The sequence below is a fragment of the Nelusetta ayraudi genome, unplaced genomic scaffold (assembly GCF_046127955.1).
Source record: "Nelusetta ayraudi isolate G7.1 ecotype Tasmania unplaced genomic scaffold, CSIRO-AGI_Nayr_v1 ptg000060l, whole genome shotgun sequence".
Classification (NCBI taxonomy): Eukaryota; Metazoa; Chordata; class Actinopteri; order Tetraodontiformes; family Monacanthidae; genus Nelusetta; species Nelusetta ayraudi.
In genome coordinates, this window is record NW_027466110.1 from 5,859,701 (window position 1) to 5,930,393 (window position 70,693).

Sequence of the window (70,693 nt, forward strand, 5' to 3'; positions counted from 1 at the left end):
AACATATTCAACTGGAGTTCAACAGATAATCCTCAACTCTAACTGCTCCCTGGTCTTACCCAAAGTCACCGCATTGTGAAACATGTTGTGTTTTAAGCATTTTAGAAATAGGAAGGAAACAACAACAATTTTACAATGAGGAGAGGAGAATTAGTGTTATGTCTGTACTGCTCACCTCTAGGGAACTTTATGAAGCAAAATACAAGCAAAGCCACACCGACACTTATAACGACGACAATGACAACAATCCCTCCAGCGGACACACCTGGATCTGAAACTGAAGCACAGACGTCTCTCATACACGATTCACTCTTTGGCGCTTCAGACTCGGACTGTTTTACACGGTGGAGACGACTCCTTGGTGAAATCCTACCTGTGTTGCAGTCTTTGGCTATGAAGGTGGACGTTTCGTAACTTACAGGGTTGCTCACCCGACAAGTGTATCGCTGCTCATCAAGTTCACCACCCAGAAATATTGTCAACTCTTTGCCAGGTTGGATGTTTCCTCCTGAAATCCACTCAAACGTTAAAGAGGGCTGATTGTGACTGAGTTCTACAGAGCACAGCAGCACTGCAGACACGTTGGAGCTGCTGCTGTTGTTCACCTGGCAGGTGACGGTGGGCTTGGCAACCTTCTCTGTGTGGAGAAAAAACTCAGTATTTATAACCTTGACAATGAACCCAACAGATCAAATATTGCAACCTGTGTGTTGAACTGGGTTTTTTTTGTTTTTTTTTAAAGCGGCAGACAAACCAAGGCCATATTAAAACTTGAAAAACAACATGTTGATCCTATGACTCCAATCCTCTAACACACGAAGAAGCCGTTTCAAAAATGTTTCACTTATGAAATGTTGTTGCATGTTTCCATCGTAGGTTTTTTTTTTTTTTAATTCCGTAAATTAACACCTGGCAAAAGTGACCAACTCCAACTCACCTCCGACCTCCAACTGATGAGACGACTGAAGCCATTTGCCTTGCGTGAAAACTTCAAGCTCATATTCTCCGCTGTCCTCCAAGCGGAGGTCAGAGATCTGGAGTCCTGCAGTGAGCCTGTCGAGAATGACACGACCTCTGTAGGACCCAAACACCTGTTCCTCAGTGCCGCTGAACTCCACCACTTTGTTGCCGTTGTGTTTCCACAAGATCTCATCAGGCTTCCCAGTGACGACCGGATCCAACTGGACCTGCTGCCCCTTCAGTCCATCTATCACAGGCTGGACAGGAACTATACAAGGACAGAGAGGGAAGGTAACACAAAGTAGACGCGACAACTGCCTTAATCTCACAGAAGAAGAAACAGCATTTTAAAATTGGAGCTTTTATGGAAACATGCAGGGTCTTTTTGGCCTTACATCATTATATTATTTTTGACAAGTGAGGATTTTTGCGACAGGATAGCAACTGATCAGATTTTGCAGGAACTGAAACCATAACGACATCTTTGACCTCTTCCCTGTTTTCTTTCCTCCTCAATAAGCCTATTTTGTGTCTTCTTTTAAAAACTCAACCGCAAAGTTGGTAAGTGTTAAAGAAAAAAGCCTTTTTAAATATTACATTAAAAAAAACTTGTTTTTCACTGTGTGTTTAATGTTTGGTAATAGTTCAATATGCAAGTGTTTACGCACAATAATATGACCTTTGGAAGCATAAGGTTAATCTGTAAATGAAAAAACTAATTCAGTTCCACTTCATTGTTCTAACTTAAAAATAAAATGTACATCAGCCCAAAACGAAAAGCGGTTCATAGAATTCACAAGAAGTTTTCACAAAAGGCCTCGTCCACACTGAACCATTTGATTTGATTCATCTCTTCAAGTGACTCAGTGTAGACGTCAATGTCAAGACAACAACAAAGTTAGATAAATACAGATTGAAAGACAGTGTAGTGGTGTGAATTTATAGGATTAATAAAGATTGTTGGTAATAATAATATCAAAAATGATGATGATGATAAACTCACCAGAACCTAAGAGACAGAGGAACAGCGGCGAGAAACAGCATTGAGCCATTTTTTGGATTTGCAGTTGATTTCAGTTTGTCACCACAAGTGTTTCAGAATGTTTGTCATCACTTCCCTCATGCTTGATGTGTGTGATTCTCCAGTTGGCTGATTTTTTTCTTTTTTCATAATTTTCAACCCTCTTAAAACTACATATGGCTTTCTGCTCCGATCACACCAGTTGATTTTCCTCGTCGTATGTGTAAAGTTTCAAAACTGTTCAGTTTCCAGGCTACTCACTCTGTACTGTAAATGCCCCAGGCTCATTCTATGTCAACGCAACCAGAGTTTGGCAGCTTTAGAGTTTAGATTTGACTTTGATAGTATGTCTTTTTTTAAAGAGCTAAGTCAGTTTCCCGGTGCTGTGCTTTTTGTGTTTGTGAGGACTGTTCTGAGGTAGTATACACTGTCCCATGACAGCACAGCAAGAAACAGAGTCAGAAAATGCAAAATCTCAACATTGTCAAAAATGTACAAAAACCATGCCGGCTCAGGCTACTCACGCCCTTTTGTGTTGAAAGGCCGGCTCAAATAAGTTTAGGTCTTTACTGAAGGTAATGGCCATTTACAGTGAAAAGTAGTCACCTGCTGAATTATGACTGGAGCATATATTATATTATATTAGTTTGTTTTTGAAGAAGAAGCCGTCTCCATAAATATCCGCATGTACACGGAAACGATGGAAAGTACTTACGCCAGCCCTTATGTGGCGCTGTGGTTTTCCTCCCTGAAGCCGGAAGAAGAAGAAGAGTTGGAGCCTGGCGTATTTACAGAAGTTGCAGCTCGCAAAACACAGCACGGCGAAGACAGCGAAGACGAGTTACTTATTTACATGCTGACTTATTATCTCCGCCATCTTTACGTCGTATCCACCAAGGCCTTTGCGCTAATATGCAGGCACAAAACGCCCAGAAATGTGGCACCTGATGAGTCAGAAGCGCAAATTGCGCTCTAGTAACCCTGCCGCATTTTGCGACCTAGATCGTCAGATATTGTAAACGTTGGTGCGAACGTCAATCACCACACGTTTAATTTCCAACGGCATACTTTGTTTTTGTTTGTTTTTTTTGCTGTCATATAAAATGCACATTGGCTTTCTCCCCGAACTCCCGCCAAGAAAGATACAGTTGCTATAGCCAAGTCCCCATAGCCTCAGGTGTCCGTCACCCTCTTAAAGAGGCAGTAACGCCCCCCGGCTGCAGGTGAATGTAATTTGATGGCAGATGGGGCAAGATGGCGCTTTTGATAGTGAAGGTTGCCGTTTATACAGAGCATGAAGGCAACAATAAAGAAAGAAAGAAAGAAAGAAAAGTTATATGCTTTTTTTTTTTTTTTTTTTTTTTAATGTCAAAAGGGTTTTGTGGCTCCCATCGTGTTCTTTTGTGGGGGAAACGGGTCCAATTGGCTGACACACCACATGGGGACATTTCACAATTCCACAAAGAAGAAAGAAAGAAATATCAGCAATCTGCAGTCCCTTGCACACTTATTTAAGCTTTATTTGTGTGTTCATTTTGCAACTCTTGAGTTTGTTTGTTTTTTTGCTGTTGATATTAATATTTACTTCTGTTTTCTGTTATTCGATCATGGCTTTATGTTGAATGGACTGCCTCGGGTATTAAGACCTAAAGCACATGTGCATGCAGATATGCATTTGTCTGTCACAGATGTACTTTTAATTTATACCATTACCTTAAAATCATACACAATATATGAATGGGCCGTGGGCTGTTTAAAATGTAATCTCTTCAAATCACTTGACACACACGCAACATCTTAGACAACAATTGCACTAACTGCACTTTGTCCAAACAATGTAAGTCTTCTAGGGCGGTTCTTTGGCAGTGAATTAACCCGTTCCTTTGTAATTGCAGTCGTTACCCACATGATGTCGCTACTTCTCCAGAGACAACACGGTGAAGCAGCCCACCAGTAACACTCATGTCTGTTAGGTTTTACTTTATAGTAATTGGAATCAGTTGCTTGTTCATCGTCTGCTTCTTCTTCTGTCTTTCTTTTTTTTAAACAGCTTAAAAAGTCAACTTGTTCTTTTTTCTTTTCTTTTCTTTTTCTTTTTTTCTTTTTTAGTATAAGCTGTTATATAAAAGTTCTTGCAAATTTATTTTTACCATTTGCACCAGGCCTGGGGGGAAAGAGAAAAAGAAATTCCAAAACTGTTGTTATAATTTATTTGTGTGAGCACACAAAAAAATTATAACAACAGTTTTTGAATTAGAATTAGTCAACCAGTAGAATGCAGTGCCTCATCCACAGTGTTTGATAATAAATATTCTGTCTGTTCTGTTTGTTCAAGATAGCTATAGATTTACTTTATTGTGCCCCAAGTCCGTCTGTTGCCTCCAGCAGAACAGCATTAACACACAATGTGAAACAAGTTGTGCAAAGTTTGCCCTCGACTTGAATGGTCCGGGCACCAAGATTAATGCTTTCCTCCTCTGTTTGGCTAATTAGCAGCTAATGCCAATGATACACATTCTAATGATTCAATCATGTTGTCGCTGTAGGCAGCCAACAGTGTGATCCTCAATGCAGTGCTGTTGCCTTTGCCTGCTTAATATGGAAATTGGTATTCAGTTTTGCTAATTGGAGCTTTTAAATCGGAGCACTTGCATTTTTGTGCACGTGTATTTGTGTGTAGGTTTTTGATTCACTGTGAGGTTAAAGTTTAAACTGAGGGTCAACACCACTATTTAATTTCCTGTGAGTGCTGACAGTCTGTTCCAGTTTTATTGGTTAAGTGGCATTCCTGTGATTCTGTGAGTGAAACAGAAAAAAGAACATGTGTTCATCTGTAGAGTTGAAATTGCACATCAAAGAATTATCAATACTTTACAATAATAATATTATTATATTGGTATTTTTTTATTTTGGTATCTATGTCCATTGCATTATGCTTGCTGCAGATTAAAAAAAAAAATCAGGTAAAAGAGGAAGGAACCTTATGCCTCGTGTGTAACAAAACAGGCATGTCATTGGTTGAATCAATAAACCAGATATGTCCTGTTTTTTTTCCTTGTAATTTCGATAAATATAAAGATGATGATGATGATTACGAGATCAGTGCTATTTATTGACATTGTATAGTGGGGAATTTGATCTAAAATTGTACGTGCTTAAGTCTGCATAGTATGTGTGTGCGATTTTATGTTACCCAACAGAGTGCAGACAGTGTGTAAAGGGATGCAGTTAGCAGTTATCGTCTGTATCTTTTTTCTTTTTTTTTAACAAACAAATGATGTAGCCCAAGGGACTCAAAAACGAGACAAAGGCAATCAAGCCCTATCACTGAATTAACAACATATTGCTAAATTGTGTTGCACAAGCAATTACCCTCCGTCTCAAGACACAAAGCCACTCACACGCTCACGCGCGCCCTCACACTCTCAATTAAAGTGGTGATGGCGGTTCTCCGCTGTGAGAAAAGATTGCATTTCTGTTGGCAGGATTCTTTGAGTCTGCAGAGCAGCATTATGTATGCAAATGTGCGCTTTAAAGACAGGCTTGGGTTCAGGGGCGGCCTCGGGAGCAATTAAACAAGCCCGACCTGGGCAAGACTCTGTCCCAGAGCAAGGGAGGCTCTTTTATGAACTTTTCTATATTAAAATATAGTGGTAAGGTTGTAAAAATGGGAAAATGAAAAAAATGAAACACAAAATTTTCATCAGTGAATTACAATGGCAAGCCAATATTGCCTCCTTTGCCTACTTTTTTTCTTTTTTTGGAATGTCACTGATCAACAAAAGAGTGGTTCTGGAAAATTGATTGATTCATGCCAGGCTGACCCACTGGAATCAGTGACTAAAAAAAAAAATCATGTGCTGAAAATGCTTAAAATATGGGACCTTTAAGAACATACAACGAAGACTGCATGATGACACATTTTAGATTTTATGAAGTGGGAATTGTTTTGTTTTCAGTAGTATTTATTCCAGCTCAGTCAAAGTGGAGAACAGCAGTTGGAAAACCATTGCAATCACAATATCATGCAATAACGCTCACACTGCCGCTGCACGCTCCCAAAATGAGATGAAATTCAACTCAGGGGGCACATTTCTCTCTCTCTTCAAGTGTTTCTCATTTCATTTCTAATCTTTCCGTGCTGAAATTAATCACAACACACTTAATTCAGGCGCCGACTGGCGCTACCTCACTGTTCCACTCATGAAGTCGTGGCGTCGCCACCAGGAGCCCTGCAGGATTTATCCTTGTAATAACTTCTCCTATTTAAGAGCCACTAATAGCTCTGCCAGGTTATATTTATTAGATTAATTTCCACAGACTTAATTGACACATGAATATTTTAATGTTTATTCTTTACACACTGTACAAGTCCTCTGGGCTTGCTGGAAACTGGCCGGAGTGGAACTTGAGTGCTGTCCGGGTGAAGCCCCTTGAATCCCACTCCTCTGAGATGAAAACGTGAAAATTGTTTTTAGCTATTCAGAGGATTCATGACTGAATGGGACTATTAGATTACTTACTATTACAAGGAGGAAACACATTTTTTTCCCATTAATTGTGGGCAAGCAGCTTTGCCAATGCAGAGTTCCACTGGTAACGCTTGTGATTATCTTCACTAAAAAGGATAAGCTGTTAAATTTCTGGTGAAGACATGAGCCACGTTAAAACATGAAATTAGTAAGATAAATGTTTTACCTATAGGACTGTTTCCAGAATCTTTTGAAATGTTCATGTTAAATGCAAAAAGTGTGAAAATGTTGTTTTTAATTACAGGTTTTTTAAAATATCAAAGCTGATAGAAGACAGTGAACATTCTAATATGATTCTAGAACGGTGTCTATTTCCTAATGTCTTTTCCTCGTCTTCTTTCATAAATCGGCGTATGAATTGTGAATTCTGACTCGGCAGTCAATGCTTCCTGATCACCGTCCTCGCGATGAACCCTGCCACCGGCGAGCGCTGTGTGCGCAACCCCGTTGAGAGACACCGGATGTCACTCAATGTTGAACAGCCCCTTTTCCGCTTCGACACGGTCACTTTAGCTGCCTCAAAGCCGCCCATTTTGGTGCCAGCGGCCGGCTCTTGCAGCGCCATGAATCGGGCCAGTGTTGAGAGGAGAGCGGCCGCTATTGGAGCCGAATGCATTAACACAATCACTGATAGTGATATTTGACCTCGACTCCCACTCATGGTACACACAACATTCCTTTCACTGCGTGTGTGTGAGTGAGTGAGAGAGAGAGAGAGAGAGAGAGTGTGCAAGCATTTTTGACGGTCAATGCAACCACCAATGTTTTCCATCGAGCATCCTATTGGCCTCTCTCGCACCTTATAAAAGGTTTGTATAAACAGGTAGATTGGTGCATCAGATTATAGTAATAGGATTATAGTGTAAATATTTGCGGTCATGAGTAAACAAACGTGCATCTGGATGGCTGAGGCACCCGCATCCGTCTTGCCGAGCTCCAACCTGAAGTGTTTTCAACACTTTCGAGGCATTGTTTGTCCAATCAGCATCATTTTAGCTTTGAGCAGGAAGTGACTGCTGCAAGTTATCAATGAAAGACCCGCAGGAAGACTAAAAGAAATGCAGGAAGCCAGCTGGTGCTAAAGAGATTAACGTCTTTATCAGAAATGGATGACGTTCTCACATCAAAAAAACAACAAAGTGGAGGATTGTCTCGGTCGATACGATGTTTTCACTCTCAATATGTTGTTTCTACTTCCAACTGGCCACAGTGGGTGTTGGGGTTAAATAATGCAGCAGCTTGACATGCTTGATGAGACGCTACCGGGTTCCGCCGGCCTGCGTTTCGTGTGATAAACAGGTTTTGCCTAATCCCCTTCCAAGACTGACCCAGTTCTAAATGTTTTCTTTGGGCTTGTTACATGATGGACGCATGAGACAAATCAAAGAACTGAGGAAACATTGCATCTGGTGTCAGGTCTGATCAAAGAATATGAGCTACAGTGTGCAGCAGTGTTTATCCCTTTCTCATTACCACTGCTCAGGTGCCCTTGAGCAATTCCCCCATGTATCCACTGGATAATGAATGACAACCAGGGACGATGTAATAGCCAAGAGAAGGCACTGACAGGGAGGCGACATGACAGAGGCAGAGGAGAAAAAGGGTTGCAAGCAGACTGTATCTATGAGGAGACCTTCATCTGTGACCCTGGCGGTGCTGTCATTCCTGCAGCACTGAGTCATGCGGGATGTTTCTTGTGAGTCTATGAGTCCAGCAGCCCTTTTTTGGGAATGTCATGTTTTAACAACTCCAATGCCTTTTTAATTCCCGCTTCTGAAAGTCTGCCTGGAAGTATTGGAATGTGTGTGAGGCAGCAGGCCAGACGCTAGTGTTTGGAAATAAACTGTCTGCCCCGATCTGATTTGGCCTCATTTTCAGGGACGTGGGAGCAGCGAGCCTGTGAATTGCACACCACGCTCTCCAGTGCATGCACAAACACAGACGCGCTGGATTCCACAAGGCACCTTTTAAAATACTTCAACGCAGTTACTTGTTATGTTCCGAAATATGGTCCTGTGTTGAAGCAGCATGAACTGACAGTGCAGGTGCAACCCAAAAGCACTGTGTCAGACGACACAAGTTGTGTTTTATAGATGAGGATGAACAGATTATATACTGGTGGTGCTATCACTACCACAGTACCTCCAGCAGTGTTTATATGATTGACAAAATGACTGCGATTCACTTGCAGGATGCTGCCAATAAACTGGGAGAGTTAATGGACCAGTGTTTGTATTATCATCTGGTTGTTTGTGTGTGTGTGTGTGTGTGTGTGTGTGTGTGTGTGTGTGTGTGTGTGTGTGTGTGTGTGTGTGTGTGTGCGTGTGTGAGTTCAATAGGAAGAACTAGTGGCTGAGTGTGCTGATATAAGCTGCAATAACACAAAAAACACTAATTGTTCCCTGCGGGCTCTGTGTTACAGTGACAAGAATAACCAAAGCCCCCCTCTCCCTCCCCAACACACACACACACACATTCACACATTCACACTCACACTCACACACACACACACTCACACACACACACATACACACTGAAGAGATCAAAATTTACTCGAACCTGGGCTTTTTTACAATGACACGATGTGTCTATTATTTGCAGTATTTGCTGAGCAGCGTCTGACCCCAATCCTTGACTTGCTCCCCGTGATTTTGGAAGCAGATAAGACGCGGAAAAAATTCCAGGCATATTTCTTGTCAGGAACATAATAACAACAGTAAATGGCTTTGATTACATTCTGCAGAGCTCTTTCAAATAGCCTCATTTCTTTATACAGCCTTAACAAACATTTCGCCGTGAGATTCTCATCGTGTCCTAATTTGAGGACTGATTGCGTTTGTTTGGCTGGAACAGACGAGCGCCTGCTCAAAACCACGCATTCAGCTGTCGACACATTGAACAGTTAGAAAATGACCTTCAGGAAGATTCCTTTGACTCCACCAAACAAAATTTTCAAGCCTCAGTGGTCCTGATTTATGTTAAAAGTGTCTTTGACAAAAGCTTTGACAAAAAAAAAAAAATATTAATACCAGTTAAAGCGCTAATGTGACTAAATTAATCAACTTTATTGGCCAAACAAAAGACAGACTTATAGATTTCACCCTTCCACCATAACCTGGATATTGATTGATTTCACAGATTGATTGGATGAAACCTCTATCCATCACAATTAAAGCAGCCAGTTGAGAAAATCAGCAACAGCTCGAAGCTTCCCATTATTATTTTCACCATGAAAAACCTTGAGTGTTTGATTTCAATGCAGAGATGACGACCCTCAGGCTTATTTGTGTTCTTCTTAAAACTGAGACCCGCTTAAATCTCTTCATTCTGAAACTTTTAGTTTGCTGCCTCAGACTTTTTTGCTTCATGAGCTGAATGGATTACATACATTGTGCATTTCAACTCAAAGCCAAACCTTCTCCAAGTCCACCTTCCTCTCATTACCAACGGCATCACCTGTACGTCCCTGTTTAACCTGACCAAAGTTCCCGCTAATCACAGGGCAGATTGCTTGAGCTCGGCTCTCTCCACCTGCTTTCATTTTCTGATTCCATGGCACCGACCTCTGTTGGAAACATTGTGAAGTCTTTCCAGAATCCCCCGGCAGCTATTTTCAGCAAAGCCCCAACACATGTTTTGGGTTTACCAAACCTGGCTGACAGGCTCTCCATCAGTTTGAGCCATTCGGCCATCACACGTAGAGAAGCTGGCATTCAGAGTGTGCTACAACCACACTCTGTGGTTGCTTGCTTGTTCACACATGAAGCCAGTCAGCTAATCAGCAAAGCACATGGTAGCAACTCAGTGCATTAGGATGAGTACGACTAAAGGCGACTTGCTGAAAATGATCAGAATTAATCCTGCTTCGTGCTCAGATATGATATTTTAATACCAACTCTTTTGCAATGCAACGGTCCTGTGCAAACGCTCACAGGACAGGCAGAAGCAGTTTTGAAGCACTGTGCTAAATCATGCCTTCTTTCCGCTACAGGTACAATGCTGCTGTTTCAAAACAAGGTAAACGTTGATTTTACTCCTTTCACATGTGCGACGGTGCTTCAGGATGTATAACGGTCCAGTTTCCACCTCACTATGTCCTCTTAATTGCATGCGGTTGGCAACAAACGAGGCCCCCGTACGGACCATCTACCCTCAAATAAACGGAACAAACGCGTAACAAAAGCTTGGCGTCGGACGCGCGGCCAAACAGCTGCACGCTCGGTCCCGAGTTTATATGTATTGGATTACTAATGTGCTCACATGTGGGCGCCACCTGCTTTCTGTGATTTTGTTGTTTGCGCAGCGTTGAGTGTTCGCAGTTAGAGTAAGGCAGAAAAGAGCAAAGATGGCGCTTCTGACCAACACACCGAGGGGACGGTTTAGGAAGGAGATAAGTGGAACGATGAAAGAGAGAGAGAGTGAGAAGGAGAGAGGGAAGGATTACAGAATGGAAAACTGTGTCACCTCCTCTTGTCCCCCATGGCTTTGCATTTGTGTTTTTACATTTCAGTTGTGGTTTTACCCACGACAGCCCCAAGATGTGACCGATCTGAAAGAAGAGGTAAAGCTGAAGTGCTTAGAACACTCAAGACTTGATAGCAGGTTGATCGAGACCAAGTCCATGAAAGTTTGCATCCATATGATCCATGTGAGATTTACTTCAGTGTCAAACAATGTTTGCAAGCTGTTTTCCAGAACAAGCGGGATAGGATACAACTATATATGAATATCAAGGATTATCATGTTCCCCTTTTGTAAATGTCAACCAAAATACACGTCTTGTCTCAGCTTTATTGGATCTGCGTGTTCATTTTGTACTCACGTTAGCTGGTGCTGTCATGTTTTATCACTCTCTTCTCTTTATAACACGACGGATTGTTTCGCGTTTACGATCAAATCTCAGCCAACTTCTTCCATTTTTATTCTTTTTCATCCTTCCTTTTTTTCGCCCCCAATCAAAGTGATCCTGTTGTGGGCAGATATGCGATCAAACAGAGGGCCTCTTCTCCTCCACGTCTCATTTGCATTCTCCTTGGGGTTTTTGCGAGTGTGCTTCGCAAACTCTTTTGCCTCACTTACACATACAGAGCCGATACACAGAGAGAGGGCCGTGCGTGGGCAGACAGAAAGGAGAGGAATCCCTGATAAGCCCGTGGCCTGGCGGAGGGCATAGAGAGAGGAATGGCAGCTATGCCGGGCATTCACAACACTGTGTGGTGTCACCAAACAAAGCCTTTCCTTCTCCCGCCTGTCAAAGACACCATTGTGGTGCGAGGAAAGAGCCTTTATATCACACACACATTCCACGCATGGTCCCCCCTCCCTTTTTTTTTTTTTTTTTTTTTTTACAGACACTCATAAACACACACTTGAGCTTACACACGGACGCACACTAAAACGAAAAGGAATTAAAAGAAAATGTTAGGTTATATTGACGTTGATGGGGAAAAAAAATAACAATTGTATAAAAGTCAGCAGTACTTAACGGTGGTAATAGACAACGTTTGAGGGAAAAAAATTTTTAAGAACGCTGCAGAATATGTCATGTCTCAGGTTATAATTTCCTGAAAAAAGTCATACTGGTGGAATTACTATGTAATTCACAGGTACAAAAACAATATTGTATACATTTCAGCAGGTTGGCTGACAAAGCAAAGGAAGAATCTCTGAGCCGATCACACACCTACAATAAAACTATCTCTTTGTAGTCAGCCATCTCAGAAGCTCTCTCCCGCTCTCTCGTTCTCTCTCTCTCTTTCTCTGTCCCTCTCTCACTCTCTCTCTCTCTCTCTCTCTCGCTCTCGCTCACTCTTCTTCAAATACTGTCAGAGTGATAGAGGAGCAAGACACTCATCAATCTTGGTTCATCACCTCCACTGTGGACTGAGCCGCTAATTAGCAAATGTTAGCGCCCATTAGCCTTGTTTGCGCAGCAGTCTGCAGAACAACAAACCATCAAATCATCATCCATGATGATGGAGCGAACCTTCCACCCAGAAGTTGTTACTATACAGCACTGCGGTGCGTGTGTGTGAACGTACAAAGACGTTGCTTTTGGTTTCCCCGGGCTCACCACTGCTCTTTTTCCACCTCTCCTTCGTCCTGGAACTGCCTCCGCTCCGCCATGTAGGAAAACAGACTGACCACACATGCTCAGGATGTTCTCCTCCGGTATCCCGACATATTTTAAAGGCCACCAAGAGGTCCGACATACTTGTTTGAGCGTTTGTAATGGTGCTCCGTAGATGGAGATCATTTGTCAAACCCCGTAGTGTGTGGGGAGCATAAACAAAGCAGCGGAGGGGGGGGGGGGGACATCCGTTTTGTTTCAGTGAGACTGGCTCACCTCTCTTACGTAACACGTTTTCAAAGCCCATTAATTGTCACGCAGACATTCTTTTTTAAAACTAATGTTTACAACAAGAAATATTCACTTTCACCTTCTGGCCTCTGGTTGGATTCCACTCTGGAGTCCCCCCCTCTTCTCCCAACACAGGATGCCAAGGAAGTCACCTGGGGTGGGGGTGGGGGGGGAGCGGGGGGAAGCTCCCCTGTACACTGGAAGTCTGGGAAGTTAATGACAGCTGACGCACTCACTGGGAGGGTTGGAGGGGTGGGGGATCAGGACGGCCAGAGTGTCTGAGGGCCGTTCCTGTGAGACGGAGGGAAGCGGCTCTCCGAGCGTTTGCATGCCCGCATGTGTGAGGGAAGACGGCGAGTGCGTTAGCCTCTTCCTGTCGCTCTGACAAGCCCCTGACTGCTCCTGCCACCTCCACCTCGGCCACAAAGGACTCATGGGAAGGTGGACGTGACAGGGGGGAGGGACTCGCATATGTCTCGTGTCTGAGTTTGCCGAGGGGCTCTGCAAACACCTGTCAATCACTGTCGTGGCAGGACAAGAGCTACAATACAGCTGGAGGACCTGGGCCCGTCAGGTTTATGTGTATTTTCCCCTTAATTTTTTGATTTTTGCATTCACCTGGATCACAACTTGAAATTTAAATGATATTATTTTGGCTTTGAAAAGTCATAGCTTCAGGAGAAATGTATGAAAGTGAGTGATGGCAGCAGATCTGACTAAAAAATTAATATGAAGAAGAGTAGTTACAGTTGCAGTGTGGGAGATGCGTGATAGGGGAAGAGTGGGCGGGCAAGGCAGCAGAAAGTGACAGGCTGAGATCATTGAGGGCCGGCTTGCCTGTCAGCCATGTGGAGTTTCCCAGCATGGGGGGTCGGCAACATAGAGGAAGCCCTCGACTTCACTTCCCCAGCTTACAGTGACAGGGCCCTCCAGGACTCTGGGCCCGGACATGAAGTCCTGCAGAGGGTCCCAGCGGCCGCAGGGTGGCCCGACAAAGAGCCCGACAGTTGGAGGCGAGTACGGGCACAATGGCGGGACAGTGGAGGGACAGTGGAGGGACAGTGGAGAAGACGGGAATTACCTGCCAATTAGGCAAAGTTAATGTGAAGAATGACGGGTGTCAACCTGTCAGAACCCGGGGAGGTGGGGGATCATCCGGATAAGCACCATGTTATCCCTCAGATTACACTTTCTGCTGACTGATCACACACACACACACACACACACACGCACACACACACGCACACACACAAGACAGACAGACACAAATACCCCACCAACAGATGAAGTCGATCTGTAAATCTGCTGCTAAGTTAATTAATGTGATCTTTAAATGTATAATTATCTTATTGCATCATATTATGTGTGTGTGTTTGTGTTGTTGTTACAGTCATTTAATTTGTGTACTTACTACCTATGACTTGATGAAATAAAAATAAGGAAAATAAAAAAATTCACGAAAAAACAAAAAAAAATATGTTCAAGGAATTTTGTTTAGATTCAACCACATTTCAAGGGCTAATTTTGCAAATACAATAAATAGACTGATAATTTACTGATTGATTTATTTTGAAAAACACACCACTATCTGAAGAGAAGTGGCCAGGACAACACCACCAACAACAGAGAGCCTGATCAAAATGTTTGCTGTCGAAACCATTGTCTTCACATAAACAGCGCAAACTCAATTGTCTTTAAAAGGCCTTTATGTGGCTTCACTTGTCCCACTGGACAAGTTGTTTTTATCCTCACCGGTCACCTGGTTCCTGTGACAGCCTCAATGCAAAACAACAATCTGGGTCAATGGTCCAGGAATGCCCCTCCGTGGCTCTGGTATGTGTGGTATGACTAATACAGGACAGTAGCAGCAGGTAGGGTCACATAGCGCAGGCCGGGATGATTGACGGACAGGTGGCAGAGACCAGGGATTCCCCACTACTGAGTGATGCTCATTCCCGTTGAACTGCTTTGGCACTATATAATAATAACATTCTCATCATTTTTTTAACACATCACGCGTTTGTTTTAAATGACAGAGTCTGTTGTTTTCCATGAAATCGCACATTTTCTGTTTGCAGTGGCCACGGGTCTTATGAACTCGCTCCCTATGCTACTGTATGGACATCCTTTTTATTTTGTAGTTAAAGTTTAGAAAGTCCTGGAGCTATTGAACACAGCGCTCTGAGCACTCTGTTTACAGTCTCCTGCTAAAACAGAGGTAAAGTTACAATTGTCATAGCTACATGTTTGGAAATAAAGGAGATGCTGGGAACTTTTCAAAGACACATCACACTATTTAAAGTCGGGTTATTATTGCTTGTCATCTGCAGGTCAAAGTGACAGCAAGCACCGCTGTTAGTGCCGGCGATTGGAAAAAAATAAAAGAGTCCGTAAGCCGCATTCCAGGAATAGCAGCATTAGCTTATAAAGAGTCATAATAGCTGAATCGCCGCTGGTCCAGATGCGGATGGGGGAGGGGCTGTGGAGAGGGCTGGCGGAGGCAGAGCAGAAGGAAACAGGTGCTGGTTGCTAAATGTGCTTTCAGTGAGTGGAGGAATGACAGCTATGTACTGGCCGCTGTGATTACTGGCACATTACCCAGAGCAGAGCTGACGGAAAAGAGCGAGCAGTGCTTCTGCAGCTACTCTGGCTTTCATGAATGGAGCATTTTTTTTGTTTTTTTTTTACAGAGTCAGGGAGAGAATTTTGACAACAGACAGGAATTAAAAGGAAAAATATATGACATTAAAAAAATGACTGTTGTGTGTGTTTATTTCCAACCCAATCGACTCCAATGGCTCCGAGCGCTGTGTGAGATTTAAGGCTCATTGTTTTCATGGTTGAAGTGGACGGTGGCATCCTGCATCTCGGCTGATGGTTGGCTTTTATTCATTTGGGGGATTAGCAAAAATGACAACAATCCATCTCTAAAAAAAAAACAAAAAACAAACGGGGAAGTGAGACATTGCCGCGCATCCTGGCCCTCTGTGTGCGGGCAGGCGGAGGAATGTGGCTGGCGTGTGTGCGGCCTGGATGTTCTTGCTGTACGTTGTAAACAGGCGTAAATGTTGATGTCTTCCCGCAGCGTGCAGTAAGTGTGTATTGAATTTTGCTTTAACTGTCGGCCGCGAGCTGGTGGAGCCGCAACACGTCTCCCAGGTCCACGGGGCGGGGGGGCTAATACCGGATTCTCTCTCTGTCTTGCCAGATGGGACGAGACGTGTAAACACCGTCGCTGTTGACAATATCTTCTGTTGCCCCGAGTTCTAATTAAACATCCTGAAGCAATGAAAGTGAATTAACGGCCTTGTGCAGTCCCCGCCGAGCATTGCGGTGAGCGGCTCCGTGTCTGTTTGCACACGAGTGTTTGACCTGAGAACTGTTCCTGAGGTCATCAATACGATGAATCCCATTTCAGACCTCAGGAATTTCAAAAAGGCATTCGGTTTTTGCAGAGTAATATAAGGAAAACCTTCTTCTTTTCCTTCATTAATGTCCCTTTAACTCCCATGTGAGTGAGTGTGCAGCTTGTTCCATCAACAACGATCTTCGTTGCTGCTCCGCGTATCACCGTTTTGCCCGGCGCCCCACATTTCACGTATCTCGGTACGGTCTCAATTTAAATCCAAATGAAATTGGATCTAAATTAAATTAGAAAAACCTCTTGGGCATGAACGTCTCAACGTCTTACCCTCCATTAGTGCTATCTGACAAACAGAAGGAAAGTGACTTAAATCTGCTGAGGCCTTTCTTCCCTCACTGTGGGTGTTCCAGGTGCTTCAGTGCAGGTATCTCTTTAAACAAGGAGGCAAAACCGTCAAAAACCAGCGTTGTGTGACACTCTCGGTGTGCTTCATTAGGTCATCCTGTAACACAAGCAGTCGCCAAAGCTAAGCTGTGTACTAATAACCCTAATGCCCCTCACGCTCACACGTGGAGGGCAAATGAGCTGTAGTTACTCAGTGAGTTGTGGGCTTGAGGTCGGTGCAAGGATGCAAGATGATGCAACGGGGAAGGAAAGAACTGCATATAGACATTGTTCTCGCTTGATTCTTCAAGTTTTCTCTCCGAGCTGGTGTGGCGTTGCAGATTCCCAGACTGAGCATCTGCTCAATTACTCCGGAATGTGCGGCTTGGATGTGTTATGAGTCGGCTTTTCTCTTTTTTCCTTCCTCCTTCCCACCCTTTTTATTCCAAGTGATTCTGCGACGTTTGAGTCCACTCATGGGACCTGAACTTCCAGTCCGTCCTGGGTCGGGTGAAGATTCACTGTTTGCCAGAGCGCTCTTGGCGTGAATAACCAGCAAAAACATTTCTATTGCACAAAAAAATAAGACATGTGAAATTCCTTTCAAGCTGCTGTCCTCCTGCACTGCCCTGCGGAGGAGAAACAGCCTTTTCTTAGCATACATCAACACTGACGGTCAGAATGGGAATTCTGCCAGCCACATCAGCTCATAAATGGCCAATATATTGCAAAAAAAAACAATCACTAATCAGCATTTGGTAAGCTACCCTGAAAAGGCCTTGAAGGTAACAGATGTTCATTTATACATCCAACATTAAAAAACAAAAAAACAAGTTAGACCATCTTTGCTTGTACATAAATGGCTTCAGGGAGTGTTTGTAGCACTCACTCTTTGGGAGAAGAGTTGTTGACTACACTGGGGCTCCAGGGCAACAAAACTGTAAATTCTTTAAATAAAAAAAAGGCTATTACAAGTGTATCCTCTCATTTAGTGAACGTAATGTCATTTCCTGCTACAAGAGGAGGGAAAAGATGTTTGTCACAATAGAGGCAATTATAACGATGAGCAGAAGAAGGTCACAGACCCCAGATTGGCTTTGGCTCCGTCTCTCATTTTACGTCTGCTGAGAATAAAAATATGTTTTTGCTTCCTCTCTCTCTGTGCGTGCGTGCGTGTGTGTGCGTGCATGCGTGCGTGCGTGTGTGTGTGTGTGTGTGTGTGTGTGTGTGTGTGTGTTAAAGGGAAATAGATATATCTTTAATAGGAAAGAACAAACAAATTGGAAGGACGTCATTCAGCCCTTGGCTGCACTAAAAGGCCTCTGCTGCTCCGCTGGATCTCTGTTCTTTTGGGTGCTAAGTTTCATCTGAACCAGCAAAGATGTATTTTAGATTTTAGGCAACATGTATATTACTAATTATGGACAAACTTCACTGTTCAGTGGAGAAATGTTTTTCAGTGGAGAAATATTACTTTGCCATTTTGCTTTCTGTTTATCATCAAAGGTGTGATACTGCCAGCACAGATGAACAATTTGTGTGAACCAACCCTGACTTCCCTGAACTGTTAGGATGCAAGGACCCCCTAAAACAACCATGCAAAAAGTTTATATATCAGCACTGTTTATTCAGGGTCTAATAAAACATTTACACACTGTTGAATTAGTACAACAATGACATTAATTATTCCTTTAAAGATTCTAAGAATTCAGCAGAACAGAGTTGCCACTTGAATTTTTCATGAAACATTTCCTCAACCTCCGACCTGCACCAGATGTTTAATAATCAACGTTAATTTGCTTTCATAACAGTTTTCAGCGTCGCCGTGCTGAACCTCAGAGTCCTTCTTCCTGCAGTGGAAGTGCCTGTGGTGAGTCTCCAAGGCTGCCAGTGGGACGCCTGCTTAGCATATAAGTACGCAACATGCTGATGCACTAGCTACATGCTAATGCTAATGAGGGGCTCTGGAGGAGCTAAGGCGGGAACCTGCTTTGCTAGAAAAATGGCATCAGCTTCCCCTGTTTGTTTGTTTTTTTTTTTTTGCTCTTCATCCAGGGCTGTTGCCGCCTCCTTCTGTGACCTTTTACTGTCTTGTATATGAAACATAATCAAAGGTCACATACAGGAGAATGTTGATAAAAGGTATTTTAGAAACACATTTTTTTTTATTGTATTAGTACTGGATTTAGAATGTTATAATCGCTCAACTGCACCAAAACATGATGTTGAAAGTCCCATGTTTTACCCATCTTCAGATATTTATTTAAAAATCACGGGCCAAGTCAAACATGCCAAAGATTTGACAAAAGTCAAATCTTCGGCATGTTTGGAAAAAAACTTTGGGGGTGTTGCCACTGACCTGTGTGAAGTATGAGTGAGGTAGCTGTGCCCTACTCATTTTCCAATAATGCGAGTTTTAGGTCTTTTTTTTCTGAAAAGTGGAGTAAGCAAAAGATTGACAGGGAGAATGTCTCTCATTTTTGTAAAGTCCACTGAGAGGCAAGAGAGACAAAACAGTATTTCAAAACAGTGAAGGAGTGAATTTTGTGTAATAATCGCATGAACAACCTTTTTTTTTTTTAAGATTGTGTCTGTGCTTCTTTATCGGACCACATCTTTAGCATATAAAAATAGGATAATATGAATACAAGTCTTATCAGTCCTATCTCTCCAGATGCTCCTCTCTGACACACTCCCTGTTCGCTAAAACACAATCCGCTGAAAATGTGTTTGGCGAGGACGAGCTTTCAGCTCCACCGATGAGTGGAGGGACGTGGGAGACGAGGCTGGAATGTCAGTGGGCTGCTACCGCTGGTCGCACCACCTGGTCACACCACTCACACATGGTACAGACACACACACGCACGCGCGTAGACATACATACGGCTATTCTTGCACAGGCTCCCAGTCAGCTGTTGACTAAATCAAAACGGAGGCGACCACGACCTCCAGTTCGCAACATGTGCGTCCATTCAGAGCCTCGGTTTCAGCACGGACGTCCATAAGTTTTGCTGCAAACGTGTGGCGCGTGACTTATTGACACACTTCCTGTCCAGACAGGAAATGCATTCCTTTGCTGCGCCTTTCGAAGTCTGCATGCCACGTTGTGATGTAAAGTGTTTGTGTGGGGAGAGACAACAGGCGGCTGAAGGTATCTTTTAATAACTGTCTGTGGAATGCAGCCCACTTCCCTCTGTACGGCCTCGGCCCCATGTTGCTGTTTGTTCAAGGAGTGATACGCTCGGCAGTGACACACATTCTAGACTAGTGGGCAACATGCCTGGTTCAGGTGGATTAATGAGGTATGAGACTTGACAAGCGGCCACTCATTAAATATTGTTTTTGTTGTAAAGGAGATGCGACAGCTCACAGTTTTACGGTCCCAGTCGTTCATATCTATCTGTGTCACAGTCATCGTCTAAATAATGCCCCGCACCATGTTGCATTATTTCCACATGAAAAAGTCAGACTGGGGAAAAATACCAGGAGACCAGATTTAAATAAGGGACACTTTTTTGTTCTTTAAATTGGAAGTGTGAGCCAACCCAGAATCAGAAGACTCTGCTTTGGTGTATTTTGGTAGAAAATGTTTTTTTGAAAACAAAACAAAACAAAAAATTTGCTACATTTATCAATTTATTACTTGAACATCCAGTAATGAAAAGTACATAAATCAACCCTCTGAAAAAGGTAAAATAGTCATAATGGGCACACATTTTGGCAGAGGGCATTCAGCGAAGCTGCACACACACACACACACACACGCACGCACATACGCACACGACCTGCACAAAAACGAAATAAACGCACTAACGGCGACAGGCACACATTCACTGTACACAAACAAACTGTGGATCAAAATGAAGCTCTTGAAACAGAACCACTTGGTCTCACATTGCATGACAAAGGAACTTTGTTTCAGACAGAAAAGAAGAAGACGCCTCCCTTCCATAAAGCTAGTAGTAGTCGACACACTTCATTCACCTTCATCCCGACACTCTCGCTTAAATCCATGAAGTGGTGCGGACAGTGCAAAGGTCATTGTCTGGAGTCCAGTAAAGCCTTCCATCTTCAAAGTACAGTGCTGGTGTTGCAGCCACACACTGCTAAAGCTACAGAATGTTTTTTTGTTTTTTTTAATGTGGATTGATAGTCCATCTTCGTCTCCAGAGCATCAGTTAGAACCAAACTGATGTCTTTGCTTTGGTCTGGTGATCAAGAGCTGCAGGGCAGACACAAATGAAGATGGAGTTTTAATTTGTTCTTGTGCAGTTAAAACACACCAGAAGCTAAACTCTTGGAAGTTCATGTGCTCACTGAGTTACTTCGCTTCTATCTACCTGTGTCATACACCTCCATAGAACCCTGGAGGGGCGATGGGCTCCAGGCAACGGAGGTAGCCGTGACGCTGCTGGTGTCTGCCTCCGACTTCACCCCCTCGCTGAGCGGAGAGCTTCCCGCGCTGGCAGTCTGCTGGGTTTGGTTCCTGACGGTGGGCAGCAGCAGGGGACTGAACCTGTGGTCCAACGCTGCGGTGCTGTGGGCGGGATACGAGTGGAGCATGGGGTGGTGGTGGTGGGGATGGTGGGGGTGGCGGGTGTGGATGTGAGGGTGGTAGACGTTGGGGTAGCCGCTGGAGTTCTGCGGGTTCAGCCCGTAGGTCCAGGTGTCGGGGATGGTCCCCGGAGGCGGCAGGTTGCCCTGAGAGAGCACGTGGTCGGCCCAGAGAGCTCCGTCCGGATGGTTGAAGGAAACAGGGCTGGAGGTGAAGTCTGGGTGGACCGGGACGGGCCCGAGGCAGGACGCGGCCTGGGGCGAATAGGAGCTGCTCCACGCTGAGCTGCTCTGAACATCAGAGAGCGACGGGCCATCTGAAACAAGCAGGTCACATCAGACTTTTTAGACACACCATGACAACAATGAAAATAATTTGTATTTTTCGGAAATTAGAGCGAAAAAAAAAGAAAAAAAACTACAAAATACAAAGATGTCAGTTTACGATCATTTATGTTCAACTCCTCGACTCACCTTTCCACAAGCCGGCGTTAGCCGAGGCCGACGGCTGGGTCACTTTCAATGTTTTGGTCCCGCTGCCGAAGGTGCTGGACTGACTGAGAGCCCTGGAGAAGTGCTCGTCCACAACGTCGCTGATGTCCCCGTGGAAATAAGTGAAGAGAACGCAGCGGGAGCCCAGGTACTCTGTCTCTGCTGGCTGAGGGCCGTCCTTCAGCTCCGGGTCGGACGTCGACCTCCGGCCTGACTGGGATGCAAGACCTTGTCGGAGGGCCTGATCCCTGGGCAGCATCCCTCTTCCCACTGCTTGCTGCTGCTGCTGCTGCTGCTGCTCAATACACTCCTGCATCTTACTGTAAACACTCAGTCGTCTCTGAAGGAAGGAAAAGACAGAACTTCATTGTATGATTGTATGATTGAATCATGTAGATTTTCCGGTAAAATGAATTAAACCAAGGCGCGTTGTTATTTTTTATCAATCATCCTTTAACGATTTGACCAACACTTAAGATAAAAACGCATTTCTCCACCAATCAAAATCATACAGTGGCTTTTTTTGTGGTGGTGTGAAAATGCTCCTCTTTTTTCCCAGGCTGCATTCCAACTTTGTGTGAGGCTCAATGTGCCTCATCCACATTCCTGAGTGAGTGACTAGCTGGCTGTCATTACATCACAGTTTGACCACACGATTAATAGTTCTGTGTCATCACGCATGACCTGCCGTGAATGACGAGCCCCGGAGTGGAATTTGATCATTGAAAACGCAAAAAGTAAAAGTTGAGAGCTGCTTGTATTGGCGCACAATAAGAGAGGGAGGAAAAACAACGTTTGGGAAAGTTGGACCAGAAAGGAAAAAAAAGTTGTATTTCAAAATAAAGTCTTAATTTTGACAGCTTATATCGACGGAGAAACAAAGTGCAAAACTTTTCCACCACACTTTTACTTGTTCTATCATTTAAAAAGTCAGACCATTCTAAAAGTCAAAACCAGAAAAACACGCGTCTCTTTTCAAAATAAAATAGAAATGAAGAAGGCGCGTGACGCAGATCTCACCTGTTGTTGTTGCTGCTGCTGCTGCTGCTGCTGCTGCTGCTGCTGATGGTGCTGCTGCTGCTGCTGCTGGTGGTGGTTGTAGTAGGTCGCCTTGTACGCGGCTGCCGGGAGGTAGTGCGCTCCATAGCTCTGATGGTACATCACATCCAGGCAACTCATAGCGCCGGGACAGAGTGCGGGGCTCGTGCTGGCCGACAGTTCGGAGTATTGGGGAAGCGCGCACGACACGGCCACTCCCGAGGCTTCAGACGGGCTCTTCCCTCTCAGCCGCCGGTGCCTCCATATATGCCCAAAGGCGCACAATGGCCATGTCGCCCAGTTTGCATGCGCACAATGCGCCTCCCGCTGCGCGTTTCGCCGGCACCAGCAGGGGCCACGAAATGGTTCAAGACGATATGTGACAAACTGTATCCTACAGAGGAAGAGGGGGGTTAGAGGAAGAGGAGGAGGAGAATAAGAAGAAGAAAAAAGAGTTTTGTTTGCCAAGTTTTGGGTTTTTTTCGGAGCGCTTCTGATTGGAGGAGGATTCCTTTCCTACCGTCTCACTCTTTCGTTTTTGGAGAGCGGTTATATTTAGAAGAGGGCTGGGGCCGTTTACGCACGCCCACCGGGGAAGGGCCTGCGTGCGACGGAGCCGCGGAGCTGTGCACGGCACCAGCACCGGCCGCGAGGGTGTTGGTGCAAGCGTATTCACTCATTCATAAAAGTGTTCTCGACGCACGTCTGCTGCTGCAGATGCATTGTGGGACATGTTTAAAAGCGCAAACAGAACCCTGTAGGGCACCTTGGATTTTGGGGGGAGGACAAAGGTTACAAAATGTTACTCTGGGCCGAGCCGAGCCATTATTAATAGTTCAGACTGACCATTGAACACGAACTGGGATGACCTTGGGAAATGGGACCAGGAGTCTGACACAAAGAAATGTTAATATTATTAATTTGATGATACGATTGTGGATAATTATTTTTTTGCTGGCAGCAGAAGCTCCAATGTCCTAGATGACCAATTCTGCTACAGGTGAGTCAGTCAAAACTAAACTTGCTACACTACATGAATGTGTTCTCAAAAGTGTTGTCAGAGATGAACAAAAAATAGTTTTTTAATTTACAACATTTTACTGCGATTGATCATGATTATTACACCAAAAGTCAAAACTAATTCAGAGTGCCAACATAGGAAATATACTGATTTTGCCCTGGATTTGCCGTTATGGAGCACTGTGTGGGACCAGATAGCTGGTAGCTGACCTGCGGGCCTGAAATGAGGGCCATCGACGGACAGCTAATTGTTGCCATATGCACTCCATTAAAGCACAGCGACACAGTGACAGTGTCTGCAGTCTACAGTCCGACAGTGATGTAGTCATTTTCGTCAACTCCTCTGGCAATTGCATCACGCAGACCTGATAATGACTTTTTCTTCATACTACTCTAATTGGAAAGCAGGCTAAACGCATGAGGCAGTAAATGATGTGTGACATTACACAGACATGGAGAAAAAAGGTGTCTTTTCTCCATTCAGCCATGTTCCTGCCTCACAATGAGAGCTGATGTGCAGTAATCCTGGAATCACCGACCTGCTGGGCTGCTTTGTGCTGTTTGCTGCCACCTATTGGTGAGGCAGCCGACGTGACACTCCTTCCAAATTCATCCAGAAGACTTGTTCCTCACTTGTTTAGATCCGTACAGCACATATGAGTCAGACCATGAGTCCAATTATAAACTTTTGTTAAAAGGAAGAAAAAAAAAGTATCCATCATTGAGCTGGGCAGATGAAATGAGAGATGGGCAGAGGGAGAACATTGGCCGTTTGAGTCAACAGTCCTCCCACGCTGAATGGGAAATGGAAATGCTCTAAAGGGCATCGTGTACCCCCCTCAAACTCAAAGGTAATTGTCCTGAAGCAAAGAAAAGGAACTAATCTGCTGGGCTGGTGGATGCAGCAGAAACCTGAGGACTCTCAGTGCCTTGATTGAAACTAGCAAACACAGGTTCACATCCTCCCGCCCACCGTTTTCTATAGAAAATAAATTGAAAACTTATTTTTATATTTTGATTTGAGAATGCTGTTGTATGAGTAGCAACAATGCCTTAGAAAACTAATTAGTGACTTTGGAAATAAATAATAAATGCTAGAGAAAACTGCACTCGGTCTCATTTTGTCATTATTGCAGCCAATCAAAAAAAAAGGCTTCACATTATATAGCATAGTCACATTGTAACAGCAATGTAAACCATACAGCATACAAAGTTTTCAAAAAAAAAAAAAAAAAGGGAGCAGAACCCTTTTCAACCAGGGTCCACATTCATTCTGTGTTTATATATGGCTCCCTGCGCCAACACACCTGTGTCAACATATCAGGTCATCAGTCACCATTGAAAACAGGTGTGAGAGCACAGAGGCATCCAGTCGTAACACAGCAGATTATGTTTAACCATTTATTAAAATCATGTTCTGGGGTGGTGGGGCAAAATGTGACTGCGTAGTTTGCGTGTTAATGTTCAATCTGCAATTTAAACTGTCTTTACCCTCGTATAAGCCTGCAGGTAGGTTAAACTCTCCCGAGGCCTGGATGTTGGCTTCGCTCCACACTCCCCGTGACCGTCAACTCCTGCCAGCAGGGTTTTTTTCAGCTCTGTATCACTGTGACAAGACGTGCTGGGGAGCAACGCCCCGCTCCATGTTTGCATCATGAGCAGAAAACTGGTTTGAGGACTTCGGGGCAGATGTTCTCGCCTGACAGCCTCAAGCTGCTCAGCATCTTCTCATGCATGTGTCTGTCTGTCTGTCCGGCCTGCACGGCTGACGGCCAATGTGCACTGTTTGCACAGTGTTCATGTTATCAGTTTTAGCATTAAAGCAAAATTGAAGCAGTTCAAGGAGTAAAAACAACCCGTGCGTAATTGTGGAATCTAAAGACAGTTTTGTGATCACTTACCAAAGAGCAGGTTTAAAATTAAAGTCCCAGTGATTGTCGCATCCCATAGGATGGAAAGGAAGGAAATTCCTCCTCCGCATTTGACCCATCATTCCCTGAGGGAGCCGTGTGCAGCAGCAGTGAATCAGTGGATGGTCGAACACCCCAAGTCCAACCCTGAATACTGAGTGCCAAGCAGGGAGGCATCGCCGCGGGTACCATTTTTATAGTCGGGGATCGAACCCACAACCTCTCAGTCTCAGGGCAGACACTCTGCCCGCCCACCGAGCTGCACGAAAAGCTGAGGAAGACAAATGAAAATCTGTCCTTTCATCTGAAGTATGAAACCAGAATCAGTAAAATGGTCAGTAAAGAGCAGCCAAACCAGCTGGCGACATTTGAAAAACTGATAAAAGTGGAGAAGGACTTTAAAAAGGGGGAAGTGACAACAAAGTTGAGAAACAGCGAAGAGGATGTTAATCATATTCATTCTCATAAATCATTCAAATTCCTGCTGCCACCTGCTCGTCTTGACCTGACAGGCAGCTCGCTATGACAACAGACAAGCAGACAAAGGGATTGATGGCAAAAGAGTGCAGAGAACGCAGAGTTAGCTCCCCGCCCCCTTGCTTTTTTTTTTTTTTTTTTACTGTAGTGAGTGTTGGAACTTTCTTTGGAAGTGGGGCAGTGGGGCACTCTCAGCGCTGCCTAAAGACAGCACAGCAAGTATCCAAACATACAGATTAATAGTGGTGTCATATGCACACACCCCGACACACGCTCTCTCACTCTCTCTCTCTCACACACACACACACACACGATATCACGCACACTTGATAGCGCATGTTTCAAAAGACACAGACAGAAGACACACACACATGAGTTCCCCGACGCAGACGCTGGACCTCAGGGCTTTTATCACCAAACATCTGGAGCAGCCTGTGCCTCAGCCACTCTGCTCCTTAATGAGGCGCCCAGATGATTATTAGTGGATGTTTGGGGAGGGTGGGGGAGGAGGAGAGAGGGGGAGAGAAATTTCAGCGGAGTTGGGGAATTGTCTGCACTTCTGGCTGCTGCAGAAGCCTCAGAAGAATGGAGGCCACCTCCAGGATTTGAGATCTAAAGGAATCAAAGGACTCGCAAACACCTTACTGAGGAACCTTGAGAAGCTTTTGGCCGCGCTTTCAGAGAGTCACTGTAATTGTCTCATTGGGAGAAGAAATCACATGGGAAACAGTTAAAGTTTGAAGATAGCTGGATTTCTTTTTCAGGTCTGAGTTGTTGCTTGTTATCCGATTTCTGGCATTTTCATAGTAATAACGGATTGAAGAGCACGGAAGAGGCAAAGGGGAAAGAAATCTAGTTGTGGTCACTGTGTAAATCCAGCAGAAGGCAGTTTTGACCGTGCAAGGTAAATAAATGTCTTTTGTTGAATGAAACAAACCGACACAAACCTCCTGCAGCCTGACGGTGCGATCTGTGATGAAGCAGGTGTGAAACGATGCTGAAGTGCTGATAATGTCTCACATTAGTCAGGTTGCAGCATCATGAGTTTTTATGCATTTAACACATCTGCCCAGGGGAGAGTCTGGGGGAGCGCTCACCTGCCACAGCTGGTTCTCCGACGACCTGATGAGGGTCAGGATTAGAAACGTGCAAGGTCTTTCTTCTTCATGCAGACAGTGTCCAGGTTTCCTTACATCTTGGTGCTCACAATCCTGTACAAGAAGACATGTAGAGGAGCTGCCAAACTGCTTGAAATCAAACAGAAATACCATTTAACAAGTTCATGTTGAGTCCTGAAGCTTGCAGGTCTCATCACCTCTGACAGCCTCCAAACGTGCTGCATTAATCCAGTAGTTCAAATTTGTGTGTGGAGGGATTTGTTGCTTTTGTTCACATCATTGTAACAATTCTTAAAAAAATGCTCTTCTATGCGTAGACAAGATTAAAGAAGTGTCATGCTGTTAATTTCAATTAGAAACGGGCCTCAAAAGTCTCTCATAAAGCCAAATAGATATGGAGAGAAATGAAAGCCATCAAGGCTCCTGAATACCTGCCTGGATATTCAGAGGAATTTGTCCACTCTGTGCTGGGATGGGGGAGGAGTGAATACACAACAGCCTAATTAAAGAGTCATTAGTGCATCCTCGAGTCTATGGTGTGATGCAATACAAGCAATTTTTGAATCATCATTAATTATTAAGTGACAATAAAAATGAGCCTCGTACACAATATAAATGGAAGTAATTCAACCATCCCAAACATGAAACAACATACAGAATCCTTTGCACCGTAACACCAGTTCACTTCTTAACGTGCAAAATGACAGTCATTTGTAGGTGTAAGTGAGTTTCCACGGGGGAACCAAATGGGGTAAAAGTATTTAAAAGTGTTTTTTTCCCCCCGCCAGACAAAAGCAGAATGCCGGCGCCTTTTCATTATCTTCCCAATCTCACACTTTCAGCTTTAATTGTCTGCTGCTGTGCACTTCCCAAATGGAAATGAGCATTTTAATTGCAGAGACAAGACTGCGCAGGGGTGCGTCCTCGCCGGCGATCGCGCTTGAGACGCCGTCCGTCCGCCGGCTCGGCGGTCTCGGGAATGCGTTTCCCTCGCAGTCGCCACGCTGACCTCGCTGAAAGAGCAGATAATTACTGGGCCCGTCCTTCGGTTTCCAGCCCATTTTCCGCCAGTGTCAAGATAAAGGGGACTGGCCCCGGCTGCCCGGCAGGAGTTAATGAGATGATGGAGGCTCAAAGAGCGGCTGGTGTTGATGGAGGGGGTAGAGGCGGCTGTGGTGAGGGTCAGAGCAGTTTTTCAAAAAGGTGGACACGGATTAAATGTCCAATAAAGTGGCGAGGAAAAAAAAGGAACCAATTGGAGACAAAATAAATTTGGAGGACATTTGGGTTCACACTTCTGACACGTGTGAAATTAATGCACAAATTCCTCGTGCGCGCCTATCGCCTTTATTATTCCCCCCCGAGTGAGAAAGTTTGATGTCCGCTTTTGCTGCGCACATGTGGGGGAACGGAGATAATTTCCACATTATCTCTGACTGCAACAGCAGCGCAGGCTTAATGGCGTGTTTTCCTGTCACGTTTTCACGCGTTGGGCCAATTTATGAGTAAAAATGGAAAGATTTCAAGTTTTCTTCCAGGTATTGCGCCAAAGAATAATGAAAAGTATGCGCAGTGTGTTCTTTCACAAAAACATCGAGAAGCTTGCTTGCTTTAAAACATGCACATCTTTATTCTCAAAAGAAGCTGAACCCTTATAATACTTAACAAACTCTTTAAAAACCTTTCAATTGCAACCCAAGAAACGTGTCATGGCACAAAATGTTTCTATGAATTGGGCCAAAACAACAGGCTTCAGAAACATTTTAACGTGTGAGTCTAATTTTTTTTTTTTTGGTTGTCTTTTTTTGTATTTTGTATGTGTAAATGCTATACCTCCATACTCTATATAGTAATGATGGAAACATGTCTACATCAATCATCTGAAGCTTCCCACTTTCTGCCCTCACACAACTTTTCCAAACCTGCTCTCACGTGGGCCGAGTGAAGGACTCGTCCTCCGTTGCCCTTCCAGCTGTAATGACTCTAATTCCCTCGTGCTGGCGGTGATTCTGCGTTGCGTCCCCCTGCTGGGAACCAGAGCCACGCTTCCTCTGGCCCCGGCCTGGCTCCGGGGCAGAGGAGGACCACGGAGTGAGGTGTGTGTGTGTGGGGGGGGGGGGGGGGGGAGACAGAGTGTTCTGCATGCGTGGTCCTGGTGGGATCTCCCCTCAGACAGATTGTCCCGCCTCAGGCAAAAGGACCTGTGGACATAAAAAAAAAGGAACAGTGTGTGTCTGTGTGTGTGTGTCTGTGTGTGTGTGCGGGTACAACTGACAACCAAAATTGTCACGTGGAGTCAAACAATAGGACCTCGCAGTCTGACTTTACTCTGAAAACATGTTTGTGCATCTAACTGCACACCTGCATATAAATGCTGAATCCACTTCCTGCTTCCTGTGTGGAGGTTACATGCGCTTCTCTGGGGGGAGAAGTCGGGGGAGGGCGGTTTGCGAGCAGCAGTGATGATGAGCAAACACTATGGGGGAGAATAATCTCTTATTACCCACAATTCCCTGATGCTGTGCTGCGCTGGTGAGCGCGACTTGATTCGTCCCACGGGCAGAGAGGAGTGGAGACACTCGCTCGATTTATTAGACCATCCCAAAGTCCCGGCCCCCTCCTCCTCCTCCTCCTCCTCCCCCCCCTCCCCTTCCTCCCCCCTGCTGCCGCTGCAGTCCCGTCTTCCTGCTTCCCACCATCCCATCCCTCCATCTCCTCAGCTGCCTGCAGCTTTCCATATGTCCCAAATTCTTTGCCCCGCTTTTACAAATACATTTAGTAACTGATCAAAAAGGCCAAACTGAGTGCATCTCCAGCAAATGTTTTTTACCTTGAGTTAAAAAATTCTGTGAGTGGAAGTGTGTGGAAGTGTGTCTCTTTTGTCGGGCATCTGACTCTTCAGGCAAATTAAATATGTGTTTGAATTAAGATTTTTTTGTGTGTGTGTGTGTGATCTCAGACCCTGTAACTACAATGATTAACATCTCCTTCAGGCTTTATCTGCTCGGCTGACTTTGGTTCTCCTCTCTCGTACGCCCTGTGAACGCACCCCCGTCTCCTCTCTTCCTTTAGGCCCCCCGGTGCTTCTCTCTTTCTCTCTCTCTCTCTCTCTCTCTCCATCTGCGTAGTGGCCCAGTATCCATCCATCAGAGAGAGGAAGTGCTGCCGCTATCCCGAGCCTCCCATCAAAAACCCTCATCTCGCACCGCGTGCACACACAAGCATATTTCAGCCTACACTTGCTTGTCAGAGACTCAGACGCAGGTTGCAACATATTCATATGTTTTGCTGTTTTATGATTTGGGATTTACACTCAGGGAATGAGATTTGCATTCTAAGAGGGTGCAGGGAGGCCTTGTTGATATTCTAGTGGAAATGAAAAAAAGACAAGTTTGCGATTTGGGGAATATACAAGAGATGTATTTTTTCTTTAATGTGTGACGGACCTTTGAAAACAAACTAGGATATTTTCATGGAATTTTTTCTTCTTAAAATTGTTGGACATGCACAAACAGCTCAAGAAATAAAATATTTCAAGAGAAAGACGTCAACTAACTTTTTTTTTAAAAAAAAAGTGAAATATAAAGGCAAAGGAAAGGAGTCCCCGCTGCCAGTCTGCCAGTGTCCCCCTGTGGTCGCTCTGCGGAGAAGAATGGAAAGAGCAGTTAGGAGGAAAAACTCCACGGTCATCAGAAGAGAGGATTTGTGCGATCTTGTCGGATGATACCTTAAAGCTGAAAAGCTCGATGTGCTTTATGGCTCCGACTCCCACTGATTGTGAAGAGATCTCATTTCACACATGAACGTCTCCTTTTTTCCACCCAGTGTGTGTGTGTGTGTGTGTGTGTGTGTCCATCTCTGCAGTTAGTGCCTTAACATTACAAGTCTGCTACCCCGGGGCGAGATTAGAAAAGAGATGAGAATGAGGAGAGAATAAAGGGGAGGAAGTAGCCAGCAAAGCAACAAAAATGAAATATAGACAACATGTTTCTTGACATTATGTCTATTTGTTGTTTTACTTCCCTGTCATCCACGTCGGCCAAACACTTCTGAAACATTTTTCCCCGCGCCTTCAAGAGTTGCGACTGCTGTGTATCATTAGCGGGGACTTACTCATCAATAACACATGGTTAATCAAATTCTAATGGGTGCTATCAGTCAAAAGCCAGATATGTTCAAAATTGATTTTTAAGCATTTATTTGCATTTCATATTTTTTCTGTAGCTGCAGAGCGGTCAGGCTGGGTACCAGCAGCCCCTCTGGGTGCTTGGGACTAGATTTATCACCGCTGGGGCCTCACTGATGATGAGGCCGTTTAACACAGGTCCCAGTTGCCCACCACTGATTAGCGCCAAACATCTTCCCTAATAACCTTAACAAGAACAACGCCTCAGGACCAACGGCTCATGCAAAAGAGGTGCGTGCACATGCCCGCCCGCCCGCCCGCCCGCCCGCACACACACACACACACACACACACACACACACACACACACACACACGGGTGAAAACCCCATCTGTGGAGATAGAGAGAAGAGCTGAGGGCAGCCCATCCTCCTCTGCATCTCCTCAAAGTCACCCCTCGCTCCTGTCCACTGCAGCTATAACCTGGCACCGCTCGTCCTCCCCCCGACAGGATCTCCGGTACAATTCCCCCCGCGGCGAAGTTCTAATTCAGGCCGGCACGTGGCCCAAATTGAGTTGGTCACGGTTCAAGAGTCCCACCACTGCACCACTGTAAAGTTGCTCTCAGCATCAATATGGAGCGAGACAATAGGAAAACATGAATACACGCCGGAGTGCGCAAGAAGCCTCGCCTCCTGGGATAAAGAAATGAGGAGAGGAAATGAGAACAACACAATTTATGAGGCCGTGAGAAGCTATGGGTGTCATTTTATGGAGAGCATCTCCATCTGTGGATTGTTTCCCTGCAGCAGTTATTATCTTTGGGCTTTGGGCTTGTTGGGGTTTTCTGCCAGACAGGCACAGGTGTGTAAAGCAGGCTTCCCATTTATCTCCCTTCCCATTTACTTTCATTAAATTATATACACACACACACACACACAATGTATATATATATATCACACACACACACACACACACACACACACACACACACACACACAAGCTCCAATCAGAAGTCTTGGCATCATATTACAATACATATTACATATTAGACATAGCAATTTTTTTTTTATTTTTTTTTTAAGGAAACAAAAACAAGAAAAAAAGAATAAAAGTAGTATTTAGAAGTTGTCAATGTGGATGAGCAACATCCAAACTATATAGCCAATTCATTATTCCATAAATAAACAGTTGGTGTACCATACATTCTGGTTTGACTCACTTTGCAAACTGACTTTTATTATGGGGATATTCATTGTTTCCACTGCACCTTTGCCTTGTTGCTGCATTCACATGCCACGTGAAATAATCTGCGCGTATACGTTTTGAATTACGTTACAAAAATAATGTTCTCGTCACTGTTTTACGAGCGAAAAAAGTTGTCACTACAATTTAAAGTCCTAATGGGAATAAAAATCCGTGTTAAAAAAAATACATATTTGTAGTTTATCGCATTAGCCTTGTTTGTTGTGGCGTGTGAGTTTCGCGTGAGGACCTCACAAAATATTTTACGAGTCGCCGCGAACGCAGCATGAGAGTCCCGCCGTGACGTCAGGCGAGTCAGTCAGCTGAGGGAGGAACGGAGGAACTCCGACATTAGAGTCAAACCAGGAAACTGCGGCTGAGAAAGTGAGCCACCGGCCCGGTGTGACAGCACCCCCTCAGTATCAACACAAGGATCCGCGCCGCAACAAGTCGTCCGCACAGCACATTTCGGCTTTTATTCACACCTCAGCCGACGACATGGCCTTTTTCAAGAAGAAAAGCGTCGACGGTAAGTTTGTGTGCTCAAAGCTAAGCTAACTTGTTTTTAGCCGCCGTGTTACACTCGGCAGCGCCGCTGCTGTCATTCCATGATACATTTAGACTGCTTAAACTCGTCGAACCGGTTCTGCCAGGTACCTGAAAGTGAAGTTGGGCTTAAAGAGAAGCTGAAGCGCTGCTGCCAAACTCCGTCTGTTAGCGTCGCTTGAGCAGCCGATTTAAATTACCTTCACCAGATCCTGGAGAAGTACATTGCCAGTATTACCAGTATGCGATGTTCACTGGCGGTGGGTTCCTGTGTGTGGATGGAACAACAGCAACAACGTTAGGCACAAGTTGAACATCCATACAGGAAGCAGGAGTCTGTTTGTATTGCCAGGGTTACACAACACGAACGATCACTGCTGCAACCAACCAACCAATCAATACACGACCAGTCTTAGCGTCTCTGTGTAATTAGTCCTAAATGTTCAAACTCATAAGTGTTTAATTTAACTGCTGCTGGCCAGTTCTGGTTCTGGTTCTGGCTCTGGCTCTGGCTCCGGCTCTGGACGTCTTATTCAGGTTAATAACCCTTTGAGTAGTCCCTCTCTGTCTATGACTGACTAATATTCTAAATCAGTCTAATCATAAACTTGAAGCATCGTGACATCATGCTGTAGTTCCTGTTATCAAGTTCACTCGTGGTTCTTCCAGACAATCTGAGTTCTGAACAGCCATTCAATCCATCTGCTCCAGTGTTTCCCCTGCAGGCTACATAATCAAGCCGACGAGGTCAAATGGGATAGCTTGCCTCTCATTTTATTCCATTTAATGAGTCCATCAGTCTATTTAAAATATAGACTTCATCGTATCAGAGGGCCAAGTGCTCCACCGTGAGGGCAGATTAACGCCTAGCTCGTTTGGATTTAGGCATATGAAGAATATATAACTAGGATATATATATCATTAGAGTACAATGGCTGCAGATTCAAAGTAAGAAGCCGAGAGCTTTTCACAGCACCGCCCAGCCACTCCTGCCATGACCGTCATTCCAGTTTCACCCAGACCGATCGTCTGCATACTCACTGTGCTGTGTTGCCTTCCTTCGCTCCACAACAGGCTGGTGCCACTTCTTCTTCTCCTCCACCGTCGATGTTCTCAACCTGTGCTCTCGTATTCTTGACCCGTCCCGCCTCTCGCTGCTCAGGACGCCTATTTTCGGTCGTTTCGCCCCCGTTTCGGTCGTCTTGATTCGTTTCAGGTTATTTGGCGAGTGAGCGGGGTAGTCGGGGCGTGGGGGGACTCGGATCCCCACATATTTGTAGGACGAAATATCCCTCCCACTTTAATACGTTGGCACAACGTCACCTTTCACGTATACTGTACACGTGACGTCCCTACAAGTGGTCAGACGTCCTCGTGACTTGTCCGTGGTCATGAATTCTTTGTAGAATTTTCATTTTTTACAAGCTTAAATTTTTGGCTTTTGGTTTTACTATCCCCCTTACTATTATGGACCTTGTTCTTACATTAAAAATCCATTTCAGATATTCAATAATCTGGACTTTGGTATTTCCTCCAGTGATATGTCAGTGATTTTCTTGCTTAAAATATTGATTTTTCTTCTTCTTCTTTTTTATTTATTTATTTATTCATTTATTTATTTAATTTTATTTAATTTTATTTAATTTTATTTTTTTTTATTTTTTTTTACAATTTTGCCCAGTATGAATAAATTGCCAACATTTATTTAACCTAAACTAACATTTTGGTGATCAATAAACAATTAAAGATTCAATGCGATAAAGTATGACCATGACAACAAAAATCTAAAATTTTGACTTGTTCAAATTGATACTTTTACCTCTTCTGTAAAACAAACTAAAGATGTATTTTACATAAGGGGAAGAAAAAAAACGCAAAACCAACTGCAGTTGTTTTTGTTATCTGCAACACCTCTGTGTTATTTTTAAAACTGCTGTTTGATGGACCCTGGCCACTGCGGCTGCGTGTCACTGGTGGCTTCAGGGTCAGGCGTTGTGTCTTGTGAGGCCACTTTAGTGGTTTTGCGCTGACTCACTGTAGGCGTGAGCTGCCCAGCCACTCTGCCGTCCTCAGTGGGCAGCGTCGGTACGCGCTCCCAGTCCGCTGCCTGAGCGCTTCGCCTTGCATGCGGGCGCGCGCTCACATGCACGCCATTAAGCCACTGAATGGATGCTTTAGATTTCCACCGAAGACAGCTGACCGAGACGCTGCCCCCCCCCCCCCCCCCCCCACACACACACACACACACTCTCTCTCACCCCGCTGCATTAGGCAGCAGACGGAGTGGCGTTTAAGTGAAAAATATCCTCGGCCTTTCAAGGTTTTGGCTGAACTCATTCGTGGTTTAAAACGTAGCTGGAAGTCAATGATTAAATCGAAGCAAATGACATCATCTTAAATTCATTATCATAACTCTGCACCACTGCCTTTATATGAGGGTCCCTCCGGATCAGCAGCACAGCGTTTTATTCATTTGTGGCTTCATTTTCCTGCTAAAATTGCAACCATTGAAATTTCACAAATGCCATCACGGGTGTGCAGCATGTTTCAAGTGTCAACCACTCCCCCCCCCCCCTCTCGCTTCCTTCAAAAGAAATCATCAAGGAGCAGTCCAGGGACCTGCGCTCCACTCAGAGGCAGATCACCAGAGACAGAGCAGCGCTCGAGAAGGAAGAGAAGCAAATGGTAGGAGGACCACACACGCACACACAAACGCGCACGCAAGGAGAAGAAAGTTTATCTGTTTAAGGCATTTCCAGCAGATTTCTGTGTGTTGCATCAACACTTTACTGGGACCCTTCTGCTCCCCCAAAGCACACACACACACACACACCGAGAAAGATGCACACAACGCTACTTCCTTCTCCTTCTGATTGTCTAATTGCAGCAAAACGAAAAGACGGTAATGATGTGGCACAGTGCATTGCTTCAGGCATCTAAAACTACACCCTACACACACACACACACACACACACACACACACACACACACACACACACACACACACACACACACACACACACACACACACACACCGTTTCCCCTCTACTAGATGAAAAAGGACGACTGTGTCCTCGACCCTCTGTTGTCTTAAGTAAACATCACACAGGACATAATTACCTCCCCAGGGAGACAGTTTTTTATTTCCTGGTAATTCTCTCCGCTAATTAGTCTAGATTTTTGCAGGCATGTTCTGAATAATAGAGAATTACACCAAATAATTCGATGACCCATATCTGCAGGTTCGCACAACACCGGTTGCCTGTTGCACTCTATGATGCATAGCAGTCCAAATGTCTTTTGTGATTTACTTTTCCAGAAATGACAGCGTTGAAACCAAACAGGGGTTAAAATGATGCAGACTTTTCACTTTTAGGACCAAAAACTGCCGTTAAATCAAAGGCAATGATTCCAATGCAGTTGAACTGAAGGTGGATTTGTCTTGTTGTTTTTTTTTTATTATTTTATGTTGCACAGAGCTGTATTGGCACACCCTCATCTCGTTTATCTTCCGCTGACAAGGCAGTAGATAAGACATTCCAACCCTAAAAGCAGCACTGCTTTGTTTCATTTTCTCAATGAAACATTGATGACTGTGCCAGCAGGCAGCACCTCACTGTGATTTGTTTCGCCTGCCCCTCATTGTTTTTGTTCATCATTATTAGGAGGTGCCAGACGAACCTAATGCACCTGTCTTACGCTTGTGCGAGATGCAGATGTGAGTGGGGGGGGAGGGGGTGTGTCTTGTTGATCAAACATTAATAATTGATTATTGTCTCCTAAAGATGCTTTTTAGCACTTGCACAAGAAACAAACAGCACGCACTCGGCCTGTTGTACACAGCACGTTGGCTTCTTGTAGCCTCCAGCCAACCTACTGCACCACTCTCTGGGGACACACACACACACACACACACACACACACACACACACACACACACACCTGCATGTATCCCCACACACAACTTCCCCCTGTGGGCATCAGTCTGTATTGTGGTGTTTTCCAAAGCTAATAGCATTTATTTGCTCTGGAGTGTGTACGGCCAGATCCAGATGACTTTGTTTATTTACTCTGTCTCATTTGAAAACACACCGATCTCTCTTGGGAGTTTTTTTTTCTTTTTTCTTTCTTTCTTAAAGAAATACGTTTCTGTTCATTTATCAATGCATTGTATGTGCGGCACATCTGTGCTTGTGCTTTGCATCAGAATTAGCGATAAAAGCTAGTTTGGAGGGAGGGATGAGCAGCACTTTGCAAGTCAGGGGATGGAGAGGATGCTTGGTGTTTCTGCATTAAGAGCGTTCTGAGATGCTCCCCCCACTCAATGTGATCTTGATGTAGCGCCTGACATGGTTCGGCGTAACATTTCGCACACACGCCACCCATTTGCACGCTGTCTTTACATGTCACAAAGCACAGAGCTATCGCTTGCTCCGCCAGACCTCAGACGCGGCGGAGTGCTATCGGTGTTACGGCACAAATTGTCCCTCTTCACGCTGCAGGAAGCTGAAATTAAGAAGATGGCAAAGGCTGGCAACAAGGACGCGTGTAAGATTCTGGCCAAGCAGCTGGTCCAGCTGAGGAAGCAGAAGACTCGCACGTACGCCGTCAGCTCCAAAGTGACCTCCATGTCGACGCAGGCCAAACTCATGAACTCCCAGATGAAGATGGCTGGTGCCATGGCCAGCAGCGCCAAGGTGAGACGGCCCAAACGTCAAAGAGACCACAAACACAAAGGGCTCCGTTTCTACTGGAGCTAAACACTGCTCTATTTAATGAGAATGGAATCAGTAGAATTCATGTAACCTCGTGGCTCCATTAGTTGTCTCACACTGGAACAGCCGAGGCGTTGATTTGATCCCCAATTAAAGTCAGGTGCGTTTCTGTTTTGTGTGCGAATGGTTTTTAAAGTGTTCTAATTGATAAATGAATGTGTAATCTGCCCAGGTGCCTGCAGTAATAAGGCGCAGGACGTCCTGAGTGGTTTGCTGCGAAGAGTCAGACTCAGCAAACAGGGACGGGTCAAATTTAATTAGACTTGAGCCTAATGGAGTGTGATGTGGTGGGATTTAGAGAAAGAGGGAGGGAGTTAATTATTTAACATCAGGTTTTATTCGTTTATTCATTTATTTTTACATTTTTTCATAATAGAGGACACCACCTTTATACTGAAGTGTGATGTATCAAGAGAGCCGCTGTTTCTGACTCGGCAGGGAAAGGAAACAACCTTTTTTTCAAGTCTTCTAATATTTCTGTAATAAATATCGGTATTTAAGACGAGAGAAGGAGTGAATAGTGTACTGAATAAACAGCCCATCATGTGCTATGAATGGTTTTATTTGTTGGCATTTTATTAAAAACTTGAATTGCATTAAAAAAAAAAAAAAACATTGTGAAAGAGACGGCGGCATGAAAGCCAACACAGAAAGAAATTGGATGAAAACTCTCTGTGTCGTAATGTAACACAACTCGTCTGTGGCGACTTTCCAGACCATGCAGGCGGTCAATAAGAAGATGGACCCGCAAAAGACCCTGAAGACCATGCAAGACTTCCAGAAAGAGAACATGAAGATGGACATGACGGAGGACATGAGTGAGTGGCGTGTGTGTGTGTGTGTGTGTGTGTGGTTTTTAATTTTGATGATCGTGGCAAATCCCATGACCCACTGACATCACACACTCGCTCAGCTTCACTCCTTGCTGTCTCCCTCTCTCCGTCCAGTCAACGACACCATGGACGACATCTTCGAGGAATCCGGCGACGAGGAGGAATCTCAGGACATCGTCAACCAGGTTCTGGATGAGATCGGCATCGAGATCTCAGGGAAGGTACGACGGCAAACCCAACGCTCGCTCGCCCGTGCGTGCGTGCCAGACGTTAAGTTTCACCGCACGCCGCTGATCTTTACGTCGCTCCAGCGGTGGAACGCGAACACTAAATGCCTCCCGTGGATTTTTACCCATTACTGCAAATGTGCTCCAGCTGCCACACGGTGGGGCTCGCCCTCAGCTCTTCCCCGCTCTGTCTGTGCGCTGCAGTCCAGTGTGTCTGCTTGGCTGCCCATATGCCGTGTGTCTGGCTCCCCCTGCGGGCCTTTATGAGTTATTACCCCTCATAACGCTCTGCAGACCTCACAAATTGTCCAATAAGTGTTCTCACAGCTGGAGAGAACAAACAGGAGCAGGACAGGTTGATCTGATTTTTTTTTCTCCCCCCCCACCCCCCAAACCCTCCCTGCTCTCCATCAAAGGGGTGATTTCTTCCTGCTCGTCCCCGATAAAGGACCGAGCAGCTGAGTCCTTGAGTTTTATTATCTCACGTAAAGGAAAGAAAGAATAAACACTCTTCTAGGATGCCTTTAGGAATGTGACCGGCTGTGAGAAATGAATGCCAGCTTGTGATTTATATAATGTTTGATGATACATGTGAAGCAGGGATGGGCAAAGTTTTTGACTGGTGGGGCCACAATGGGTTCTAAAATGTGACGGAGGGGGCTGGAGCAGCAGCAGATGGATGAAGTGTTTTGGTGAACAACCTCAGGAGAAAAATATATCATGGCATCTGTAGAAAACGTGTTTTAATATCTGTTGAATATGAACAAAAGCGTTACAACAAAATCAGTGTCTTTGAAGCCCCACCGTGTTCAGCTCTTTGCTGAAATTACTCTGATAACACAAAAAAAAAAAAAATGACTGACTGACTATTAATATCATTTCCGGCTGGATTAAAAAGCTTAACGGGCCGCATTTGGCCCCCGGGGCCATAGTTTGCCCACACCCGATGCAAAGGCTTCCATTTTGACTGACGGTCTTCTCCTGCCGTGTGTGTCCAGATGTCCAAAGCTCCGGCCGCAGGAAGGAACCTCCCCAGCGCCTCGGCGGCCAAACGCGCCAACATCACCGACGACGAGATCGAGCGGCAGCTCCGAGCCCTGGACGTGGAGTAGAGCCGAGGCCGTCGCGCCTCCCGCGTTTACACGAGCGACCTCGAACCGAACCGATTGATACGGACACTTTGTGCATACGCTCATTTTGAACATGCAATTCAATGCCACAACAGGTGTAGCAAACGTAGATACGCCCAACACACACACACACACACACACACACACACACACACACACACACACACACACACACACACACACACACACACACACACACACGACTCTAAAACGCATGCATCTTCTTTGCAACTTTACTAACACATGCATATTCAAACGCTCCCCCAGAAGGCCGTTAACGGCACTGCGTCTGGTTTTACCGCCGCTGAATGTTTCCGATCCCTGAGGACGAACGCAGCGTGGACGGTTGACCCGCACAGTTCTGAACCTCCCACACGGCTGCTCAGCGGCCGTCTCCTGTCTTAATAAGGGCTCGAGTGGATGTGAAATGACTTCGCCGCTCTGCCGCGTTCAGGTTCAAACTGAATTAGCTGCGTTTTATCAGCCGCCGTGCAGGCTGATGTAACGCCCCCCCCCCAAAAAAAAAAACATTCACCATAGGGTCTATTAGCGAAGTAATTCTCTTGTTTTTTACTGTCCCTGGGTGCGCGACCCTTTGAACTGCAGGCGATGCAAGGCAGGCAAACACACGCATGTGAGAGCTATATCTGATATTAGACTTAAAGAAAAGTGTGGCATATCGAAATCAGTCGGTCGATTGTACCGAGTAATCACCTTGGTTTGATTCTGGGTTCTTGGTGGATCTTTCCTATGTTTGTTGTTTTGATTACGTATTTATACTGGGCATGATGGGATTTACACAGTGATTGCAGGACGACGCCGGTCCTGCGGTCTCTCTTCTCTGTCAGCTGCTGTGCAGTTACTGTCATTTGTTGTTGTTGTTTGAAGCTGCCTCTCTCTTACAAACACTTACACACACACACACACACACACACTGAGTTGTAAAATGATGGCAGTGATATTTCATAAAATGACACTGTGATTCCAAAAGAGTTTTTTCCACCTTAAGGCTGAAGCTGAGAACCCTGCTGAGAGATTTCTTCACGGCCACTGGCTTCGTGACAGTGATGGAGACGTAATATTAAATCTTTGTCTCTCTCCGCTTCTCCGGCCTTTTGTTTTCATATTATGATAATCCCCCACCATAGCCAAAACATGTTGAAAATGTCAGTCTTGTTTGTCAGCGACATGGCCAATTCATACTTAGTCGGTTTTCTTTTCTCTTTTTCTCATCATGAATCGTTTCTTTCCTGTCCTCTACCTGTTTAATGGTTTGTTTTGATCGTGAGCAAGAATAATGTCCAAAGCAGATTTTGACATTTAGTGCAGCTCCATGGCTAAAATAAAAATCTCAGCATTTTCTTTTTCTTTCTTTTTTAAGAAAAAGGTACAAACTCCTCTTTTTCTTTAGTCATTGTAAAGTGACTTTGTAAAAGGTTGATGGCTTTTTTTTAAAGGAATAAAATTTCTTCAGGTAAAGTTTGTTGAGCTGCTCGTCTTTGTCATTCACACCTACATTAATATTTGAGATGATGCACACAGACCTCAGTGTTTTTAGGTGTTCAGGTGCAGTCGTGGCTCTCCTTTCATTAAAACAAGACCTTTTGTGTTTTTGCTCTTTTTTTTTTAAACACATTGTGTTTGTTTAAGTGAGGTGCTGCAGAATTTTGGAATATTTTCAACGACACTGCTCCTTGGTGACCTTTTAGTTAAAAGTGCAGAGCTAAAAACCAATTAGCCGCTTAGTTTGCATTAGTGAATGCACTTAATTTGTTGATCCTCAGCCTGTAACATGCAAAGTCAGAACAAAACACACAGAACAGAACATGCCCTCCATATTGTGGAACGATTCTGTAATAAATCATTGTCTTTATTTCTGAGTAACGGCACAAACAAACCAAATGTCGAATATATTTAAGACTCCCATCACCGAGTCACTGCATACACAGCAGATCATTTGGATTTAATGCACATTATCTGACAGTGGCGCCGACTGGAGACTGGAGTGAGTTATATAGCGTAGCGTCACATCGTCAGCTGCTGATGACCCAGATGCAGACCATTTCCCAGACAGCGCTTGGGTTGGCTCAGTTCTTTATTGATTGCAGTGCTAACAGCTTTTGTGGTTGTTTTTTTTTAATGTCTTGTATATCTGACAGTTCCACCCATTACATTTCGGCTTCTTACCTTAAACTGAACTCAAGTCTTCTCTATTGTCAGATAAATTATCATTTTCAGCTCATAAGAACTCTGAATGGCACCATACATTTTCCCTACTGAGCACATCTGCAGTGTATTTATCTGACATTTAAATCATGTTGAATTAAGGCACATCATATCCGTCTTGAGCAGATTTTATTTCATCTCCCTGCATTAATGCCGTGTTATGACTACAGAAACTGTAGATCTTCTGTTCGATTTATTTGCCCCCCCCAGAAATAGAGAATAAAAAGACATTCGCCATCAGTCACCCCCGAAAGCAGGTCAGTGTCGACTGGCTGATGTTCCTCTTCTACTGTGACACTTTGTCAGGGAGGCAACAGCTGAGCCGCAACATCACAACAAAAATGAAAAATCAAAGTCGTCTTCAGGCAGAGAAACGGCAGATGCCAGATCTATTTGTTAGAGTGTCAGATGTCACCACTGTCGACAGCTTCAAGTCATACATCAAGAAATAAGTTCTTTGCAGACAAGTAGATAGACCTAATATATTAGATTTCAAATAAATAAACTGAACTGAACTTTATATATGTACTAATGAAGTTAAATAGACATTTGGAACACTTAAAAAGATATTTTCATATGAAAGTTGAACAAGCACAAACACCAGCACAAACAATCACAGACACATTCTGAACAATAAAAAAAAAACAAACAGATTTTCTTTTTCTTGAAGAAAAAAATAAAAAAAGTAATTGTCAATTTCGAGAAAGGCACAATTTCATCCAGCATGTGTTCCTTATAAATTTTAGAAACCCCTGATGGGTGTGCTTGGAAAAACAGAAAAACCAACAAAAAGCTCCAACTAAGACCAACTACAGTCCAAGGTTGAGTGCATGCAACTGTCAGCTCAGCCTCAGGCAGCTGCAGCAACAAACCTTCAATTTCTACTAAAGAATCCAAAACCTACTGACACAAAATAGCTGTTAATAGACATAAAACACTGTTACTTAAAGAGCACGGCAAAATTAAAGATTTTTCTTTTAAAGGCTGAAAAGAAAAAGATTTGCAGACACTGTTGAGGAGATTTCTTTCAGTGGCTTGGCTTGTTTCTGACGCTATTTTTGACATTTAAATCAACAGAATTGTTTATGCGCCTCAGTCAGACCTCACCTCTTAGAAGTCATTGGTGAAGAAATTTCTGCATACCACATGTTTATGTAAAAACAAACAAACAAACAAACAATAAAACCCTCCTGTGAGAAGACAGGAGCCTTCAGACCAGAATTAAATACGTTCTTTGGTTTCACACTGACTTACGTCAGTGGTCTTTGGGTTTTATTCATCTGCGTGATGCAGTTTGAGCCCATTTTGCCCAGACAGGAACTGAGGTTCAGGCTGGTTTTGACCCGTTTCTCCCTCTGCCGCCTGTTGCAGAACCACACGCGGACCACCTCCTTCTCCAGGTGGAGGCCTTTGGCGATGCGAGCTATTTCCTGCGACGACGGCTTGCTTTTCTCCACAAAGCTGTGCTCCAGCGCCTCCTTGGCTCCAAGGCTGCAGAGGCAAAGACACCATGAACACGGTGCACGTGCACACTCGTGTACTGCCCCACTACAACACCGCGCTGTACCTGATGGTCGTTCGCCGCTTCCTCTTCCGCTCGTTCATGCCTATTTTGTCGTTGTACAAGGCTGCAGGAGGGAGAGAAAGATTCAAGGTTGCTGAAGGTTCCCTGCAGGTTTGCAGGCAGCAATGACACCACAGAATGAAGTCACAAGTCATGAGCTGAACGAGCGACCGCTAATTCTATTTAACCCGCTGACTCTCTGACTCACTCTCTTTTTGAATTTCTACATGAGCTCCATGTTATGAATCACCACATGGCTCCTTCCTTACTAGTGGATCTCCATTCATACAAACAGCCTCAGTAAAAATATATCACCGATTGATTTCTAATGACGAAACAAACATATGCTTATACAACGTATTTATTTGATTTCATTCCTTGCTTATGGGACCATAAAAAAAAAGATAGAAGCTCTGCCAGTTTCCACCACATGCCACCGAAAGAACCTTCAAAACACGACTTGGACTTCTGTTGCAGTGTTTGGGCATTCTTTTGCTTTATTTTTTCTTAGAAAAGAAGTGCTGGAGAGGGGCGACTCACCTCCGGCCAGCTCGGCCTCGTCCAGCCATTTGGCCAGAATGGCCTTCAGCTTGCAGGCGTTCTTGAAGCTCAGCTGCAGGTTCTCGAAGCGGCAGATCGTGGTTTGGCTGAACTCGGAGCCGTGCACTGCAGCCAGGGCCTCGCCCACGTTGGTCTGCGTGTAGCCTGGCGGTCGGGGGAGAAACAAAAATTCAGCGTGAAAACAAGCGGAGCCAAGGACGTCGGCTATACCAGCGTCTGGTGGGACTCCATCGTCATCATCATCCTCACCCAGTTTGATCCTGCGGATTTTGAAGTCGTTGGCAAACATCTCCAGCTCCCGGATCTGCGGGGAGTCCATGGCGGGAGCGTCCTCAGCATCCCGCACGCTCTTCCTCTGGGTGTCAGCCTTGACCTCGGCAGCGGCGCCGGGGCCCCCGGGGGCCTCATCAGTGGAGAGGAAGGCCGAGGGCAGCGAAGAGAAACCGTGGCTCCACGCACAGGAGCCGCTGCTCAGACCGTGGTCTGGAAACTTGTAGAGGCAGGGGGCGAGAGAGCCTGAGAGAGAGAGAGAGAGAGAAGGAATAAGTGGGAGTCCCGATGGAGTCAGACTGTCAGCAGGGGGCCGAGGGCGGAGTGGCCACTTTTCCCTGGTGGATCGGCAGAGCGGTTATTTCCACAGTGGGGAGAGAAAAAACAGTTTAAATGGTCCCAGGAGGCAAAGTGAGAACTCAAAACTGGTCTTTGCAGCTAATTCCACTCTTTAAGAAAAAAACTTTATTTTGATTTATTTGAGAAAGATAAGCAACAATGTTTTTTTTCCGAACGCCTTGCAGCCTTTTGTCCCAGTTCTTTTTTGTGTGTGCAAAAGTCGAGCGACAACAGCACTTTAAAAGTCCTCTGACGGGGAGGCTTCCTTTCTGCCACTGCATATTTATCCTCGCAGTTTAACAAGCACTTTTCTTACCCGGAATTCAGCCTCGACTCCCTTCCAGGTTCACAAAGCTCACATCACTTCTCTCATTTGAAAAAGGTTTTTGTGTTCGGCAGAGGCCACACATTCCCTTGAAAAGCAAAAGCAAAAGCAAGAGAAAAAAAATGATTTCCTTTTCTCTGTGATCACCTAACATGGCACTGACTGCTGCTGATGTGGAAACGCAGAGGAGAGTTGGCATGGACGACGCTGTCAAGAGTTTTTTTTTTCTTTTTTTTAATGGAAAATTAATTTTAAAAAAGTTCAGTTGAGTTGAAAATGATAATAAGCCGATTTTTTTGTGCAACAGTCTGCATAGCAACACAGAGAGCGAGAGAGAGAGAGCTCCAACAAAGACTGCCTAATGTTTAAAGTTGTCAGTACAACACTACCCTCTGGTGGAGGGAGGCTGTAGCGCAGTGCAAACTCCACTTCAACACTCCAGGGTGAAAGGAGTGGCAGCTCTCCCCGACCCTCCCATTTATATTTTAGATTCTTCACAGGTACACAACATAAACTTAGGTGACATGACTTGGATGACAAACGTAGGTCTATTTTTCCTGATTTTTAAACGTTACACACATTAGTTACCGAATTAAAGTCGTTTTCTCTCTGCTTTTTAACTTGATCGAGAACCCATGTGAGATAACTGAACGTTACGTATCTACGAACAGAAATAGGAAAAAAAAAAAAAATCAAAGTCACAAGTAAAGTTGGCAAGTTAACAAGTTCAGTGGCCACAATTGAGTAAAAGTGAACATCAGATGAGATCCGATCCAACCAGGTGTTTTTACGACCGCGTCAGGCTGTGATACACAGCGGCCATTAACTTGAGTCTTGCTGAAGCCAGTGGACAGAGGAGAAAAGCCTTTGCCGTTGTTCTCTGCTCTTCTGTTAGTGAAGAAAACAGCCCAGTTCTGATGGAACCGCAACCATTGCAGCACCCACGCTGCTGCTGCTTCCTTTGTTGCCATCCAGGATGAAGAAACAAACAACCACCACTGTCTTCTCTCAGGAAGCCCACTGGTTCAGTCACATTCTAACAGGCTGCAATGTCTGATAGACTCGAAATTTCTATAATCCACCCGCCTTTGCTTCAAGGTATGTCAGATACCACCGTTGGGCTTTGAGCGGATTTACCTTGGATGACAATCTGCAAGTGTGACAACTGCTTCAGCTGCATTAATAAGAGTCAAACGGAGGGAAACTGTGCTTGTGCTGGCCTGCAGCCGACCTGCACCTGAGTTTCAGAGAAAACGTGGGAAATCCTACATGCTGGTTTCCCCCTCGTCCTGGAGGTGAGAGGGTGGACCGACTTCATTAAAGTCTTGCAGGTTCTCCCGCTCTATGAGAACATCAACGCTTTTTAACGCCTCGCAGCTTCTGGCTGCGGCTGTCGGCGCTGCAGGCGGAGAGTCCAGCCAATCCGCCTCATTTGTGCCCGGCGCAGTGCACCGCAGCTCTCCGGGGAGCGCACGTGCAGCTGCTCTGCGCTGCCCGCTGCACTTATCTGTGCGCTTGTGGAGACAGCCGGGACAGCAGAGCAGCTCCGCATGTGGTGTGTGTGTGTGTGTGTGTATGTGTGTGCACACGAGGCCCTCGCAGTCTTCTGTTTATACACGAGGACAGAACCTCCTCTCGGCTGTTGTTTCATGAGTGTCTCCCTGCAAACCGAAAGCCCGGCGTCGTCCTCCATCCCCAGCTGCCTCCTTCCAGCAAACAAGCGCCTGTTGACACAGCTGTGAGGGAGCATCGCGCTGCTCCAGACTCCCCACAATCATTTCTGCAGCTTTTTTTCCCTTCTATTCCCCCTCCCCCCGACAGAAAAAGCCGCACTCTGACCTTGTCTCACTGTTGCCATAATTATGTCTGTCTGATTCCATTCAGCCCAGGTTGTCTCTATGAAATTCTTTTGGTTCTTTGTTCACAGGCGCGTTACAGAACTCCATCCAGATCTTCTTCACTCTTAGAACTGACCTCCACGCCGCGACAAGTCAATGCAACCCACCACACCAACATCAACGAATGTCTGAACATTTTCTTACCACATGAAAAAGCCCTGGTCAGAAAAGTTCAGACTCGCTTCACTTTGCAGGTCTCTAACACGAATTCCAGGGAGCCACCGAGCTCGATAAGGACGTCGGCGTCTGTATTGTCAGCCGAAGAGGTCCCCTTTGCACGTCAATGTCAACGTAAATATGTAAATGTGTTTCCACGTATTCGACTGGCAGTGAGGAATTCAAGTGGTTGGCTTGTCTGTGCGCGACAGGTTCGTCCAATCACTTTCCAAGTCGTGCCTCGCATCTCCAAGTGGGTTCCGTGCATCAGCAGACAGACTCATCATGCGAACAGAAGGAAAACGTTCCATCTGGAGCGCCACGATATACCGTCACTGCCACCGCCTGGATCTACAAGTCACACCATTAATCTCCCAGGATGCACCGCGTCTGACTAACTGTCGTGAAACGTAGTCTTTTCTTTTTCAAACAGACACATCAACTCCCTGGTGGAACCACCTGCTGTTTCATTCTCAATCCAGATGCATCCAGTGCAGCGCATGGCATGTTGATGGCACGTTTGTATGAGGCGGTTTGAAGGAGCAGCTCGATGTTGCAGCTCGAGGGATGAAAACGCAACTTTTGCCAAAAGAAGCAATCTCCTTCCCCGCGAAAATGTTAATTGCTCTGCGTCACCGCGGTCACCTTTGGCTTTTCTTTCAGATCCAACTTAAGTCCCACTTGATTTGATCAGGAAAGAAAAAAAAAAAAAAAAAAGCGATTAATATGTGTTTCTTAAACTTTTGAGACTTACTTGAGACTCCCAAACTTTTGTCCCCATTTTCCAGCACCGTTTCTCATTTGTTTTTAATTATTTGGAGGGATTAGAGTGCAGGACGTCGGCTCGGTGACATCCAGTCAGACTAATAGTCGGTTGGACAAGCCAAGGTGTTTTCAACTTAAGCGTACAATAGATATTGCAGCCTGCTGGAGTTATTTCCCCCCCATCAATTTAGTTCATTCCAGCTCCTGAGAACACGACAACTAAGTGAGTGCGAACACACGGACACACATCCAATCTGCTGCGCCATGCAAATAAATAAATAAATAAATAAATAATAAGCAAGCGGTCAAAAGCGCCATGCAAACAACCCGTCGACCAGCATCGACAAATGCCGCTCATGCTGGCCACACGGTAAACAACTTCAAACCCCTGATCAGCTCACCAGTTAATTACGGCAGAGGAGTCTAAAAAAATTGGTTTCATTTGGAGTTCTTACATTTTTTTTCCTCTTTGTTTTGTTTCACTGCTACAAAACACAACAACGCCAGAACAGGCAGCTGACAGTATTTGCCAGCCTCCATGTGTTTTTTTCTGCTTAAGTCAAATTAGTGCGTGTGAGCGTCTGTGAGGTCTGTTGCCTGAGAGTGCGACTGCATGCAGCAGGTGTGTGGCCATGTGGTCTGAGGGAATTGTCTGGTGTGTGAGTCAGTCAGGAGGATTTGTTCTTTTCTTTTTGGCTGTTCCCTTTGGGGGGGGGGGGGGGGTAATTGTACAGAGAATTTTTTTGTGCATCATTTGTTTGGATTGAAAAAGAAAAGCAATCTAGGCACTTGGAAATGACAATAAAAGCTAAAGCAAAAAAATAAAAAAAGTCACAAAAAACGGTTAAGGTCTTCATCGCGTTGGCAAAATGTTCAGGTTTTTAAGAAATTCTCAGTCGCAAGTCAACACAGTTGGACCATCTGGTCATTGTCAGAATTTAAAGCCAAACACAGCCACCACTGGCCCCACCTATATAGTGGCTCCAGCCAATAGGAGGCACTCACATGACCTGGTTAATGTTTCACACCAGGTGAAACACATAGACGATAATGACACCATGAACTGCACTGAGATGAGATCACATGCCTAATCTTAAAGTGCACACTGTTGGAGCATTAAAAAAAACACAACAACACATCCAACAGTGATGAAAACATGTTTCAAGTGTGGTGCTGTGTGTGCTTAAAGTGAATAATCCAGTGTGTGGCCGCCGCTGTTAATCCTTTTGGAATGACGCCATTATTTCCTACCAACTTCAAGCCACTGACGTCCAGAAAAAAAGGAACTACCGCAAAACCTGCGTCATTGTTTGACACTTAAGGAGCAAACGCTGTGAAAAGAGGCCTGTTTGTTTGCTTTAAATCAGGCGCCGGCAGTTTTCCTGATGTGTTTACAACCAGGAGCTCAATGTCGACGGTGCAACGTTGTGTATTAAATGAACTCCCCACAAAAACAAAAATAAAAAACAATAACACAATTTTGTCTTGAGTGTTACCCCATCACCTCTCGCCAGTAAATAGTCTTGTGTTTAAGGAGCAGCTCCCCGAGTGTTCGAGCCCCGGGATGAAAGTAATCACACCTCAAAGTGATTGCGAGTGAAAATTCTTAAATGAAATGGAAGCAAAACCCAAATGATGACTCCAGCGGTGGAGATAATTGTGTTGCGTTGATGTTTGTGTGAGTCGGGGAGGAGAAGAGGAGGAGGAGGGAGGTGGTGATGGGGGTGGAAGAAGAACGGGGAGGGAGGGTGTGGGGGGGTATCTGATGGCAGTTTACCTTGCAGGTTTGCGCCGCTCACCATGTTGGGGTGCGGGACGGCGCAGGTCTGCAGGATTCGGGTCTGTGAGAGGCTGGCGGAGAGCATCTCCTGGGCTGCCGAGAGATGGAAGGAAGGATAAGGAGGAGAAAAGAGAAAGGAAGAAGAGAGAGGAAAGCTTTCATTTTGATAATCACGTTCCCCGTCCGCCAGTCTGAGCAATAACCTTTATCAAAAGCCTCGTCTCCGGCCTTGTTGCTGCTGACGTTTTAATATCGGCGCGGCCGTGATTCAGTGTTGGCGTGTAATGTTGCCTCTTTGTCCTGTTGTGTATTCAGGCTGCAAGTGTTGACAGGGTGAGGATTGAGCCTAAAATAGGTAACATTGTTTTTGTTGTATTCATCCAAATACCAATAATTATCAGTAGATTTTGAGTAGATTAGAATTTTCTTTTTTTAGCCAATTGCTTGATGTTCTTGTCGGTGCTTTTCTCCTTTTCTGCTTTTTCCCTCCACGGATGATGACGGTTTTAAATAGTCTATCTGCCGTCCTTCCTGTGTTCGTCTGGTATTTGTATTATTTTTTTGGATCCGGTTTGAAAGTGTCCATAGAGACATGCAAAGCAAATATTTTGTTCCGTGGTTTATTTCTTCTTGCCCACCTCGACCATCACTGTACCATTTCCTGTTTCGACTATGCAACTGATTTTAAATGACGGCTATCCTGCTGCCAAGCAAACCAAACCCACTTTTCTTCTCTCCTTTATTATATGTTGTTTTCTTTGCCACCTGACAGTCTAGCCGACTTGATTTTGTGTTTATGTCCTTTTTTAAATAGAAAAAAAATAACATTGTAGCACAAAACATTGGCGTCCTACGGCCTGGTTAATGAACCGTATTGTCTTTTTTTTCACACTCACAATTTTTCTGGCTACTGTAGCCAAAAGAAACACATTTCCAAACACAAATTTTTGAATTTCTATGTTGAGTTTCTTGGACGCTGCTGAACCAGATACGGGCACTCACTCACCTGCCATCATGCCGTAGGTGGCCTGCTGGTTGCTGTAGTGGCAGGGCGTGACGGGGTAGTGGAGGCCTGCCGGGTTGTTTCCGATGGCAGAGGCGGAGAGGTGCATGTGAGGGCGCTTGGCGGGCTGACCCAGGGACAGGCCGGAGGACACTGTCGGGGACAAATCACATTCAAATGTGAACACAGAGACCTGGATCCAGTCCGATCTAGTGAGATCCAGTGAGTGACAAGTCCTGGACCAGATGTAGGGCCAGCTTTAAGACACAGTTCAAGTCTTAACTTGAATCCTGACTTTTCGAATGTGAGTCCTGCCGTGAGGCAGCAAAAAAAAAAAAAATGTGATGTGACCGCAGTATTATCAAGGGTAAGGCAAAGTTCCCTCTGTGTCCCCAAAAAAAACTTCCCACTGAGGATATAAAATGTGATGAAACCTGGGCTGAAGAAACCCCATCAAATCAGACAATGACAGGAAAAGATGAAGGCAGCGGCTAATTTCAGATTTTACCAAAGACTAATATTTCCAGAGGGTTGGAGATGTGATTACAGTCTGAGTTCAGACCTTTTTTTTCTTCTTCGCTCTACCTCTCCGGAGAAATATCAGCTTCAGCAAATCTGGTTGCTGATGCTGCACTTCTTCTTCTTCTTCTTCTTCTTGGGGGAAGCGACAGTCAAACCTGTGATGGATGTCGCGCCAACGCAGCCCCGTTCACGAAAAGCGGCTCCGACAAATGTCTGGCACTCTGCGCGGTGGGAACTCGCAGAGAAAAACACCCTGACAGCTGCTGCCACCAAGGTGTTCTCAAAGAGGAACAAGGGATCTGCTATGCGGGAAAATGTTCCGCACGATCAAATTCAATCCAGGCTCACCTGCGGGTCTCTGTCGCGGCGAGGACCAGCGGCCGGTCCGTCAAACTCATTAAAACGCCCTCGAAGCAATCACGCACCCAGCGGGATCGGCAGAGCCGAGGCCGCTGACTGGATGCGTTCGTATAATCACGATCGCTTTGGGGATAAATGTTCGTTTTCCTCAGTGAGAGGAAAACTGCGGAGGATTTCCATTAGCTGTCGGTCGTGAGCGGTATATATCAGAGTATATGGGAGCCTGAGGTGAGGTGAAGCTCGCCTGCAGCACCCAGGACACTGTTTGGACCAATCCGTGTGACTCCTACCCCGTACCCTCGCACACTTTCCATGTCACGGTGCCACGCAGCTAAAGTGCTTCTGGGATTAAACAACGTGGAAACGCTGAGTGGATAATGGCTCACTTTGCTCAGCCAGGAAGACTCTCCGAACAGATGCTGTACAGTGGCGTTCACTGCATCCACACGGCTGTACTGTGCGGCGTGTCGATGGAAAACGGTCGGAACTTTGTGTGAGTCTGTACTTTGCTGGATTACCGAAGCGCAGGCGACAAGTCAACTGGCATTTTGCAAAAGTCATGAATCTCACTGATTTGACTCACTTGTCGAAACATAGTTCTGAAAACTCTAGACTGCCCATGTGAGACCATTGCAAAGACGTGTTCGTGGAGGGGACGGCGTCAGCAGGTGCAGTGGAAATTACAACACAAGGTGCGTCTCCATGAACCTTAAAAATGCTCAAATTAAATAATTAACCGTATATTTGCCTCATGGTGTGTAATGCGTAGACATTGGAGGAGTCTGAAAGAACTTCAAGCATCGTCAAAGACTAAGACTTTGACCAAAAGCAAAAAAACATGATCATATAGAATTGGAAATTGGAATTGGAAATTAGGCTTTTGAGGGTTTTCCAACAAAAGCAAAACATTTGAAATGATGGAAAACCTTTGGATGGACGGCAGCAGCTAATATCACTGCAATGGAAATAAATCTGCCAATTTTACCTATTCATCAATTATTTTTATTATATTACCACCGGGCATCCTACGATGACTGGACGACAAGTCAGACAAACGTTGCACCAAGCCGGCGCTGTCGAGTTGAAGTATTATTCTGGGAGTTTGGACGGGCGTGTGTGGGTCTTTACCTGGCGAGACCATGCTGTGGGCGTGGGACGCGACAGGCAGTCCGTCGCCGCCGCTGGCGTGGTGCATGAGGATGGGCAGCGGCGAGTCGAGGGTGGGGGGGGCGAAGGAGTCGGCGCTGAAGGCCTGGCACGCCATCGTCCCTCGGCCTGAGGGGACGCCTCCTTTGTGTGGCTCCCCCCGGTGGTTCGATCTGGGCTTGTTGTGCCGCCTCTCATGTATTGTCTCCTGCCGCTCGACTCTTTCTTCAAGCCTCCCTGTGCTTTTTGTCTCCGCTCGGCCTTGCCTTTTCTCGTCGCTGGCGCCTGGTCCTCGGCTCCAAGTCTTGTTGTCGGAGGGGAAACTGGTTACCTGAGCTGATGCTAGTAACTGTGCTATAACACGTCTGGTCTGTCAGCGACTAGAACTTTCTCTCCTCCAGCCCTCTGCGATGCATCCCTCTGTTTTCCCCCTGCTGCAATTACAGATGCTCGTCACCAACCTCAGCATTTTCGCCTACTGCAGGTATTTATATCCCTCCCACCTGCAGCCTGCTGGCCGGCCGGCCCTCTCTTGACCTATGGAGGCCCCTCATTACCCAGCCAGCCCGCTCACCACGCCTCGCCAACCCACCAATCCTGTGTCAGCGCCGCCGTCACTTCTCCTCATCCCGCTCCCAAATCCAGGATTAGGGTCCGGAGCGGCGGAGAAACCCGATCCGCCCGTCGCTCCATCTTTCCCACTGATTGCAGGGCTGTGCGGTGGGAACAACAAAGACACAGGAAAAGCTTTAAAACTGACGGCACAGCAGCAGAAATAAGACAGACTGTCACATGTTTAGTTGAGATTTCCTTCTGCTCAAATCAGATTTTTCCCTCTCAGTGTGAGTGACGACTGTGATGTCACAATCACAGGTGTGTGTCCCCCACAGGCCCCCCGACCGGCAGAGACGTGTCAGATTAAAGTTGACGTCGATTTGACTCGGCGGCGGCGGCGGCGGTAGGATCTCAGCGGTGGGCAGACGCCGTGAAAAACGCATTTACGTTCTTCTGCCTACGATGTGCGGTGGCTGATGTGTGCGACTGGCGTCATCGCCTTCACGTGCGCCTGTTGTTCACGCAAACAAGAGCGAGGACGTCCTGCTTCCGAGATCTGATGAAAGAAACGCATCTGATGGCCCAAACAAAGGCAACGCTCATTACAATAACAAAGGCTTTTCAGGCAGGCGTGTGCTGCAAGGCTTTGGGAATAATAATAGTAATTTTCAAAAAAGTATCTCAAAGTCACTTACAAAAGTTTTTGTTTGTTTAAAGACTAAATTGGATGGAGTTTTTCTTATTGTTTTTTTGTTTCTGTCGGACTAAACCCGGCTTGACCTGCGGGTCAAGAGCTCTGCGCTGAACAACGCCTCTCCGGCGCACAAGCCAGCAACAAACCAAAAAAAGTAATAACAGAAGAAACAACTGTGTGGCGTTATCTCCAAGTAGGCGGACGAGAGGATCAGCATTGTTTCAGCACGCCGCCCGTCCGTCCGTCCGTCCGTCCAGCCGTAGCTGCAGGTAAAGACAGCGGCTCTGGTCGGGGAGCGGGAGAAAGGGAAAGGTTAATCTGCCGAGCGCGGCCACTCCGGTTGCACTCTTGTTGTGTCTGTTTTTTGGGTTTTATTTGTGCGTCTATCTTGGACGATGATTCACTACTGTTGATGTAGGTGGGCAGCAGGTGGGAAACGGCCCGTGGGTGGCGGCAGGCACGATTCCGCTCGCAAAAGCGTGGAGTGTAAATCTGGACGCCTCCTCCCGCCAGCGCACGAGTCAGACTCCCCACCGGGCCGCACGCACGCCAAACACACCCACCCAACCACCTGCGGCGACAGGCAGAATTAGCCGTTAATTGCGGCTGAATTACTTCAAAATCAACACATAAATTCAGTGCTGTGACAATGATGATGATGATGATGAGAGGCGACGGTTTCCTCCTTCCCTGCGTGGCACCCGGGATCCTGTGAAGCCTCAATCAGCCGCACCATTAAACAGAGCACAGTCACAGACACACAGTCATAGACACACACACACACGCGCACACACACACACACTCACACACACACTCACTCAGGATGCTGACGGCAAAGAGCCTTTGTGGAAAAATAGCTGAGCAAATCAAAACAGACTTTGACAAATGTCACGGCTCCGGAGCAGGTTGGAAACAAATATACACCAAATCCCCCGACATAAAGACGACTGAGTGTAATGGTGTGTGACAGTTAAGAAAAAAAAAAGAAAAAAAGAAATCTCACCCACTGCAGGATTTGGGCCTTAAAATACTTTTCTGGTTTCTTTCAGTGGCGCCAACAAACTCCCACTCAGGGTAAAGACCATCGTTCCCCTGCTGTCCAATGCAGCCTCACTTACTTTATTTATTGATTTATTTTGCACATTTTAGACTTTGCGCCTCTGCTTCACATTATCGCTGTCTAAATCTCACCCAAATTGTGCAGCAGCACTCGGAGCGCCAGCCTTATAAACTCGGTGTGTTGACTCGGCTGCGTGACAAAGAGCAGCTTTCCTCTTTGCATATTTTTCATGTCATTATCAGTTAATAAAAAAACACACAAAAAATGTTTAAACAAAAAAATGGCAGACAAATTCTGATGTGGGAGGGTGATGCCAATAATAAAGTGAGATTAAATGAAGGAGCAACAGAGACGCTAAAGGCAGATTATTTCTCAAATTTTGACAATATCATCTTTTTGTACAGCTGCCCGGGTTGTGTATCTTTATTTTTGTTTTTTCTTAGTGGCGTGAGGTCCAGCTGGTGAAGTTCCGATTTTCTCAGTGGGTCTGCGGATCCACGCGATGTAGTGGAAGATAATCAGGAGAAACTGGAGGAAAAGGCAGAGCTTTCCCATGGGAGGACTCCACACACACACACATATACACACACACACACACACACACACACACACACACACACACACACACACACACTCATAAAGGGCCTAAACTTAATTAGTGAAAGGACCATGAGTCAAAGGCCTTGTCTTAAAGCACCTGTCCTGGATCCCCTCCTCCTCATCCTTTATCCCCTTTTAAACACACACACACCCACACACACACACACACACACCCACACCACACACACACACATACAAAGTTTCAGCGCACAAATGAACTGCTGCTGTAGTGAATTATGCACACAATAAAATCACAATGTAACAAGGAGGGGAAAAAAATAGGCAAATGTCTGTTTGCACGCACGCGCACGCACACACACACACACACACACACACACACACACACACACACACACACGCACGCACGCACACACACACACACACACACTGTCCTCGCCTCATCCACGCACTGTTGCAGTGGGAACCTGGTGCAGTGGGAACGTGGTGCAGTGGTTCCTTCTCACAGGTATCACATCAGCACATGCAGTCTACCAGGTGTGTGTGTGTGTGTGTGTGTGTGTGTGTGTGCGTGCGTGTGTGTGTGTGTGTGCAAATGAGAACATGATGTTCAATAACAAGTGTTGCATGTGCTTGTGTGTGTGTGTGCGTGTGTGTGCAAAGAAAATGTCACGACCCTCTCTTGTTGCATAAAGGTGCAATAAACGGCAGCAGCGAGATCCATGGTGTGAAAAACTCTCATTAGCGGTTGCGCCGCCTTTGCACCAAGCCACTCACGGCTCAGCGTGTTCCCGTGCAAGTGTAAAGGAAATGAAATCATTCGCTGGCGTTTTAATGCGAGAATTCAATCCCCCGCCGCCATTTTGTTGCGGCTCAAAAGGTTAATTATGTGCAAGTCCACTGACATAATATGATTTGAAGCGGAGTTATGATCCTTTTTATTTTATTTAATCTCCCGCGTCCCTTTAAAGCAAAGGCCACTCCAGTGAGAGCGTTCAAGCTTTTTTTTTTTTTTTTTCTTTTTAACAGTATACCCCAAAAACAATGAGAAAAACGTGATGTGCCTTAAACTACGGTGGTTGAAGCAAAATGATTCCAGATTCTAATGTGGTTGAAACCAGACAAAGAACGTTACACTCTGCTGATCTGAAGATAATACACCACCGTGACTTTATTTCATTACGCTCTTATTTTTGAAACATCAAAGCCAAACGCTGTGACGTAGAAGCAGAGAATCGCTCGGGAGATTTCGGACAACAGCAAGAAAGTTTGGAGGTCGATCGACTCCAGTGCGGAGAAAGAGGAGGCGGGGAATTATGCAGAGGAATTTAATTTTTTACTTTTTTTTTTTTCACCTGCTGCTGTATTTCAGCTTGAAATGGGAGTCACGTAACACACACACACGCACACACACACACAAGCAGCAACAACAACACGGCACTCGTTGTTGCTGACGCAGCAGCGAAAACAGCACCCACGCACCCACAAAAAGCTGGCTGCTTCCTTTTTTTTTTTTTTTGGACAAACGGAAAACTCAGGATCCTGAGAGGTTTGTGTTTGTGCCGTGAGCACGTTCACAACAGTTCAAAAAAACAAACAGAGAGTTTTTTATTGCGATATTTAGGTTTTGTGCATTTCTAGGGGTAATGGAAACGCAGCTTCTGACAATACTGACGACACGCTAAATGAGTTACTAAACAACCAATTAGAAAAATTTGCATGCGTGCCATCGAGAGGCTAAGCTCCGTGTTCAAAACAAAATTCCCTTTGAAGTGAATATTGAACCCTGCGTTTACCCTTCAAATGGTCAAACGCACAAGATCACATATAAATAAAAAATGTTAGAAAAAAAAAGAAAGGAAAAGAAAACTCCGTGCTCAAGGGTCAACGGGTGCTCAGAAGGTCTCACATTTGTTTTTTTTTTCTCGAATCCCCGCTTTCATTCATTATGCAGAACTCTGAACTCTGACGTTGGCGGGGGCCACTCGAATGCATCATGGAAGAGACGCGGCTCTTCCTGATGAATATCAAGCGCTGCCCGGCCGCACCAATCAACCTGACCAACCATCTGGCCGCCGGGCCGCGGCCCGCCCGAGCACCGCCGGCCGAGCGCGGCGCAAACACGAGACGCAGACATCCAGGACGGCTAATTTCATCAGCATATTCAACCCCCCCCCCCTTTTTTTTTTTCTGTTCAAACAACAAAGACAGACAGAGACAACAGGAGCAGGTCGCGGAGCTGCCGCCACTCGTCTCCGCCAGATAAGCATCTCTCTTCATTAAGTAAATGTCAGCGACCGTGTCTCCCTCCCCCAGCGTTAATTCACAGCTCTCTGTTTGCAAAGACGGCCCCAGGCCGTCGACTCTCGCCTCTATTTGTTTTGCGTCTTAGGGGCCACGCGCGCAATTATCCCCCCACAGTAAAAGAAGCAGCGGTCGCGGCTCCGAGGAAATGAATTGTGTCAAAAGTCCTTTCATGCGAACGCGTTTGATCACACAGTCGTCTTTAACTTGACCCTGTTTAACGGCCGCTGGGGAGGGGGATGAAATTGGTTAACTAACCCCTGGATTCACGGCGGGGTCTTCCCCACTTTGCCCCCCCCCCTTTCACCCTCCACCGCCGGAGCCATAAAAGTCAATAAAGCGTCTGAGTTAATTATGAGAAACGCTTGGACGCCCTTGACGAGCGGCACGATCGCAGGAACAACGTGCGAGTCGGAGCTTCGCCATCACCTGATCTCCTCATCCGCCGACCTTCAGCGAACGGGAACGGCCGTCGAGAGCGAGACACGGCAGCAGTGGCAGTGCAGTGGTTCAAAGAAATAAAAAAAAATGAAAAGAGAAAAAGCAAGAAGAAACCTACTGTGAAATTCTTAGCGACGTCCATTCCGATTGAACTGGACGACTCGCACTGAGCCCTTCTCCTCCGCCGAGCGACTCTCCCTGTGCAGCGGTCGGAAAGAAAACCCAGCAGACATCATTGCACTTGCTAAATATATTTATTTGCACAGCGCGCTGAATGTTTAAAGAGACTTTTATTTTACGATCCATATACAGTTGTGGCTTGGAGACGGAGCGAGTTCGGCCCCCGGTGCTTTTACATAGTCAGGGGCACCGCTGGCGAGTTCACGTCCCTGTGAGTTCTCTGCTCTGCTCTGCTCTGCTCAGCGGCTGACGGCTTGAAGGACGAATCAGCTGAAGAGCGCAGTGCTGTGAAAAAAAAAAATAAAAAGAGGATCGAAGCGAATCTCAGAAACTCAAGCGGAAAATCGTGACGTGGAAAAAGTAACGGCGTCGCAGTGGCCGATGTGTGTGACCGAGAAGCAAAGCAAAAACAACGACAGGCTTGAGAAAGAGAAACAAAGTAGAATGTGAGGGGCTGTTGTGATGTGGCAGTTCAAGCCCTGCAGAGTCTTGTGTTATTTTCCACCAACACCAAGAGTCTACGCACCACCACGAACACCCTCGGATGGTTTGATGCAAGACACTGGCATAAACAAACCGGAGGAGGGAAAAAAAACGTGTTAAGTGAGTTACACAAGAAAGACACGGCGAGCGGCGCGGAATGCGAGGCAAACACGCGTGCGCCACGCCGAGCGTTGAGTTGCGTAATCGGCTTCATTCAAGTCTTGTCTTTGCACCAGGAGAAGAGGGAAGGAGGAAAAAAAAGGTGGGAAGGAATAAAAGAAAAATGATAGAAAGTCAGGCAGGATGGAGGTGGTAGCTAGGCAACAGGCGTCAAGGCAGGGCTGTTGGCTCGTCTGCCCCGTTAAGTCGCTCTTGTTTGCACGTCCCGCTCAGCGTCGGCGGACGTGTCGTCCAACCTGGGCAACCTGGCAGATTGAGATTGTGATTGAAAATAACTCAAAAGAGCCTCACCTGGCAGACCCGATTCTCAGGCTGGGGAGCCACCGTGGCGCTGGACGCTGCCACCGAGCAGATTGGTCCCTTTGATACACACTCGCTCACCAACAATAGAACGGAGTGGCTAAATATAGCAAAAAGAAATCCTCAAAAATGTTGTCATTATCTCGGATGATGACAAAAATCATCATACACATATATATTATACACACACACACACACACACATATATATACTGTATGTACATGTATATATAATGGATCTATCTATCTTAATACTGTATATATAATTAAGTGGTTCAGCGTGAGAGTCTACCACGGACAGCCATTGGGCTTGATACATCTTCGCTAGGATTGCAACTTCTTGTTTGAGTGAGAAGCCACTGGAGATGTTTGTGTAACGTCCAGGCTTTGGCCCTTTGTGTTCTGCTCTGCCGCAGTAACGGCAACTCAAATGTTTGCTCACTCTGGGGATAGATGTGTGCACACAGGTTCCTGCTGTATTATTACTTGGCGACGCAGAAGAACATATGTCGGACGCACACGGTCAGACCTCGTGGGCTCCGGCAGGCTGCAGCTGCGGCTTTTTGATTTCAGGGCAACAAAATGCGACGCGGCTCTGGCGCTCTTCTTCAACCGTGGATGGCCTTCTATAGGCGAACACTGTGCTTTAATGTCACGTGGCCACCAGGGGGCCACCAGGGGGCCACCAGGGGGCCACCGGCTCCAGAAGAATCCCGGCTGGTCCCAGCTTGAGAGATTTGAATCTCCACGGCTGTAGCTCCACCTTCAACCCAGTTGCACCTGTCCTCCGGCTCCACTGTGTTCACTCCAGCACGCGAGGAAAAAAATAAAAACCTCAGAGCCGCTGTCAGAGGGGGGGGATGGTTTCACAGGATTATGGTATTTGTTGTCGGCAGGCGCGAGTGGAATGTCTTCTCGGATGATGACAGGCGGCATGGCAGCCTGACTGATGGGCTCGACGCTCCACTTCATGCAAACGTGAAGAATTATTTATGTGGCTCAGCTCAGGCTCGTCAGTTACCGACAGCTGTTGGCGTAACACTTATCCAAATGTAATATACCAGTGGCGGCTACGTTGGTCTCATGCGAATCGACAACAATGCGCAGTTTATTGAACCAGTTTGGACGAGAGTTTAAGCTCACAGATGGTAGTTTTGGTGGACTTGGTTGAGGAATCTCTTAAAATCGCCTTTTCTTTGTCAATTCATAGCCTTAGATTGCTCCTCTTACTTGTGATTTAAGACCTCCGGAAACAAAGTGTTGCTCGAGTAGGTGATGGTGATGATGATGCTGATGGTGATGATGATGCTGATGATGATGATGATGATGATGATGATGATGTGTAAGTATGATTCTGTACGGATTCTCGAACCGTAGTTGTTTCAGCCATGTAGGCTTTTTTTTTTTTTTATATTCCTCCCTACTGTTGAACCTCCCCCCCAAAAAACATTTTGGCCTTGTCGAGCACTAAACCAATTCCTCTGATTCCAAGACACTTTCAAGCAAAGTCCGTTTGGCGCTCGTGTCGCTATCAAAGCCAACATGACCACAACCGAGTCTTCGAGGGAGCTGCAAGGGCGAGTTAAAGACGGAGGAGCGGCGTCCGTCCCTGGAAGACTGATAAGCAGCGCCCGCTGCAGCCTAGCGGGACGAGTCCGGTCTTAAACATGCAGTCCGGGTCTTGACAGCAGTGGCACCAAAGGCCTTTCAGAGGCTTTTGCTGCCGCAAAACGATGAAAGCGGCGTGTGATAAATGGACCGGGGGACGATGACACGCAGGTTAGAACGTAGACGCCCGTTTAAAAAGACAAGAGAAAGAACAGCGCAGCTCCGTCTCTTCTCTGTGCCCCTCCCCCGCCCCCCTTATTTTTTTGCGGCGTACATAAAAACCAGAGCCGGGCGTCTCAGATCAAACGGCGACGGCGATGAAAAGAGCAGGTCCCGGCAGGCCGAGGGAGAAAAGAAGGGACGGCACGCCGAGATCAGAAGGGACGGCCAAATGAAGGCTAATTTGCGCTGATGATCAAAACTGCGGCTGAGCGGCTTCAAAGAGCAGCGGCCGGGAACCCCGGGATCGGCGGTCAGATGGTGCGATTGTTCGCAGGTCGCCGCCGGTTCCAGTGACTCGTCCCGACGCCTCTGAGGAAGTGAGTCGACGTCTCGAGATATTCCAGCTCAGCAGCTTCCTGTGAGCGCAGCCCGGTGGGGAATATAAAGGAATGAGGAAAGAGTATGAAAAATTATTTTCCGAAACTGGGGTGAAAGGAATCGCAGGCTTTGCACATTATCATTACACCATCATTATCATTAGCAGAGCACAGAAGCCTTCAAAAAGCTTTGTCATAAAATTCGTCAAGTTCTTGTCTGTCATATCTTTTGTCTGCCTGTCTGGCTGGAAGGGAGAGCAAACAAACTCATTCCACTGCACCGCAGTTGTGCACCGCGTGTGCAGCCAAACAACAACAAAACACTTCCAGGAGGGAGCTGAGTGGAGCGGGGTTTTTTTTGCAGCCAGCTGCAAACAGAGGGCTAAATTAGCTGTTTTAAGGACTGACCTGTGGAACATATGGAAAGCAGGTACGACATGGAACTTTTTAAAATGGGTTTCAGCCCAGCCTGAGCTCTTGAGAGAGAAAGGAAACTGTTAAAAATTAAAATTTCCTTAAATCTTTAATGTCTTGCGCATGGTGTCGAGTTTCTCTCCTGGGTTTCCTCCAACCGTTGCCATTCTCACCAGCCGGGTCCACGATTTTGTGTGCGGCACGTATATATTTATGTATGTATTTATAGAAAGTTGAGGGCTGGCCAGGAAGATACTTTTTGCAAATTCTTATCTCAAGGTTGGAGGGGAAAAAATTTGCCACTGGCTGTCAAAAACCCGGTGTAGAGTCGATGCTGCATCCGAAAAAACTTCATCATGAAGAAATCCAGGACGCTGGTCTTGACACAAAACACTTTGTGTTTTATTCTTCCGTCACTTCATTTGCTTTAAACACACCTCCTTTATGTCCCTGCACCTCCTTCGCGCAGAAGCTTCCCCCAAAGACTTGCAGTGTTTTTTTCCACGCTGAAAAGCAAAAGAAAAAAACAACTCTCAACAGGGTAAAGCTCTTAAATATTTAGCTGCCTTAAGCCAAACTAAAGAAAAAGAAAAGAGGAAACAAGCAACAAAAAAAACTCACTTGCGTACGAGCGATGCCATAAGTTCCTGAGTTGCCATGGCAACGGAGGAGAGAGCGCGGTGGTGGATGGCGTGTCCATCAAACAGTCGAGGGCTCACCACAGCGCGATGTAAAGGAGTGTTTGCATGTTTGAGCCGCAGGTGCAGACGCTGGTGGCGGACAAGGCCTTGGCGCAGCCGTCACCAAAAAAAAGTTTCAGCTCGACGACTCTTGACAGTCACAACCAATGAAAACACAACAATCTGATATTGGGGAGACTAATAGATTTTAAGATTCAGTTAGAAAAGGGCAAAAAATGCATTTAAAAACACTGCAAGTTTAACTGAGCCTTTTCTTGTGTGTTTTCTGTTTTTTTTTTTTTTGTTTTAACAAAGGCAGCAAACAGAGGGCTAACAATGCTGTTTCTCCAAGATCATGGAAGTCTTTTTTGGTAGTTTTCAATCGTTGATAGTGGAAAACCACTGTGGTCTGTAATGACGGGACAATAACGCAGCAACTCACTGTAATTTCAGCGACAGCTGGAATGGCTCATCTCATCGCCACGGTGCGTTTGGCTTGTTGTGTCAAGTTCCGTGATGGCGGGAGGCTGCACGTTTTTCCCGGCGTCGTCCAAGAATCTCCGCGTGAGTCCTAAAAAGACCCGGTCGGTGTGAACCAGACTCTGTCCTGGGGGGCATATTTGTTTCTCGATTATTTACCCCACCACCCCACCACCTCCACCCTGCACTTTCCCTCCACAAGGAGTGGAAGTGCTGGAGAGCAATTCAATATTTCTTAAATAAAAAAAGAGAGTTTGAAAGAGTTGAGAGACTTTGAAGTGTAAAAGAGGAGAGAGACAGGAAGACGTACATTTGGAATAAAGTGGATGGTGTGTGTGTGTGTGTGTGTGTGTGTGTGTGTGTATGGGGGGGTGTCGTTGGTGGATAAACTGATGTAACGTCGGGAGGAAGTGAGCGGGGGCCAGGAGGAAGGAAGTGACATAATGACGGCGACAAGATGATGAAAGTGGAGGGAAGAGGCGATTAAATGGGAACAGACACACCGTTCAGATTGTGCGCCTGTTTTGTGCGAAAACCACCTGGCACCATTTTTTGGGTGTCAAAGAGAAAAAAAATGTGAACTTATCTTACTTCCAAAAGCGAGAAGGACAATAAACCAGCAGCAGCGGACAATATCGCAGCTCTTCTTTTTAAACTTGGGCGCCTCCTCATAAAGGTGACACAGTGAACTGTTGAAACAGCATCCTGTTGGCAGAGTGTCACCTCCTCTACAAGCACCGCTTTGTTCTCCGCCATCTGAAATAAAATCATATAAAATCGTATTTAACATGATTTTCCCCCCCCCCCTTTAAACAGATGTTTACCAGGTATAATTGTTCTGCTGAAGCTAATGGCACCTTTTCAGACTTTGTCTCTCTTCCTGCTTTGTGAGTCCCTTTAATTCAATGGGTGGCTTTTGATACAAACACAAACGCACAAATTCTGAAATGTATGTTGTTTCTCCAGAAAGAAAAAACAGTATTTGGGGATTGCTTTGCTTGATTTTCCACAGACCACACCTTTGAAAATGCCATCGATCGTTTTTGCCCCCCTACCCGCTCACTGAGTCACATGGGCAACGTCTCCAGCCATCTGCTTGAATCCACGTATAATGAGCAGGATCCAGCGCTGACACGTCAACACATCACATCGCCCATGTTCAGCGCTGAGATCTCTGTACAAACACAGATTATTCCATATCCCATCGCTGGAAAGGATTTCCTAATCCACAAAACAATTTCATGGAAGAAGAACAAGAACAACAGGAAAATCCACCCATTCCGTCGTTGTTTTCACTCCACGGCTACCACGTAGGATTCCAGTATATTGGTATTGGATGGAATTCCTTGCGTCTGCGATTAGAAAATACTCCACGTGTGGTGAAGGAGATCACGGGTGAAATTTCAATTCTGGGCGAGGCATCTGTGTGACCGGGTGCTTTTCACTGCCCTTCGCCCTGATGGAGTCAAGTCGGTCTTGTGACACCATCTGCTTAGCAATGAAGTCGTCAGTCGGGATCCTTCTCTACTGCTGTTATGGTTTAATCAGACCACGGGCCCCCCAAACTCTCAATCCAGCCTTTAGCCCTGAGTGGACTGGTGTAACTCCTGGTGATTAATCAGGAATATTAAACTAATATTAAACTACTTGATGAAAGATGCCACCAGGTCTCACCGGTGGTCTCGTGAAATACGGCCTTAGAGTGTGTCTGTTTGATGGATCGCTTATTAGCAACAAAGATGAAATTTCAAATGCCTCATTTGCAATACGCGCGGTTGCAATTGTGTGACGGCTTTGCCTCTCTGGCAGTCATCATTGTTTTAGTTGTTGTTGTTGTTGTTGGACCACTGACGGCAGTTTGAGGACATAAATCAGGGCACAACGGAGGAAACCTGGAAGCTGTTCTCAAGTTCCGAAGCGTCTTCTGGGAAATACAGACGTTTATGTGACACTTTTATGTGACCTGCCAGCAGCCTGTCTGCGCAAAAACAAAAAACGTGTAAAAGCAGACTTCCCTCCACACTTAATAAAGTGCCCATTACATCCATTTTTAACTTAATTTTTTTTTCTAAAAAGTCTGTTGATGTTGTTTGTTCATTTGCATGTTGTAATCCTGCCCCTGAATGCTGAAGCACCTGCACAAACTCTTGGTGCGTGACTGTAAATCCATGGCAACAGGCTTCCACAGGATTTATATTCCAAAAAAGACACACAGTCTAAAACCCAACTGCTGTGAGCATCTCCAGTCCGTGTCCCATCCACTGCATCTTCCACTGGCACACTTAGTTAAAAATAGTGATCCGCTCACTGAACTCAGATTGAAAATAAACATCGGGTCAGAGTGTTGCTGGCATCCTCTCACAGAAGTTCTATTTATTATTTATTTTATTTGTATTTTATTAGGCCATACAGAAACAACAACTTCTCCAGTGATAAACTGTTTTTGGGAAAAGTAATGATCCTGAACAGAAGATGGAAGATTTCAGGCCATATAAAGGTGTAATAGTGACCTCACATCCTCCTGTGATGTTTAAAACAGGAAATCAGATCCTCACAAATGGTGGCGCTCTTTACACAAACAGAAGTGCCATTTACAAGCAAATAGAAACTGTTATTGCACCAACTTGAAACTGAAAAAAAAAGAGTTGCACACATTCTCTGTTCTCTGTTTTATCATCAGTCCAGAGCCTTGAAAGATGACCTGACTGAATGATGAAATGAAAGACAGATTGGTGACATGGATTAAAAAACAAACAAACAAAAAATAGAATATAAACTTGTTTCCATCTTGAAAATACAACTGGGAATACAATTATTTTGTCTTTTCCTTCCGACATTTAAAGTTGTGATTTTTTTTCTTCAATTTCAGCGCATTGCGACAACCTGAAATATGAGCAAACCTTGAACTTTCTACATTTAAAAAACCACTGACTGAAGTAGTTCTGTAGCGTTTCATAGAATATAAAACTGAACCTTTAACTGCGTCTTTCAAACGGCGTTGACACAGAAATACATAATACCAAATGGCGTCAAGGTCACTTTTAAAAGAACAAAATAAAGAGAGACATAAGTCAAACTAATAGAAGGAAAAACAACTATAAAGAGAAAAGAGTCATGATAATATAAAAAGCATTGCTTCCTGTTGGTCTGGCCTTGGGGTTTTTTTTTTTTAAAGATGCACTGGAATTTCACATTTTCTACAGCAAACCTGCTGACACAAATTAATTCTTGTTTTCCTGTGAAGTTTTGATCAAATTTTAGCGTCGCTGTGGTTTGTGCTCGTGTTTTTCCAGGCTGGAAGCTACTGTTAGCTGCAGGTTCGCTGAAATCTTCCGCTGCAAGCACGGAACATGCTCACTGCTGCAACTACAACTCACGTTTGTCCAATTAGTCTCATCCCGGGACTATTTCTGCAGAGATGTGGACATTCGCCCTGCAATTATAGCGTCCAGGTTTAATCATTTTGCGTCACATATTCAGGTCGGCTTAAGGGGCGTCGGGTCTTGTGTATCTCTGCTAATGGGCCAAGGTGTTGAAGAGGCCGGACTAAATTAGCGTGAGCAGATTGTAAACCCAGCTCCGTTCTCCTCCTCAGGATCACTCTGACACCATGAAATACCATCCCACATCCGCGCCTCTCACTTGACATTTAGACCAACCGCAGTTGGAGGGAGAGGATGCATAAATCTGTTGTCGAAGGTGCGATACGATCTAATAATAAAAAATAATGTTAAAAAAAAACACAAGAGCTAAACCTAGAGCTTGACTCTTGGAAGAAGTGAGCCAAAAATCACACACACATCCAGTTCTCGCATGAATGTGGCCCCTTATGTACAGTGCGTGCACGATATGCCAGCACTTTTGGCAACAGGGAAGGAAGTAGAAGGAGCTGCTCCGCCATCCAGTCAATGTTCAGAATGGGAGTCGTTTTCAATGCAGATCTGAAAAAAACTAATTTGTTCGAGACAGTCGCCACTTTGGTATTGGAGGCTCCTTTTTCCCTCCCTGTAATTGCCCCGCTGTTTCCGTCGGTGTCTGGGTAATAGGTTTTGGTGGAAATGAATACAGGTACTTTGGGAGAGAGACTAAAGCAGGAAGTCATTCAGGCAGTCGTAATCCCGCGCTGGTGGGAGACAGAAAGACAAACCAAAAGAAAAGAAAAGAAAGTAAAAAGATGCTCAGCGAGTCTCAGTGTGTAGGACACACGCACACACACACGCACACACACACACACACACACACACACACACACACACACAAACAGCTAGGTGTAGTCCCAGGGTCAGCGTTTTTTTTTTTTTTTCTTTCCCGCTGCCCTCTGCAGGATCCAACACCTCAACTATCTGGGCAAAAAAAAGTTTGCAAAGGAATGTTTCACAGATAGAGGTGGAGTTTTGTTCCTGCAACATGTGAGTTTTATTTTGTAAACAGAAGTTTTATTTTATGTTATTTGTTTATTTAAAAACTTATGACGACCACTGAATCGTTGTTGTCGCTCACTTTTGGATATTAGCGCCACCTGGTGCCTTGGCCAGTCAGTGGTCAAGACAATATATAACAATATTGTTATATGTGCTATATACTATATAAACGATGGTGATTCATTACCCATAACACATTTGAAAACAAAAGAAAATCAATGCAATGGGATAATTTGGCAGAGACTTAGTGAGCTTATAAACCAAATGAAGCGAAATATTAGGTCGCACAAAGCAACAGGAGGCACGCAGGAAATAAAAATAATTAAAGTGATTCATTAGAGGGAGATTTATCATGTATTAAACACAGAACAACAACAGCAACACAACAACACAACACCGTCCCTGAAGCATTGTTACGGCACTTGTATTGACCCGCTGTAAGTTACTGCTTTTCTAGTGGAAACAACAATATATATATAAAAAAAAGTGAAGCAGCCCACTGTGTGGCTGCACAGTGTTGAGTCCTTGAATTTGAGCTGGGAGTCACTTGTCAAGGATTCATGAAAGAATGCTTTTTTCACCATGAAAATTTTGAATTTCCATTAGGGCTTGGCAGCGAAGCAGAAAAAAATTCAATCTGAAATTTGAAAAAGGAAAATAGTAACACATACACATGAGAGAGAGGTTTCCTTCCTGCCCAGGCTGGAGACATGAACCCAGGCAGGATGTCTTTGCAAGTGTCTCATTTTTTTCTTGTCAGAAACGTTTATCTCAATAAATGCCACAGCCCCCCCAAAAAAAAGCACTTTAATGGACATTTTGTGCAAACATGTACTGTCTTCCTGAGAGCATTTTCCTCCTCATTACAAACAACAACAACAACAGTAATGGCTGCAAAATGTCGCATTAGATATTGACTGGAAGCTCTTCAGGAAATTCTGAGAAACATTCAGTCAAATTGATTTTTAGCACCGAACGCTGCAAGAAAAACAGAAAAACAGCTCCTGATAGGCTTGCAGCAGTAAATCCAGCCCAGTTCTGGCGACGCGCCATCTCGCTGCAACAAGCTTTTGACTTGTCTTTCTTTCTTTCGCTCTTTTTTTCCCAATTCACTCCTCTCTCCCCCCTCCCTCACTGTGGCCTTGGGCCGTACTTCTGTTCTTCACAAAGCAATTATTTCAGAAACCTACCAGCGATCCCTCAATAATTATGCATGTGATTAAAGCGCCCGTGCAGCTGCTACTTGTGATTTGGCAGGGCAGCCGGAGCAGGGCCGCTACGTGTCGACCCATCAGAAAAACCAGCGCAGTATGGCTGAATTAGCCGCTCACAAAAAAAGAAAACGGATAGGAACAGATACTCAAGGATTTTATGAGTGTAAAGCATCCTAAACATTACATGCCCTTCTGCTTTTATTATGAGTGAAACACTAGAAGAAGAAGATATAAGTACCAAGTCACCCATATAGTGAACTCTTCATATATATGAAGAATAGTTGAACAAATCCTTCATGTGTCTTTATCCAGTAGGATGAACTTGTGTTGTGCCACTAAAGAGACATTTATGCCCCACAAAGGAATGTCAGCTTCCAAAGAACAGAGCAAATGAATTAGCCGCCTGCCCCCAGCTGCTTCATTTGACATCATTTGATCGTGATGACCGCGGACAGGGGATACGATTCCGCCTTAAAAGTCCAAGGGGGCGTGGCCTGAGGCAGGCAGGAGGTGCACGATAAGCAGAGGCCTTCTTGCAAAGTGGAAGCGTTAGTGAGCTAATTTAGATTTGCTCCAGGCTCTCACTTGTTAAGCTGTTAATCAGCCGTTCCTTTTTTTGGTGAGTTATTTTTTTTTCTCCCTGATATATTTGGTTAGTATAACGAAAACATGTAAGCATCAGACTAGCTGAATGGGATTCACCTTCTTTCCTTTGATTAAATAATTGGAGTCCAGTAAGCAGTGATGTTGTTGACTATTGCTGCACCTGAAACAGGCAAACTAATAATAAGCTAGTTTGTAAGATTAGGTTTCCCAAATATTTTACATTCCTGCTGCGTCAGCCCTAGCAAGAAAAGCCGATGAGCCTTAAATGAATCTCAAACAGCTGTTTGGAAGACAGCAAGATTATATTTGCTCAACTTTAATGGCATTGTATGCGCTCCAGATTGCAGAGGGAAAATCATCTGCAGGAATATGAAGTTGCTTGTCTCCCTTTAACTTCTCCAACAGGGCGGCTGCTCTCAGGCTGTTAAACAATTCGAGCGTTAACTTTTCGAAATTCCTCTTTTCTTCCGTTGCAGGTAAGTGTGGCGGTTTTGAAGACGTGTCATCAAAAGAGACGGCCTGCAGCTGTGAGGAAATTCATTTTTGGGGGGCGAGAGCGACGAGAGGAGTGAAAAGAAGTATCAAACTTTCATGCATAACTTCAAACAATGAGCCGAGAGAAGCGGAGAGCTGCAGAAATCCTTCGGCTTGAGTGTATTTTTCTTCTTCTCCTCTTGTTTTGGGTAGAGAATTTTACAGCTCCATTAATGAACAGATGTGGGAACCAGAGGCAGTTGTTCCTGGAGGAAAATAATAGAAACTGGCAGGTTCAGAATTCAGTCTGTCGGGGGCGACACACAGTCCCAGTTCTTGCTGTTACTGCAATCTGTTGATTGCTTTTGGCCAAATAAATAAATAGATAAAAAAATACAAAACACACACACACAAACTACAAAGCCCAAAACACTCTGTGCTTCATCTTAACGCAGTCCAGGTTTCCTCATCGAGACC

At 45.3% G+C, this 70,693-nt stretch overlaps 4 protein-coding genes across 5 annotated transcripts in view; 1 reads left to right on the forward strand and 3 right to left on the reverse strand.

Moving 5' to 3' along the window:
- The window catches only part of LOC142897500 (CD48 antigen-like), a 3,418-nt gene extending 1,212 nt beyond the window's left edge, over positions 1-2,206 (reverse strand). The window contains exons 1-5 of one of the 2 annotated variants that reach the window (XM_076039893.1): positions 1,964-2,206; positions 938-1,228; positions 606-637; positions 374-508; positions 176-277 (exon numbers count right to left, since the gene is read on the reverse strand). In XM_076039893.1, the coding sequence (XP_075896008.1) occupies positions 479-508; positions 606-637; positions 938-1,228; positions 1,964-2,012 (402 nt within the window). In that variant the 5' untranslated portion in view covers positions 2,013-2,206 and the 3' untranslated portion in view covers positions 176-277; positions 374-478. Of the gene's footprint in view, positions 1-175; positions 278-373; positions 638-937; positions 1,229-1,963 lie in introns of both variants that reach the window. The other variant, XM_076039892.1, reaches the window with a different exon arrangement.
- Positions 2,207-20,240: 18,034 nt separating this feature from the next.
- vgll3 (vestigial-like family member 3) lies at positions 20,241-23,265 on the reverse strand. The gene is made up of 4 exons (XM_076040288.1): positions 22,689-23,265; positions 21,651-22,008; positions 20,963-21,493; positions 20,241-20,844 (listed from the first exon to the last, which is right to left on the reverse strand). The coding sequence occupies exons 1-4, from the start codon at positions 22,845-22,847 to the stop codon at positions 20,801-20,803; spliced, it is 1,092 nt and encodes a 363-aa protein (XP_075896403.1). The 5' UTR covers positions 22,848-23,265; the 3' UTR covers positions 20,241-20,800.
- A 9,667-nt stretch (positions 23,266-32,932) lies between these two features.
- Positions 32,933-41,594, forward strand: LOC142897487 (charged multivesicular body protein 2b-like). Its single transcript, XM_076039865.1, has 6 exons — positions 32,933-33,129; positions 35,740-35,831; positions 37,649-37,843; positions 38,637-38,739; positions 38,869-38,975; positions 39,980-41,594. Exons 1-6 carry the CDS (start codon positions 33,099-33,101, stop codon positions 40,091-40,093), a joined length of 642 nt encoding a protein of 213 aa, XP_075895980.1. The 5' UTR covers positions 32,933-33,098; the 3' UTR covers positions 40,094-41,594.
- Positions 41,595-43,587: 1,993 nt separating this feature from the next.
- Positions 43,588-53,410, reverse strand: pou1f1 (POU class 1 homeobox 1). The gene is made up of 7 exons (XM_076039891.1): positions 53,009-53,410; positions 51,002-51,151; positions 49,993-50,088; positions 44,712-44,978; positions 44,442-44,606; positions 43,905-43,965; positions 43,588-43,828 (listed from the first exon to the last, which is right to left on the reverse strand). Exons 1-7 carry the CDS (start codon positions 53,142-53,144, stop codon positions 43,588-43,590), a joined length of 1,116 nt encoding a protein of 371 aa, XP_075896006.1. The 5' UTR covers positions 53,145-53,410.
- Positions 53,411-70,693: the final 17,283 nt, after the last annotated feature.

What these genes read in the sequence shown, in the direction of transcription:
- vgll3 (XM_076040288.1), bottom strand. Translation starts at nt 22,847, where the DNA reads ATGAGTTGCCTGGATGTGATGTACCATCAGAGCTATGGAGCGCACTAC. An exon ending in AGCAGCAGCAACAACAACAG is followed by an intron (nt 22,009 to 22,688) that starts GTGAGATCTGCG and finishes TCCTTCCTTCAG; the next exon opens with AGACGACTGAGTGTTTACAG. An exon ending in TAACGCCGGCTTGTGGAAAG is followed by an intron (nt 21,494 to 21,650) that starts GTGAGTCGAGGA and finishes TGCTTGTTTCAG; the next exon opens with ATGGCCCGTCGCTCTCTGAT.
- LOC142897487 (XM_076039865.1), top strand. Translation starts at nt 33,099, where the DNA reads ATGGCCTTTTTCAAGAAGAAAAGCGTCGACG. An exon ending in AGAAGGAAGAGAAGCAAATG is followed by an intron (nt 35,832 to 37,648) that starts GTAGGAGGACCA and finishes TTCACGCTGCAG; the next exon opens with GAAGCTGAAATTAAGAAGAT. An exon ending in GGACATGACGGAGGACATGA is followed by an intron (nt 38,740 to 38,868) that starts GTGAGTGGCGTG and finishes CTCTCCGTCCAG; the next exon opens with TCAACGACACCATGGACGAC.
- pou1f1 (XM_076039891.1), bottom strand. Translation starts at nt 53,144, where the DNA reads ATGGCGTGCCAGGCCTTCAGCGCCGACTCCTTCGCCCCCCCCACCCTC. An exon ending in AATCCGCAGGATCAAACTGG is followed by an intron (nt 44,607 to 44,711) that starts GTGAGGATGATG and finishes CCCGACCGCCAG; the next exon opens with GCTACACGCAGACCAACGTG. An exon ending in CGAGGCCGAGCTGGCCGGAG is followed by an intron (nt 43,966 to 44,441) that starts GTGAGTCGCCCC and finishes TCCCTCCTGCAG; the next exon opens with CCTTGTACAACGACAAAATA.